Source organism: Spea bombifrons, chromosome 11, assembly GCF_027358695.1.
Source record: "Spea bombifrons isolate aSpeBom1 chromosome 11, aSpeBom1.2.pri, whole genome shotgun sequence".
Taxonomy (NCBI): domain Eukaryota; kingdom Metazoa; phylum Chordata; class Amphibia; order Anura; family Pelobatidae; genus Spea; species Spea bombifrons.
The window spans coordinates 3986073-4056072 of NC_071097.1; the positions used below are offsets into that span (position 1 = coordinate 3986073).

The 70000-nt window shown below is 45.6% G+C and overlaps 1 protein-coding gene across 2 annotated transcripts; it reads right to left on the bottom strand.

Moving 5' to 3' along the window:
- Nucleotides 1-26456: 26456 nt before the first annotated feature.
- WAPL (WAPL cohesin release factor) lies at nt 26457-53059 on the bottom strand. 2 transcript variants are annotated; one of them, XM_053450617.1, is made up of 20 exons: nt 52825-53059; nt 48712-49208; nt 46096-47142; nt 45071-45180; nt 41628-41702; nt 35709-35804; nt 34903-35052; nt 33815-33951; nt 33584-33695; nt 32842-33066; nt 31024-31135; nt 30773-30870; nt 30480-30556; nt 29742-29917; nt 29294-29409; nt 28861-29019; nt 28529-28736; nt 28261-28349; nt 26854-26949; nt 26457-26588 (listed from the first exon to the last, which is right to left on the bottom strand). In XM_053450617.1, the coding sequence occupies exons 2-20, from the start codon at nt 49184-49186 to the stop codon at nt 26523-26525; spliced, it is 3624 nt and encodes a 1207-aa protein (XP_053306592.1). In that variant the 5' UTR covers nt 49187-49208; nt 52825-53059; the 3' UTR covers nt 26457-26522. The 2 variants fall into 2 exon arrangements, with proteins under 2 accessions (XP_053306592.1, XP_053306593.1); XM_053450618.1 differs by lacking the exon at nt 41628-41702 and having other exon boundaries at nt 52825-53058.
- Nucleotides 53060-70000: the final 16941 nt, after the last annotated feature.

Consider the following 70000-nt stretch of genomic DNA (forward strand, 5'->3'; position numbering starts at 1 on the left):
CCCGGTGTCCCGGCCTTCAACCCATCGCGCCACGGAAATCGAGAAGCCCTCCGATATATCTCTCTACAGCGAGTGACCTTCGGCGGGATTTAAAGCGGGCCGAGGCAATAAGTGCGATTCCATAACTCAACGGGGTTCATGGATCAAGGTTCAAGCAGAGCTGTTGGCCATTAAGCCAACGCCGACGGAACGTTCAATAACCGGTGTTAGTTGTCAAGATATCCGGACGGCCGTCTCAATGAGTAACTGTTAACGAGATGTAATGTATCGCGGTGCACTAATTGCGTTGGAGTGATTTGTTGCGCGTTAGAAGCTTCCGGCATAAATAACCTTGATATCATTTTGTTAAGGGTTAAAAGAATTTAATCGTTAAAGCTCTATAGGATTCTCTTTTTTGTTGGTTAATTAGTGAAATTATCTCAGAGCTAATTGGGTCGGCTTATAGAGGCGGAGATCAGCGGCAGCCTGTAGCAGAACCAGCATTGTTCGATTCGATTCCCCGTCTTCAAGTTCGCCGCCTTCTCCTATGCCCCACCCCTTTGAGAGATTCCCTGAACCAATCAACAACAATCAGCAATTTAATAATAGGGGTGACTTAATGGTGAGGAATAATCAGGCCGATCCGGAGAACAGGAAGTTAAGATGGCTGCTTTTATGGTATAGACAAGGGGGGGGGTTGTGACACAGAGTTGGACAGACCACTAGGACAACCTGTCCCCCCCCCAGTTGGAGGAATGGGGGGCAGTTGTCTTTGGTGTGTGCCCTGTTGGGAAGAGGAGAGCATAAAGCAACAGGAGAAGCGGAGCATTAGGGAAGGAAGGAGACGCGGGCCTGCGGAGAAGGAGACAGAGAAATGAAGATGGAGAATGGAGATCTGAAGAGGTAGGGAAAGATCGAATGAAAGCGAGTTTATTTCGTTGAGGCCACCTGCTGAAGAAAGTTTAATGTCAAATGTCATATACACCATGGCAGGACTGAACACAGCAACAACACAGTATGGTCAGAAGTGGTCTTCATGGAAGACATGTGGCCCAAAATCCTTGGAAACAAGGCCAAGCGACTTAACTATTCATGAAAACATAGGAACTGGAGTGCAGACAAAATGGCAGCAGGTGTTCTTGACTGAGGAAACATGGTGGAGGTTCCTTGCAAGTTTGGGGTGCACTTCTACAAATGGCGTTGGGGATTTGGCCAGAATGAATGGTCTCCTCCATGCTAAGAAGTACAGGCAGAAGTACTTATCGATCATGCAATACTACCAAGGAGGTATCTGATTGGCCCAAAATCATACACATAAAGCCATTAAGAACTACCTTCAGCGTAAGGAGTCCTGGAAGTGATGGGATGACCCCCACAGATGTGACATCAGCAGTGAGAGCGCTGGCTCAGAGGGGTTGGCTGGTGGCCTGGCTTATGACATACGTATCGAAGATAAATTCACTTCCTGTAAAAACGGAGAATTCCTGCATACATTCTAATTCTTCCAGCAATATAGCTCTGCGTGGAGTATTCCACGGCAAACTGCGCCATTAATGAAGTTGCCGTGAAAATGTTAGGCTACTGAACCAACCTGAGGCTGTCGTCGTTGGAGATAAGAGAGCGAAAGAACTTTTACTTGACCTTCAAAGTGACGGGCCCATCAAAGTGCTTGGAGATATTCGAAAAGACAGCAATTACAGAAAATGAGGTCTTGAGGGATTTGTTAATGAAATACTGTGATTACTTATGAAGCAAGAACGCCCACCCTATAAACTAAATATATATATATATTACACCCGTACATAGACTATATGTATAAATATGACTAATTAAAGGGAAACTCCACCAAAACCTTTATATCTTTTTGTCATGGTCCTGTGTAAGCAACTCACTCATACTCATGGCCCTCAGCTATTTTTAAAGCCAGTTCTCTTAGCTTGGAAGCCCCCCCTGGAGATCTGAACATCACACGGTCGGTGTCCAAAGTCCGGTTGGAAAAGGCGACACTCAACTGTAAAGGACACTGGATTTAGTGTCCCGGTGTCCCTCCGAGTTGCCCCACCATCCATCTTTTGAGGGCAGAAGTCATCATGAGCTGGGCCAATGTAGGCTCTTCGATGATTGCTATCTCTTGCAGTACCTCGCCTTCGACTACGTATCTCTTGACTGTTCCAGTTTACCTGGCTGCGTCCCTCCCCAATATGCTGCCTATTGGCTATTGTCCTTCACTATGAGTTCAAATCGATTGCCCCCATGCCCCGGGTACTCGGCGCCCATTGGCTGGAAATACTGGTGGGGAATTAAATTCGTTTTCTAGGTTTATTCCCCCAAGATAATATTGTTTAACTATTCATAGAAAGCCCTGATTTTCCCCCAATCAGTTGTGTTCATGTTCCTCATCCTGAGTTGCATGTTGGGTTCTTCTTGGTCAGGGCCGGACTGGTGATCACAAGACAGCCCTGGCGCCCGATCTGCTGATCTGCATTTGCCCGGAGTGCCCCATCCAGGCCTGTTCTTGGTGACTTAGTTGATAGGAACCTTTCTTTGGAGGGGACACAGTCTACTCCGAGAACCAGAGTGGCTACCAGCCTGGTTCCTGTAGCAGACCCACCAGCAAGGTCCCTGTTACAATTTCCACAGAGCTTTTTAAGTCCTATGAAAATAGAAAAAATATATATCTATTACTCTTTAAAGAATCACATACGCTTTCAGGACCTTCCACCCGAAGAAGAGACCTCTGAAATCTTTTTTCTATGTTGATCCAATAAAAATATATGAACTTTGGCCAAAGGCTCCACTTTTTGGGGGCCATTTTCCTTAAAAAAACACATTCTGAAACGTCACGTTGAAGAAAATTCCGAGGCGTTAATAATTTACAAAGGGAAATATAATATGTACAGAAACCGTGGATTTTTATCTCAGCGGGTACCGCGGTAACGTGAAATACCGCACTTCTGGCCAAAGCTGCATGAGAAATGCTCATCCCCCCATAGCCTCGTGTTTTGGATCCTGCTTGAGACGCGATATTAATGTTCCTACATATCTGTCATGTTGCCTTTGTGCGCTGGGACTCATTAATAAATCCCTTTGTCTCTTTTTTTTTTTATCTCATTCTATTGTTCTCGGAACACAATGTGCGTAAAGGGTAAGTCACCTGAAATCAAGTTTTTTAAAAATTGTAATGTTTTCCTGTTTTAGTCCAATTTACGAGACTTCTTTTTATATTGCCTTGTGGTAAACGTTACAATGGCTCGGACTTAATCACCCAGAAGGACTCTCCGTATAATGAAAGTCTATGGAGGAACGGACTTCATTAGCATTGCCATAAAGCATCAGCTCAGTGTGGTGATAATCACATGACCGAGAGCAATGGCCGCCTCCAGGTCTGCAGATAAAGGGGGTTTATTGGATCAACATTTTTTAAATGTTGGCATACAACCTAATATTTCAGGTGGCCAAACAGGGACACCTGTGTTGCGTGTAGCTGGAGGTGGGGAGGACGAGGCCATACGTGAGAGAGGGCAGGGTTAGAGGGGGATCACCTGCCCACTATACCTGAAAAGCCACCTGGTGGGGCTCAGCTGCAGAAGGAAGTGAGGTGGCCAGGTGAGGACTATGATGGAGATCTTCCCAACTAGGCCATGATTCCCACAGAAGCAGCAGAGTGGGACAGCGCCCAAAAATCACGACTGTCTAATGAAAACCAGGATACTTGGGAGGTATGAGTACAAGCTAAGCGGGCCAAACGGGTCCTATCTGCCCACAAGTTATGTTTTTCTCTCTAATAAAGCATTGAAAGCTCAAAGAAAATGTTTGTTGACCCCCCCCTCCCCCCGGAAACACACGTTCTAAAAAAACGACCGTTCAAACAACAAAAAATGACAATATCGTTCTTTTTATCTTAAAATGTTGCTGGGGCCCGCCGAGCGATTTTTAGCGTTCACTGCTTCTTCATTTGCATGGACAGATGTTGGGGCAGACCCGACGCGCCGCCGCGACTTCAACATCTGTTTCTACATGTATGTGGGTAGTGTGTACCGTGCATCACAAACCAACTACCACCTAAACCCCACCAATTAACGACACGGAGACTGAAATTGGATAAAGCAGGCCGCAGCATATTTTATTAACAATAACCACAAACACTGTGTTGGCCTAAAAACACCATAAACCAATAAACATAAATACACAATAAACCACACAATAAATACTAAATACAAATATACAAATAACACATAATGCATTCAAACACAGCCAACACAGGAACCGAATTAACCCCGTCCTTGCCGGCCGCTCACCACTGTACAATCCAGACCACAGGTACTCACCTCCCCCCTCGTCCAAACCAAATTGACAGCTACCTTTCGCTGTCCCACCACCAATGCTAACCACCAGCCGTCCACAAGCTCGGTGGGCACGTCCAATAAAACACCAGAGGTTAGGGGAGGATTGGGCTTCCATTACACCAGCATCCAAACTCCATCACTTACCAAAACCAGACCGGCAAGGACACACAAACCGCCAGCTGTGACAAAAGAAAGAAAGTTAGTACACAAAAAATAGGGAGGGAGGGTGGGAAGCAGGTAAGACTGTTGGCCGTGTCTGTAAAAAGAACAGTGACCGGGGTCACCCAGAGGGCACCCTTTATCCCCTAGTGACTCCCGCCCCTACATTTACATACCCCAATCAAAAACACACATGCCCTAAGCATGCACTCACCCACACACATACATGCTCCCTGTCCATTTAGCTACGCTGATTCCCAGGGGCCTGCTATGGAATCCTGATGATTTATTACTGTATTACTGCATACAGCGCTGGGGGTTATATTACTGTATACAGCGCTAGGGGTTATATTACTGTATACAGCGCTGGGGGTTATATTACTGTATACAGTGCTGGGGGGTTATATATATATTACTGTATACAGCGCTGGGGGTTATATTACTGTATACAGCGCTGGGGGTTATATTACTGTATACAGCGCTGGGGGTTATATTACTGTATACAGCGCTGGGGGGTTATATTACTGTATACAGCGCTGGGGGGTTATATTATTGTATACAGCGCTGGGGGTTATATTACTGTATACAGCGCTGGGGGTTATATTACTGTATACAGCGCTGGGGGTTATTACTGTATACAGCGCTGGGGGTTATATTACTGTATACAGCGCTGGGGGTTATATTACTGTATACAGCGCTGGGGGTTATATTACTGTATACAGTGCTGAGGGGTTATATTACTGTATACAGCGCTGGGGGTTATATTACTGTATACAGCGCTGGGGGTTATATTACTGTATACAGCGCTGGGGGTTATATTACTGTATACAGCGCTGGGGGTATATTACTGTATACAGTGCTGGGGGGTTATATTACTGTATACAGCGCTGGGGGGTTATATTACTGTATACAGCGCTGGGGGTTATATTACTGTATACAGCGCTGGGGGTTATTACTGTATACAGCGCTGGGGGTTATATTACTGTATACAGCGCTGGGGGTTATATTACTGTATACAGTGCTGGGGGGTTATATTACTGTATACAGCGCTGGGGGTTATATTACTGTATACAGCGATGGGGGTTATATTATTGTATACAGCACTGGGGGGTTATATTATTGTATACATCGCGGGGGGTTATATTACTGTATACAGCGCTGGGGGTTATATTACTGTATACAGCACTGGGGGTTATTACTGTATACAGCGCTGGGGGGTTATATTACTGTATACAGCGCTGGGGGTTATATATATTACTGTATACAGCACTGGGGGGTTATATTACTGTATACAGCGCTGGGGGTTATATTACTGTATACAGCGCTGGGGGTTATATTACTGTATACAGTGCTGGGGGGGTTATATTACTGTATACAGCGCTGGGGGTTATATTACTGTATACAGCGCTGGGGGTTATATTACTGTATACAGTGCTGGGGGGGTTATATTACTGTATACAGCGCTGGGGGTTATATTACTGTATACAGCGCTAGGGGGTTATATTACTGTATACAGCGCTGGGGGTTATATTACTGTATACATTATTGTTTAAGATTCATGTTAAATCTGATGCCAGTAACTAAAAATGGTGAGATTCCCCTTTAAAGCCTAGAAATCTCCAGCATGTCCTGAATATCGTTCTCGGTGTTAATTGAGCTTCCAGAAATGTTCATTTTTCATGCCCGGCATGGATTCTTCTTTAGCGCATTCTATCCGTCTGCACAGAGATTCCACAATCAGCAGGAATCCTCTTAACATCACAGATAAGCGCCGTTGGGTTAGGACATGGTTGTTAGAACATGAGGTCATAATCAAAGACTAGAGGGTAAGAGGTTTATATGTAATCTTTACAGAGAAGGTGGTAGATAAGTGGAGCAGCCTTCCAGTAGAAGTGGTAGAGGTTAACACAGTGGATATGGGATAGGCATACGGCTCCTGAATCTAAGACAAGGCTGATATTTCCAAGGGAGAGTCGGCCCAGGGAGCCAGTGGTTCACAAATGGCCAGTAGGACTTGGGTGTAAGCGTGAATGTGTACGTGTTAGCGTGAGTGTGTAAGTTTGCGCAAAACAAGTAAAAGTGTGTGCTAGTGTGCATACGAGTTACCGGGGGTGGGGGCAAGGGGCTACCAAAATCCAACCCTACTTCTTCTGATATTCCTGTTGACCATGCAAGGTCTCGCTCTGCCCTGACCTTTTGACCGCTAGTCTTCTTTTTGACTACAAAATAGGTTTTGCCCATAAGTTTTGCTCGCGCCGTACAGGCAACTAAGTTCCCGAGCTCTCCATACCCAGATGCTCAGCCGAAAGGGAAGCGGGACAGTTACAGGCAGAAGACCTCTTCTAGATTATCCCTGGTCCCATGTCTGGCCGCATCCGTCCTACCTCAAGCCCACCCCTCAACACAGGTTGCTCGGTACGACCACCTTAGAAGTTGGAACGTACGCAAAAGAGTGACATTACCAAAGAGACCCACTGGTGTCATTAAACTGGTGATGTCATACTTGAATATTCTGATGGAATAGTGTCGTACCTTCCTACAAAGTTCCTTCAGGATGTTAACAGCCAATGCTCTCTGGACCCCTAACCCCATTTCCATTCTAATGCTTTAGTGTAGCATTCGGTCATTTTATTGGGCTATGACATCATTAGTATGATATTTATTTAGGGGAGGGGGGTAGTTGTGATGCCCCGAACACTATGATGTCTTTCTCCCCCTTGAAAGATGTATACAACTTCAGAGATCAACAAAATCCCTTTTGCATTACACATCGCATCCAACATGTGCTTAGAAAGCATTAGTGCCGTAAGTTTTTTTTTTTTTTTCATTCCCTCGCCTGTTGACTCATTCTTCTCAAACGTCTCCGGGCTTAAAAGCTAGAGTAATGTTAAATATAGCGCCGGGTTTAAAAAAGAGAAACGAACGCGGAGTGGCTTGGGTATGGAAACATTTGGCCCTGGTTCACCCCCCCCAAAAAAAAATAAATAAAATTGGATGTAGAGTAACTTAGTGCCAAGTTCTTCCCCTCCCCCACCCCGTGCCCTCACAGATTTATTATATATATATTATAATAATATATATTTTTTTTTTATTCAGCATCGTTTATGTGTTAATGATGTAGGATATTCAATTAAGTAAATTGAGGATGATGGTAGATATTTCATGGAAAAAAAACATTTTGAATTTATTAAATCTTCTCAGCCCCTTCCATAACGAAAAAGCTGACTTAGAATACAGAAAATACAGATTTTATTTTGTATTCTGGAAATATTTGTTTATTCCTTTGGCCGAGCCCCGTTCAATAAACAATGAATACCGCCACATAGTCCTCTCATCAATCAAACTCCATAAAAGGTTCCGTCTCAGATATAATCTCCTTTTTTTTCTTCCTTCTATCGTCGTCTTTCTCAACAAGATGTTTTTGTTTCCCGGGCGTATACACTCCATCCGCGTCTCGTCATTCAGTTGAAAAAAAATTACATGCATGAACCGAAGTCCCTGGGAAACATGAGGGCATCGCGCAAATATTCTTTAGAACTCGTTTTTTGAGGGTGATCTTCCGTACAAAGTCCGTCAGAGAAAGAGAACCCAAGAATTGTTTTTTGTCAATTCAAGGCTTTATCCGGTTTTTCTGTTTACTCTGAAGTGCACAAAGCACGCGGTCCTCAAATAAAATTACTTGGTCGGTTCCTTGATGGGAAGGAGAGTTTATTGATGTTTACTTCCTTTGACCATAACTGAGGAAGACAATGGACCATGACATTATTTGTCAGTCAATGTTCCAAGACCGACCATTGACATCCACTTAATACAATCCTTCCCTCTTGAACTTCTTCTAGCTAATGCCAATATAAAATAAAAATATATATCATTTATTGTTGGTTTACTGGAAATAACGTATTGGTTCCTACGGGAAAGACAAAGGGCAAGTCCAACCAGATGGACGAGTCGTTCCTTAAACGAGAAGAGATACAATCTAATATAAGGATGAGGAACATATTGATGGAGATTATTAAGGACACCAAACATACAGCGTTCCCCAGCTGTCAGAAGACCTTCTCCATGTTAGGGGACTGTCTAACGTGTTTTGTCTCAACGGATTGAATGGTGGACATAGACATAACACTAGATGATGATGATGATGCGAAAAATGTGTCGAGGAGTTGGTGGTGTTTTTAGTGTTTGGATCTTAACCCAAACTAAAAGAGCATAGAGAGTAAATGGTAGGGTGGCCATTAAGCTCCAACCTCTCAGCAGAGGTAGCCAGCAATGGGCTTTAACTACCCCTCAGCCGTCAGTGACCACCAAAAACTTTATCAATGATGCCACCATCCCTGGTGGAACACTCTACCTAACCTCTGCCCTTTGATGTTCCTCAGCACAACTAAAAAAAACAATAACCCTCTGAGTTTATGTTCTGGAACCGTCCTTCTACATCTCACCATGTGGTTCCATCTTAGTACGGATCTCCGCCATAGGGTAGATGTACGAGGAACCGTCCCTCTATGCGACCTGAATCCCTCTGGGGTGGCAGCTTCTCCTTTATTGCGTAAAGGGACCTGCTATTGGGCAAGCACCTCCAGCACCGCTGCTCAATGGCCCAGTTAAAAGGGACATGACTGGTCTGCCCAGCTGGCCCATTAACACTATGGTGGACTGTCGATAGTACAGCTTCCATGTTTTATTTCTGCCCAGCGGAGCACTTGGATAAGACACCATATCCCCTCGCCAAGCAGTAAGGGCATGACATGGAGAGGGTGGCTGCCTGGGGGGGTTGCCATGGGGCAAAGCCAAAGATAAATATGGCAATATAAAGAAAAATGAATGTATACCAGCTAAACATCCCTGTTTACGTTGGCCAGTCCTTCCTTGGGTGTCCCACCATATATCAACCTGAAACCAAGAAACCGTGGATACAGTATAGATGGATCAGGAAACGTACCATAAATGGACATTTGTATTCATGTCACAGTTTGATTATTCTTCTGAAAAAAAAAAAAAGAAAATCCGAGAGAGAAGAGTGGATGGTACAAGGAGATGCACAGGGAGAGCTATTAGTACAAATTTGAAGCCACAGTAATGCACAACAGATACCCATTGTAGTTAATGGGATATTGAAAAGGCTAAATTCACTCTGAAAATCACTCAGATTACTGTGTTCATCCCACGAAACGTAGAAACAAGACAATAACCGAATGTCAGGCTGCAGCTGTCACAGAATGCTTTAATTTAGTACTCAATAATCTTTTTTTACGGGACTGAAAAAATTGTTGTTATACGGTGCTATGCTGCCATCTAGTGGAAGGAAAAATACTAACACTGTGCTAAACGCAAAGTGCCAATAGGCAGGTGCAGCTATGATTCTCAGTCTCTATAGAAAAGTCATTTGTATGTGGTTGAGTCAACATCATGGGAGTTAGATATCCACAATGAATGGGCATCTTTATGGTTTTTCTGGACGTGTTCTGATTGGGGGCAACTTTCTCTCCTTCCCACGCTTTTGTAGAAGGTGGAGGTAATGGGGCCAGTTGGGGAGATCCTCTGGCCTCCCTTGACTGGGCCAGGGAGCTGTAAAATCAATGGAGATGTGTGCGGTTGCAGCACAGACCTCCACGGGATCTCCCGGAAGGCCTCCTCGCTCTACTGCTGAGCACCTCAAGATGTCCGTGACGGTAAAGAGGCTGGCTGGCTACACCACCAACTCTGCCCACCCTTTATCAAAGATGGCACATACAACCTGTTTGGGGGCACTGACAAGCTGTTTGGGACAAGGATGGCACCGACAAGCTATTTGGGGACAAAAATGGCACTGGAAAACTGTTTGGGGGCTAAGATGGCACTGCTAAGCTGTTGATGCACCGGAAAGCTGTTTGAGATCAAAGATGGCATAGACAACTTGGTTGGGGACAAAAATGTCACTGGGGCCTTATTTTCAGCATTTTTCAACCACCTTGCTGCCACTCTTGGATTACTTCCAGACCCAGCACGCCGAAGTCATCGAGGCATTGTGGGAGACTAGCAAAGGGTCGACCAGTGAGGGCTCTGATTGGTGGTCCTGTACTATGGGCAGGATTTCATCCTTGGACTTTGATCCAGAACTTGCAGATGAAGCCCCTCTTCCCTGGATCTCTGGGCCAGCTTCTTCTCATTTCCATCAGGACAGTGAAGTGTGGACCAGAAGAGGAACAGCTTCTGGTAGCCTATCCTGGGATGCCCCCAGGTGTGATGGTATCCTCTAAATGAGCTCTCATTCTACTGTGTCATTTGTACTCTAAAAATGAATTAGTGATGATGATCCATAAACATCACTTAATGATCATTACATTAAACGAGAAGAATCTCTCTATACATAATCTCATTTTATCAAAGACTGGGTCAATGATCCATGAGAAAACTCAATAGATCGCAATCTAAAATGGGATGTTGAATCATTATATGTTATTAATCGGGCTCAGTAGCTCTCAGGGGTGTTTTGGATTTTCTCTGAATACAGCAGCTGGTCTATGAAGATTGTGGGGGGAAAAGTCATCATGGCATTGATTATTGGCAAAAAAAACCAGGGAGGGAAAGCACAGAAAGAGAGAAAAAAAATAAAACAGGGCTCTAATATCATACTAAGGGACATTATTAGCTAGAAAGAGATACATTTTAGCACAATATGTATTGAAATTTGATCAATTTTAGATTTCATGGAATTCTGACCAGTAGAGAGTTTGTGAGGTCCGGCGCGGATGTTGGACGAGACGCCCGGCTCGCAATCTCCACTTTGAGGTACATTGGAAGTACCATGTGCGTTAGAGTGTATATGATGGCTGGCGTGTCCGTTGACCTGGTACAATTGACTTCAGATCATTAGCAAAAGCTGTCTTAAAAGGGACATGATATCCTTGTTCAATGAGGACCATACCAGACGCTCTCTGGTTGACGTTCTTCAAGAGGACTGTGCAAAGAACAAGAGGACATCATTCAGAATTGAAGAAATGAATGTTCCCCCAAAGCAGCAAAAAGGGGTTCTTTAAGTGGGAGCAGTAAAGATGTGGAATCCACTCCCTACAGAGGCTGAGATATAATATTCAAGAGATGCCTTCAAATATGGGATCAACAACAAGGTAGAACTTCATGTATGAGGAGTCGACGCTCACCAGATTATTGGCCCCTTTTGAAAGATTGGTTCTTCATGTGTTTCTGCTGACTTTTTAAGGCAGCAGAAGGTTCTTTATGAAACAAATTAGAAAATATTACCCTACTAACGTTTTCAGCAGGAGACTCATATTGTGGTTAATTAATAAAAGTCTCAAACGCACAATAAAATTTCCAGCTTGAGAAGCATCTTCACCCCAGCAGATAACTAATACGCTTGGCTGGTGAATTATAAAGATTCCAGTTACCCCCGTGAGAAACAGAGGAATTTTAAGAAATAACTATTTATTAGACATATGCCAATGGGGCAAAAACGGACAAAAACGGACAAATTTTATTGTTTTTGGCCCATTCTGGTTCTCTCCCTCTCACGCTCTCTAAATGTTTCCCTATCTCTGCCAACCACTTCCGCCGACCACTTACGTATCTTCTTTCACATCTTCATCTTCTATCTTCTCTTCAATCTGCTATCTCCTTTCTTCGTCCGCATCTTGGGATCTTCCGCCAAAATGGTGCTGCTTGTGGTTACGTCCGCCTCCCGATCCTCCAATCGGGGAAGAGGACGTCACCGAAAGCGATAGCCGAGGGCAATAGGATGCCGTTTGCGGTGACGTCCTCTCCCAGATTCTCCAATCGAGGAAGAGGACGTCACCGAAAGTGATAGCTGAGGGCAATAGGATGGCGTTTGCGGTGACGTCCTCTCCCAGATTCTCCAATCCCCCAAAAACCCAACGTTTTTGGTCAGTATTTTGAGAACTTTGGGGGTTTTTTTAGATGTAAGAATTTCTGACCTAGATTTACTGTAAATCAAGGCATTGTGTATTAAATTATTTTGTATGTCATATTGTCTCATTGTTCACATCGAGACATCATGGAAGGGGGTAAATAGAAAAGGCCTTATTCCTCCTATGGTGATGTCTTGAGATTAAAGGGTGCAAATTATTTACGGCTGCAGGATCCATTTATTTCTATGGCCGGTGGGCTTTTCAGGTCGTTCTAGAAGGCTCGCGTTTGTTATCGGGATTTCTCTTCTTGTACATGATCTGGCCAGAGAAGATCCGGTGCGAGTGCGATCGTGCGTTGTGTTATGTGATGATGACGAGAGGGAAATATTAACTGTGGTGGACATGATGACTTTTTTTTTGAGAGAATGCTGAAGCTGCAGCTTTAAAGTTGGATTGCAGCAGTTCCCCGGACGGTCACATGCTTTAAATAATATATTGTCATGTATAGTTTATCTCTGTCTGCACAGAAAGGGATTCTTTCCAATGAGCCTATAAAACAAAAGGCGAAGAGCTGCCCGTGGCAAACGGAACGTTCATTACTTCCAGCCTAAAAATAGGAAGCCTCCGTCTTTCCTTTCACTGAATGCAACGTCTGTAAATCTGGAGCCCTCACAAATAATTCCACTGCACAGGAGGAGGAGGGTTTACTCCATTAATGCTGAAGGCCTACTGTCTACTGATATGCTTCATGAGGCAAGCATTGAATATGAGACAAGACTAAGGTTAAGGTCAGTCCGAACGGTTCTTACCTGCCGTCGAATTATAGGCTTTAGGTACTAATGACCAATCGTCATATACAATGGCTGGATTTCTTGTCTATTGTGAAGACGGAACTGAAAAGGACGGAGAGGACAATCAAACTCAAGCCATATGGCCTATAAGGGACTGCCGAGACACGCACCTACCTTCCTACACCATTCCCAGGACATCTGAGCTCAAGTGACCTCTCTAGCGTGTCTGCCATGACTTTGCAATGGACAGTGTGATGTTGGGTGACACCCTGCCCACATTATGTGGGGGATGTTGAGGGCCTTCTGGCCTGTCTTTGTTGGCAGCCATGCCAGTTGGCAGCCATGGCCAAGTCTATTTATGCTGCACCCATGACTGGAAACTCTCTAGCTCCAGCTACATGGGGCATCCCCTTGCACGATGCTGGCAGGATGTCCCGCTGATGTCGCCATTTTTTGAGGGGGATGGTGGGAACGTTGACTTTACGGAGAGGGTGGTAGATAAGTGGAACAGCCTACCAGGACTGAATTTTTAAAATGGGCATACTATATTGGCTGCATGGACCTTATCTGCAGCCAGGTTCTATGTTTCCACAAGTGTCGAGCATCTGACGAACAGGGTAACGACTCGTTAGTTTAAATAGTATTGTATCTCGCTGCTAGGTGGTCTCTTGTGTGTTGTAACGATACGCATGCTAACTTCGTACCGATCACCCGCTGTGTTTCTGTGATCAAAGAAGAAAAGGGTTCACTTGCGAGGTTACTGAAGGACAAAGCCAACACGAGGGAGCTGATGGAGAACAAAGCAAGTGTGGAGAAAAAGTTAATTGCTTATATGTTATTTTTAATAGCGGGACTGGTCTTCTGGGACAAGCCTTCGCAACGAGCTGAAAGACTCCGGCCTGATTAACTACTCGCTCCTCGTGCCGCCATGTGTCAGTAGCTGGGTGTAATTGATCCCATCGGTGAACATCTGCCCTTGTTAATTTGTGGCGAGGAACATATTAACGTTAGCTATCTCTTTTCATCCGCATCGTTGTAAGAAGAACCACAAGATTTAGAAGACACTTCTGGTCTTGGTGGACCAAACCACATCATACTCGCTAATCTAAAGGGTTATCTGCGTGGGAAAAAAAGCCAACTACTTAACATGGAGAGTTAAATCTTAAAGTAACAAAGGGTTAAAAAAAAATTTTAATTTGGAATCCTCTTTCAAAGACCCTCTGCTTCTTGGCTCGTAGGAGATGTCTTCAACCAAAGAGGTCTTCTGCTGGCTTCTGCGCCAGGTCATTCCAGTACTCCTGAAGACACAAGCCATTCCCAGAAATTAATCTTTAATAAAGTACAAATTTGCGTCCTTTATATATATATTTTTTCTATTCACGGATAGGTTGTTGCCATGGAAACTAAAAAATAAATACTTAATAAAAGCGCCTGTGTGGTTCTTAGGTTAGTAATTACCTAAGATCGCCTAAGGTTTGTTAGGATTAGAGTTTATGTGCGATTAATGTGTTGTCTAAGTGGAACAGCAGCTTTAATGACACGGGCGCAATAAAAGTTTGAGGAGGGAACCGGTTATTTCAACAAAAACGAAGTAGGTTAAGCACGGAAGCGACTGGGAAACAAAGATCACTTGCTTTCCTTTTTGTTCACGTCGCCATTAATCTTTCCTGGAACACAAATTATACCCAAGGATTCCGGGACAAAGAGGGATGGATCATCACCGTGCGAGAGGCTGACCATCAATTCCTCTGTCTTCGGGATGCCACGCCGTATAAGAACGGATAAAACATGTTTGATTTGGCGCCTCCTGCGGCGTAGTACTAAGGTCAGGTAGCTGTGACCACAGATAATAAATCAGCAGTTATGTTACATAGTTAATTAAGCTTGAAAAGAAGACATATTGGTTGGTGGAATGGTAGAACTTGGTGGACTTCAGAAGAAGGCCAAGACCCCACTGAGACAGTGATATCATCCCAAAGGAAACACATTTCCCACCAAAATCTTATGGAAAGCTTTCTGAGGAAGAGTGAAGGCCGTTATAGCTGCAAAGGTGGGGGGGGGGCTTCAACTCCATATTAATGCCCACGGTTTTGGAATGGGATGTCCAACAAGCTCATATAGAGGTGATGGTGAGGTGTCCAAATACTTTTGGTCATTTAGTTTACCTTTAAACTACACGCATGGAACGCATGGAATGCTGTTCCATGCGTTCAGTCGGCGACCAACGGCTGGATAAATAGAGCCCGACGGTGTAAAAGTAAAAGATAACAGTACTGCATTGTTATAAAAGTAGGTAAAAATACCTCTTTACGGGGAACTATTGACCGTTTTATCGCAGTTGCTTGAAACTACCTTTATTATTAACCTATCTTAACCCCGTGAAAGCTGAGGCTGGTGGCAGTCCATGGCAGAGCTAACGTGATCTTCTATTTCCACTCCCTGTCCTCAAAGTCTCTCCGTTCTACTCCTCCGGCCCTTATAAATGCTGACTTAACCAATCAACAACAATCAGCAACTTAATGACAGGAAGAAGAACAGGAAGTTAAAATGGCTGCTCCCATGGCCTTCGCATTAAGTGGGTTCCCAGCACATAGTTATTTTAATCTGTAGACTCCATAACATAGATTTATTTGGCGTATAGAACCGTAAAGCATAGAGTTGGGGGGTCAGGATGTGCGTTAAGAAACAGGAAATATCACAAAATGGCCGCTTGACTTCCTGATAGAAGAAATACGACCGGGCCCAGATAAATCCATACTCGGCATGTCTCCCTACATTATTCCGCCGCACAGACAGCAGGACGCTTAATGTTCCTTTGTCTCCGTTATCAGCGGAAGGAGAAATGGAGAGCTCTCTATCTAGTTGACACTGGCCTAGCAGGATTAAGGGTTTAAGGCACATTCATATATCTCAGCACGGTAAGCCGCTAAAGTGCAGGAGTGATGGCAGATGTTAAGCGATGGATCCCACGCCAGGGAGGCTCGTGCTTATTTTAAGTGAATTGCCTGCGAGTTTAATCTGCTTGCATGACACAAGCAGGATTAGACGAGACACCGTCGTGAGTCATCACGAAACGTCCTCACCAACCTTATAATCATTGAAGGCACGTTGAAGTGTTTTACGTTCCTTTGTGCAGTGGCCCTTAAAGGAGAAGCCCCATGGAAAAATGATATGCCCCTTGAGCATTTGTCCCAATGAATGTTGTTTACATTCAGACCCGGCGGCGGCCATTGCTGTCAGTCATGGGATATTTTGGGTGGCCTTCCCGGCTTAAACACCACACTGAGCTGATGCTTTATGGCGATGCTAATGAAGTCCGTTCTTCCATAGACTTTTATTAGTCGGACTACTGCCACCCAAAATTCCCACCCTTGGCCCGGGCCAGAATATGTCACTGTGCAAAAAAGGTAAAGCCCTGGGCTCCGCACCTCATTAGGGACGGCCGTATCTTCACAAATATGTTACTGACTAAAGGTGACCAGAGAAATAAAGAAGCGACAAATCCCCTGCAGTACGCCAGATTCTCCACAGGGGGGCACTCTACTCTCTTCGTACATAACAAATCCTATTTTTTTATTTTTTATATAAAAGATGACATTTTTCAATTTAGAGATCAAGCCAAAGACCACCCAGGGCCCTGTATGTGTCTTGGAAAATAAAGACAACTCACAACTCAATAAAAGGGTGATTATCACAGAATTTTTGTTGCTACTAACGGATGTTTCCATTATAAACTAACTCTAAAAGTTCAATAAACATATCGGTTTATTTCTTCCATCGGGATCTCCTGAATAATGCTTCTTCAAACAGCCCACAAAGTCTTTTGACGCAATATGGATTTCCAGGATTAGTCATACCTCCAAACAGTCCCAAGATAAAGGCACCCACCCCGACTCCTGCCACACACCCCTCTTTTAATAGGGAACATAAGGTGGCTGGGGGGGGTCGCTGGAACCCTTTGCTCCCCTTAGGGCCAGTAAAGCCCAGTGTCCCCCTGGCAACTAGCATACACACTTGAACATGCACACTCATACACACACACTCACACTAATACACACTCTCACCTCAGACCTATAATACCCTTATGTTACTACGTCTGGAGCCCTACCCTTATAGCTCCTCACGTTATGTGACCGCCAGCTGAGTCTTGGAGGTGAGTGAAACACTTTACACAAAATGGATAGCGGAGGGGGCCCCAAAACGAATATACTGCTTACACCTCGGTGCTCATACCTGTTGACCCAGTAGAGTTGACTTTCTGGTACCATTGAGAAGATTCGAGACAAGTCCCTGGAACATATAGTTCATGGAAAGTTATATAAGATTGACTTGCAACGGCGGGGAGGTTCACACTTGATGCAGTTCACCCCACAACGCTTAATCGTTATTCGCGGAACCATTCAGTGAACCCAAGATGTCAGCAGACCTCTAGAACGTAGGTCATCAAGTAGCCTTCAAGAAGGAAACACTGGCTGGTCATGAAGCAATCCTAGATAGCAAAATCTGTTTAGGTTGGGGCCAAAACACCTGAACAAAACATCAACAAAGCTAAGAAAATGATCAGAACGTTCCAACAAGACTTCAGTTTCCACAGAAGATTCCGAACTTGGTAATGGTCCATCTCGGGCTGAAACGTTGCCTATTTTTTGATGGAGAACCTGATTATTTAGCTCAGCTCAACAGCTCCAAACGCAGCTTGTCAGGGACGCCATTGAACCCATTGATTGATACCGTTTGATCCGCCCGCTCGTCTCGGCCATGGATCACTGCTTACGAATGTCTTCGAGTAGAAGCGTGCCAACTTCTTCTCTAACCCATCAGAACAGACCCCGCTTCTTCTCCACCGCCCATCACCAAACAGCGTGACATTTTTTTTTTGCAGTTTTTTTTGCAGAATCCGATCATCGCAGTGGATATTTGTTATCTCTTTCTTTTTTTTGCTTGCTTGCTTGCTTGCTTTCCCGGGGCGAGTCTAATGAGATTTATTTTAAGGCTGCAGATGCGACTTTTGAAGAAAACAAAACTCCATTGGGAACGGCCACCACAGAACAAGCGATGCTTAAAACGATTTAGGAGGGAAAAAAAAAAATCAGATTTTTTTTTAATTATTTGAAAAGTGAACACGCCTGAGCTTGGAATTAAGGAGGATTTTTTTCTGAGGGCCAAAAATACAGAATGGGTGGAACTCAGATAATTCTGAAATTCTGAAATTCTTGCAGATGGAAGACATGTTAACCTACATGTATATGACTTAAAAATGCGAGGAAACGTTGATTTGTCCGTTTTGACATCGCTAAATGTCACGTGACCGGGTCCCCAAATGTCCTCTTCTGGAACTGCACTCCCCCCCCCAAGAGATTATGTGGCCCATTCCTTCCATCCATAGACAAAGCCATTTGGAATACTGGATATTCTAGGTCCTCACTGAAAGTGGCCGAGGCCAACAAACCTCCCCACCGAGGTCTTCAGGGACCTGGCTGCCCGATGGCATTTCCAGTGCGTGGAATACAATTTCCACACATACACACAAAAACAACAACAAAGAACAGGTGAACATGTGTTACAGTGACTCGCTCTGTTCCCTTTATGCACTAAACAGAAATAGTCATGGACAGACTGACAAAATAGACACATTTAGACCAGAAGCAGATCCAGAACCTCACCTCGAGAGGGGAACTCAGACCCAGACATACATGGCCCAACACACGCATACACGCACATACCCACACACACGCATACACCAACATACCCACACACGCATACACCAACATACCCACACACGCATACACCAACATACCCACACACACGCATACACCAACATACCCACACATACGCATACACCAACATACCCACATACACCAACATACCCACACACGCATACACCAACATACCCACACACACACACACCACCATACCTACACACACGCATACACCAACATACCCACACACACACACCAATATACCCACACACACACCAACATACCTACACACACGCATACACCAACATACCCACACACGCATACACCAACATACCCACACACACACCAACATACCTACACACACGCATACACCAACATACCCACACACACACCAACATACCCACACACGCATACACCAACATACCCACGCATACACCAACATACCCACACACACACCAACATACCCACACACGCATACACCAACATACCCACACACACACCAACATACCCACACACGCATACACCAACATACCCACACACGCATACACCAACATACCCACGCATACACCAACATACCCACACACACACCACCATACATACACACACGCATACACCAACATACCCACACACACACCAACATACCCACACACGCATACACCAACATACCCACACACACGCATACACCAACATACCCACACACTCATACACAAACATACCCAGACACAAACACACACACACTCACACACAAACTAACATACCCAGACACACACACCCTCACACAAACTAACATACCCAGACACACACACCCTCACACAACCATACCCACACACACACACCCTCACACAACCATACCCACACACACACACCCAGACACACACACCTTCACACAACCATACCCACACACACACACCCTCACACAACCATACCCACACACACACCCTCACACAACCATACCCACACACACATACCCTCACACAACCATACCCACACACACATACCCTCACACAACCATACCCAGACACACACACCAACATACCCACACACACATAACCACACACAAACTAACATACCCACACACACACACACACCAGCATACCCAGACCAACACAAACTAACATACCCAGACACACATGCACCAACATACCCACACACGCACCACCAGGCACACACGTGCCACCACCAGACACACGCATACATCAACATACCCAGACACATGCCTGCTCATGACTATACACTTTATTACACATAAAATGCACTAAAAGATCTGGTAACGACCCAAATAATCGCATAGAGCAGCGTCGTACCAAATGATAAAACCCATCATTTATTAATATGATAAATATAGTCACACCACAATTTGTTTATTAAACCACTATAAATAAGGAAGGAAGAGCAGCCAGTCACTTAACACAAGTCTCACTTCCACCATGGCTGAAAGCTATTTTTTTATTTCTATTTTTTATTTTGAAGATTATTGGTAACTCCGGCACGCAGTGTAGAGGGGAGACCGCTCTAAAAACGAGACCACATCGCGGGAACGGATGAAGCCGCCCCAACGTGGCCATCTTCTTCAGTTTGCAAATTGACGGGGGGTCCGAGCGGCACCGGAATTGTTTATGGCGGACGCTGGTTTCTGTGTGTGGAGACCACTCTTTCCACCAGAACGGTAAAATAAAAAAGTCCACCATGTGATCCGCGCTCTTACTTATTGTACTTCTTACCAAGACACCACCATGATGTCCTCCTAGATGGACCAGAATCAGAGGGGGCTCCAAAACGCACATTGGGCTTCAGTGCATCCTCAGCCTTAAGGGTGGGGAACCAAGCGATGTCCTCACTAGACCTTGGCCAAAAAGACCATGGCTGTAGAACCCTCACACCCAGCAAACATTCTGAGAGGAGGAACATCACGGGAAGCGGACTGGCCAAAGTAAACAGGGATGCGCTGGATGGCGTGCATGCATTTGCTTTCGATTTCCATTACATAGCTTCAGGAGCATTTATTAACCCATTAAAAGGATTTGCCGAAGTGTCCTGAAATCAAAGGTCCGATGAAGGGCGAGGGTCTCATCTTCATAAATTACACGTGAAAAGTTTACCAAACTTTCAGTTAAGTCTGAAGATGGCTTTTTCTGTTCTCTGAATTAAGGGGTTAAATGTAAATGAGCGTATCAGCCGTAAGTCTTTGGGATGTACACATAGCTGATCTAATCACTCTGAAGATTATCGGATTAACGTCTGTCTCGTTCCTGTCGTTCCTCGTCCAAAAAGCGCCGGGGAGAATCAAATCCACACTGAATGAACTTATTTAATAAGCCCTCTTTTCTTTGTGAATGACATAAATTAGCCACGCTCCGCTCTTCATCTCCTACGGCCGCCACGTTTAACCCATTTGGCCATCTCCTTTGTCCATCGTCCAATACCCCGCGTCGATGTGTCTCACGCGCCCGATGCCAAGAGCCCCTGCACAAAGGAGCCAATATCAAAAGTTTATGAGCGTCTTTTGTGTTCCAAGCAACGTGTGGCACGAGACAACCCTATATAAAGGCGGTAGAGCGATACGTAGGGGGGGGTTACGGGGAAAGACACTTGTTGGTCGTTCATGGGATAAATAACCATGTTGTCTCTCTCTCACACCAAAGAGAGTAAGTCCATATCAGCTTCTCTTGGAAGCCACAGTCAGATGTGGACCTACCAAGCTGTGAAGGCCACGAAACCAGAGGAGTTCTTCGTCGAAAGCTTTCGCCCAAACCAGACGTCCGTCTTATATAAACCCCCGGGAAGGGGTTTTATCGTGAATCCAGAAGTCCTGAGGTACATCGCCCAAGCAAAGCAAGATATTTTGGCCCAAAGGCATCTGAATGGCAACATAGAGCATCCTCTTTGGGTTTCTCAGCTCCGTGGACTGCAGAAGAAGGGAAGCGAGAGTAAGGGGTATCTCCACGGCCAGTCCTTAAGAAAGAAGGAGCGTCGGCTGGCAGCAAACGCCCGGGAGAGAAGACGGATGTTGGCACTGAACGTAGCCTTTGATCGGCTCAGAAGCGTCATCCCGGCAACGGAAAGCCCAAGGAAATTGTCAAAATCCGAGACGTTACAGATGGCGAAAATATACATTTCCATGCTGTCCAAGACGCTCCAGATGGACGGAACCGGCAGCCAAGCCGGGGGCATCGACACGAGGCAGCTTAACACGGACCGGCCTGAAGACCAAAGGCCGATTGCATGAGACTTAAGTAGTAATGGGTTATGCAGAGTTGCTATTTTTCCCGGACGCATCTAACTTTCATACATTGCTGCCCACCTCCTGCGTCGTGCCGGTCAGCGGCTTAGATGTCACGTAAGAAAAGTTTTTCTTTACGGACAGGGTGGTAGATAAGAGGAACAGCCTTCCAGCAGAGGTGGTAGAGGGTAATACAGTAAAGGAATATAAACATGCATGGGGTAGGCGTATGGCTCCTGAACCTAAGACGAGACCAACGACTGATTAACGGGCAGACTAGATGGACCATCACGTTCTATGTTTCTATTTATAAACTTAACTAAGTTATTGATTTCCTTCTCCTTCCAGAAATTAAACGCATCCAGAAAAAAAAAATGGCCTATCTATCTATCTATATTCACCAATTCTGTAATTTCTGCATGTATTAATTTTTTAGCTTTACACACGTTCCAAAGCTTCCTTGAATTCCTTCTGTTTGCATGTACTACTTCCGCTGGGAGGCTATTCTATGTTCCTACTACCCATTCAACACAGGCACAAAGTAGAACAAACTAGAAGAAAGCTGTAAACGTTCCGTCTTTAATATGCGCTGCAGGAACTTGTATGTAAATGTACATTTTTGTATACTTTACTGAACAATGTCTTTTTTTTGGGGGGGGGGCAATTTTAATGATTAGAACTTGATGAAAACGTCAAATCTTACAAAATATATTTATTTCCTTTCTTTTTATCTCTTCCGAGGACATATAGATGTTCTTTCGAAAAGAAGAATACCCCAGCTATGGGGACGGGGGGGTTAAACTCAATGCATATAAAATATAAAACACAAACACAAAAAAAAAAGGCACAAGAAGTTAAGTACTGAAAGTAGCAATTTTTTTTTGTTTTTATTTGCGTTAAAATTATTTACAAAAAAACCCAAAAGACATACTTCATGAAACAGGTACAAACTGGGTTTTTTCCTGCCGTTGGCTTTTGCTCCAAAGATCACAGCTGAGAAATACTGTATAAAATAAAAATAGGATTGGATTCAGAAAAGTACTCTACCGTTCTAATCTCCAATTGTTCGTATTTACAGAAATATTTACAAATGGGAAAAAAAAAAAGAAAAAAAATTATAATTTTAAAACATTAGTTAAATTTGCAAGTAGGATTCAAGTACCCCCCGCCCCTCCCCCGTCTCTTTTCCGCATTTAGCACAATGGTTTCCCAAGGACGGCGCTAAAACAGATGCCCTCTATGACCCGCCATATTAGACCGAGCGGAATGGCTCCGAGAACTTGAGCCGTACGCACCAATACGCCCCGAAATCCGCCATTTAGTCAACATTTTAAGATCGGGAGCCCATTCTCAATCGAGCCCCATCATAAAAGTCAGAGAACACGCGATTGGTTAATCACCACCCCCACCCTTTGTTAAGACATCTGTCTGTAGGCCTTGGGTAATGCCTTCTATCATGCGCAAAACCCCCGAGCCCTGCGATGCTTGCAAAATCAAAAATAAAATAAAAAAAAGGAAAAAAGTTAATATTTGATATTTTAATGTCTTGCTTTGACCGATTTAATGCTTTATCCCTTGAAAAAAAAGTTTAATATTCAGTAGTGGTAATTCACAATCTCTACCCAAAACGATCTATAGGAGCGGCACGCAATGACGGTCCGCTCGTTAAAGCCAAACTATTTACAATCCCTGTGCTCAAAATGTTTTTGAGACAAAAAAGTGACTTTTATTTTTTAAATACAATTTGTAGAGGGCCCAGAGTTTAGTAGGGAATGGAATTTGCCGTCATCTATGATAATCGCCAATCAAATTCTCCATAATTCTGGTTTATCCCTCGGAGACCGAAGAGAAATCGAGGCCTTCGGTTGATACTTGTCTACCTGTATTCCTTTTGAAGAATGCAGTCGTAATCAATAAAATTTGTATTTTCCAATTAAAATTCCAGAAATTCCACAAAAATTCCTCAAATAACCCCCCCAAATTTCCTACAGATTTTGGGAATTGAATTGGAAATGGGATTTTAGAATAACGGTGGGATGGATGAAGAAGTGGTGGGTTAGTTATGGAATTAGGACCTCTCTATGGTTGCCGGAGCCGGAAATTGATCGTTCTGGGATTATATAGATTCGGAGCCATTGGGACAGGAGAACCCAACGTAGCTGCTGCTGACTCGTCATTAAGTTTTGGTCGGCCTCCTTCCATCTCATGCCAACCATGAACTTGTTGTGTTGAGGGGAAGCTTGACCGATGACTACTTTGCGTGCCCAATGGAAACGGATACTGGGTCATGTTAAAGAGCAACTCCAGCAAAGGCCGAGTCAGAGGAACCATGCCAATGGTCAATGATGATCACGATTGCGCAACATGTAGCACTTTATAGACATGGCCCATACCATGAATACAATGGGATCAGCCATATTTTTTGTTGGCAAGATATCCCCCCCGATTTATCCCAATAGACTCTTGGCCACCTTCCGGGAACACAACTTTTTAAAGGTGTGTAACCTGTTTAACGCAACTGGCCTTGAACCCCCGCCAACCGTGGCAAAGAGACCTCGACGGAAGAGATCATAATATAATAAAGCCCTCCGCCATTTGATACACAACCCCCCATATCATGATACATCGCTGATCACGCGCTACTGTTTGGAACGAATAGACGGAGCTCTTGGCCGGCGTCCTCATAAGCGGGAACCGGTGGGGGGGAGGTGAACCAAGCACGGATAAGCAAAAGAAACCCGCGGCTGGAGATCCGCACAAACCGGTCGCCGAACTGATGGAAAACAAACAAAAAAACCCCTACATAATTAACCAACCGCCCAAAGGGTTACAATCGCCGGTTACGAGTGCAAGATTAGTCGGCGTACAAGTTAGCCTGAAAACTGTATAATTTTTATTAACATTTTCCCATAAATATTGCTAAAAACATTAACTATTTTTTTTTTATTTTTTACACAATAAAGCATAGCCATTTAAAGTTGTTTTTTTTTTTTTTAATTATTTTTTTATTATTATGCCTTTGCCTGCCTTGAATTGTTCATTGCAGGCAAATACGTAGACTTGGATGGCCAGCGTTAAATATGGCTTTTATTTTAAGGTTTTGTGTTAAAACTAAAATCGCCATGCTCGGGATTCTTCTCGTCGAGGGGGGGGGAGGGGGCGTAAACCCGGCCCCGACGGGCGAAAAGGCATCTGGCACGTCTCGCTATGGAAATCTGTATAAAGCATGCGTTTTTTGGGGGGGGCCCCAGAGTACTTGCTACTCGTGAATTTCCAACCCGGTCTCATTAAATTTACCCCCCCAGGACTGTAGACCGGGGCTTTTTTAGTCAACCACGTCGTACCCGGAAAGGAGCGGCCGTTAAAAGTCCAGGCCTCTCGCTAGAGAGGGGGGGGGACCAACAGTAAAGGACTTAGAGAAAGCATTAATTACCCCGCCCCCCCCACCGCCACCATCGTCAGCGGTGTGGAGGTCGCCCACACCATTGCAGAAGGCAACGATAAGACGCTTCTGATAGCGCAGCAAATCCCTGAAGGTCGCCCTGATATATAAAAATAGACCCCCCCCCATCTCTAACCGGACACACAACGTACAGCTGAGCTACCGACTCTTTCTTTGCCTCTTTAATAAGCGGCCCTTCAGCCGGGGCTTGAACACTCCGCAAAATGTAACATAAATGACGTCGATAGGGTGAAATTAAAATAAAAATTAAAAAAAAAAAAGTCTTAAATTAAGGGGGAGGGGAAAAAAAACAAAAAAAAATAAAAACAAAAAAAACCAGAAAATACATTATCTTTTTAAACAACAAATGCTGTTATGATTGGAAGCATCTATAAAACAAAAAAAAAAAAAAAAAAAAAACAGCAAAATATATAAAAAAAAAGCAATCGAATCTATAAACCATATCCTAAACAACTGAAAAAAATATATATATTTTTTTGTAGGAATTTGGAAGCGTTTCTGAATGAAAGACCCCAAAAACATAAGCAGCCATCATCCAGAACTACACTAATCAGAAAGCTTTTTTTTTCTCTTTTTTCTTTATACACGGCCGGCCGAGCGGCCTTTGAATGTGGCTGCCATCGACCGCGTTATTTCTTTCGCTTTTCTTTAACTGGCCGTGACCTAACGTCAAACCAGTGCCCCCCCGACCCCCGCACGCGTCCCATTTGTCAAGCGAAAAAAAAATTAATCCCGCTGGTTTGGACGCCAAATACTGCTCTGTAGAAACAGCCTGGTCTCGCGCACTGCAGCGCCTCCCCTCCGCGCGGCGGGTTCAACGTTCAAAGCCGGAGTCCGTCTGGCCATTTAGATCAGGGTAAGCGGCACAAGTCTCGGTGCTCTCAGTGCATCTTCGGGGGGGATAAACGATTTTTTCCGTTCGCACAAGTGGAGGGGGGGGGCGGTGGGTCGGGGGCAATAAATCCAGCATTAACGTGGGCCTGCGGATGAAACGTGAAAACTAGCAGTGCTCTAAATAGTCGATGACTCGAGAGATGGACTTCTGGCCTGTCGTTCCGACTGCACACTAAAAGAGACAACAAAAAAATAGTGTGTTAGATTGAGCTAATTATTACTGGGGAGGAAAAAGGGGGGGACTTTGATACATAAGACCCCTTGTTTACAACCATAGACTAGCGAGCAAAGGTTAGTGCCTAAGGAAGACAAAGCATCTGTGCGTGGCTGGTGATGAGATGAAAGTAATTTTTCCAGCCGCTGATAAACACAGAAACGACCCCGGAAGGGGGACTCAGCGGAGGGTTAGAGTGCGGAACGGCACGGCGGTCTCTTACCGTAAGGTTCATGAAGCTGAGGAACTTCTTCAGCATCTCGGTCATTATGGTGAAATCTCCGTCGGGCAGCGTGTTTCGTACAGTAGTCACATTGATCTAAAAAAGAAAGAAAACTATACGTTGGAGCTTTTATATATAGAATATCTCGGCAATGCGACAAGGGGGGGGGCCAGCACGTTCCATACCATTACGAGGGGAGGATTAGAGGTGGGCCGTGGGCCGCCAGTGCGTTCCATACTATTACAAGGGGAGGATTAGAGGCGGGCCGTGGGGCATCAGCACGTTCCATACTATTACGAGGGGAGGATTAGAGGTGGGCCGTGGGGCGCCAGCACATTCCATAGTATTACAAGGGGAGGATTAGAGGCGGGCTGTGGGACGTCAGCACGTTCCATACTATTACAAGGGGAGGATTAGAGGCGGGCCATGGGGCATCAGCGCGTTCCATACTATTACGAGGGGAGGATTAGAGGCGGGCCGTGGGGCACCAGCACGTTCAATACCATTATGAGGGGAGGATTAGAGGCGGGCCGTGGGGCACCAGCACGTTCCATACTATTACGAGGGGAGGATTAGAGGCGGGCTGGGGGGCGTCAGCACGTTCCATACTATTACGAGGGGAGGATTAGAGGCAGGGTGTAGGGCTTCAGCACATTCCATACTATTACGAGGGGAGGATTAGAGGTGGGCTGTGGGCCATCAGCACGTTCCATACTATTACGAGGAGGTGGATTAGAGGCGGGCCGTGGGGTATCAGCACATTCCATACTATTACGAGGGGAGGATTAGAGGCGGACTGGGGGGCGTCAGCACGTTCCATACTATTACGAGGGGAGGATTAGAGGCAGGGTGTAGGGCTTCAGCACATTCCATACTATTACGAGGGGAGGATTAGAGGTGGGCTGTGGGCCATCAGCACGTTCCATACTATTACGAGGAGGTGGATTAGAGGCGGGCCGTGGGGTATCAGCACATTCCATACTATTACGAGGGGAGGATTAGAGGCGGGCTGGGGGGCGTCAGCACGTTCCATACTATTACGAGGGGAGGATTAGAGGCGGGCCGTAGGGCATCAGCACGTTCCATACTATTACGAGGGGAGGATTAGAGGCGGGCCGTAGGGTGCCAGCATGTTCCATATAGTAGTTACAGTGAAGGAGGAATTAGAGGGAGACCATAAAGCGCTAGCTTCTATATCATTACAATGATACTACAGGCGGGGCGTAGAGCGCCAACGCATTCCGTGTTATTATTACAGTAGGGAGGGGGATTAAAGGAAGGCCGTAGAGCTCAAGCGCTTGCTATATAATTATTACAATGACAGGGAATAGAGTGCCAACGCCTTCCATATTATTATTATTATAGTGAGGGGGAATTAGAGCCCGGCTGCAGTACCGGCATACTGACCGGACTCTCTTGGCAGAGACATCCCAGAAGTAAAGCTGTGTAGGAGGCGACAATGCAATCTTCCATGTGCTTTCCAGCATGCTGAAGAGCTGCCAACGGGAACAAAAAGAAAGGGTTAAAAAACTCAAAGCCCGATGATTTTACGAGCGACTATCACAGGGACACTTCAGCAATCACATGCACTTCAATGCATATCTTTAACATATAGCTTTAGCAAGTCTTCTTACAACGGCACACAACGCAAGCAAAGCCCCGCACGCCGCCATACCTTTATTCAGATCGAGCTCCTCGTCTTCTTCTTCCTTCTTTTCCGGCTCCTCGGTGTTCGGGCCCTTCTCGGCGGTGACCCACTGGATCTCTCCTCCCGACTCCTGCCATTCGCCGCTCTTGTCGTGCTGCGCGGTGGGCACCTCCTTGATGAGCTCGTCCGTCTGACTTTCCGCTACCTGGGCCGCCCGTTCCCGCTCCAAGAACAGCTGAAAAGAACCAAGCCGTCAGCCAACTGGTCTGAAACGTCGGCTCAAGAGGTCTCAACGGGAACAATCGTATGGAACGTCTCTAAAGGATATACTCTACAGCATGCGCGGAGCGTCAGCTCACCTGCACCAGCGCCTCCACGGCATCGAGCTGCCTGGCTTCAGCTTTGCGCTCCTCGTTTTCTCCGCAGAAGGAGTCGTAGGGAGTTGTCGTCTCCATGTTCACGAGGCAGTGCCTGTTGCGCGCGCTGTACTCCACCAGATTGATCAGCAAGCCCAAGCCCTGAACAGGGAAGAGTTATAAACGTTACAACACATCACAGATATAGATATATATAGATAGATAAATCTTTCCACCGGATTATAGATATAACTTCTAAAACGTCCTTGGTCCCATACATGTTTAAATCCCCTCACTATATTAGCCTCTACCAACTCTGCTGGGAAGCTTCTGTAGTTATTTACTACTCTAGTAAGGATGTTTTAGTTGACGAGCTCTCGCTGTAACATTTCTCCTCTCCTGATGACTCGAGTGCGTTTTAACCATCATATCTTACCAGAACTCTAATATCGAATCTCTGCTCCTGAGGTAGGTACTTTGGAACCTGGAGGACGCAGTTCAGTGCAGTGCTTATAAGATTGTCTTGCTCGCCAGTTTTGGTGCTGCCCCACTCTAAAAAACAAAACAAGAGGATTACAATCAAATATCAACGCGGCACTTAAAAGGCTCACATACAGTCAAAGAGAGCCCCAATCCCATTGGGGGGCCTAAAACAGCCCCAATCCCATCGCTGAATCACTAGTGATAGACGTTTGGATACGGGGCGAAGCCAGCGAGATAAATGGAGCTCTCCTACTGCCTCTCTCCCCATAGACCCGAGCCACCGAGCCTAGCAGTCATCTTCAAGCGATGGCACCCAGCAGCGCACGCCCCCGGCCCCAGCCCGGCATACCACATACAAAACGTCAATGTGCGGAAAAGTATCAAATAAAATCCCCCAGTACCGTTGTCATTGGTTAGATTGAGCAGCACCCCGATGATGGCGCGCATGCAGTCCTCCACCGCTTTGCCCACGTGGCAGGACACGTGCCGGTGGGAGGACGACTTGGCGTCTGGAATGCAGATGCTGTCCTCGGCTCTGTTGTATTGCTGGATTAACTCTTCGCAGTGCCGCAGGGCTCTGTGCGAACAAAAAACACACAATTAAGATGTAAAGACACAAAGAGTATCGATATCTACAGGGCCGTTAGTAACTAGTGTCCCCGTCTTCTTTCCTCCCCTTTAGTCTGCTTTTCCACAGTGTCTTCTTTCTTTGCCGGTGAATCTGCAGACGGTCGCCCCCTCGTGGATGGGTGTGCGCCGGGAGTACCGATTCACCGACACGCGGACCAAGAAAGAAGATGGAAAGCGGACCAAGGCGGAAGAAAGCAGACAGGCAGAGGAAAGTAGTCAGACAGAAGAAAGAAGAGCTAGAAGATGGAGATGGAAAAGGAGACGGGGACACGGTCGGTGGAGAAAGCAGGGAGACTTTGGAATTTCACTCAGTCGCCGGTCCCCCCCCCCCTCTCTCTCATTACAGAGCTCACCCTACCCACAATCCTATCCAAGCGTGACCGTCACGACTCTCTAAAGAAAAGGCAGACGGATCGGTAGTGATCATCGCCATCCGCGTGGGATACTTTAGCATAAACTAGTACGAGAATGGCCGCTTAAAAGCAGGACAGTTGGCGGTGTTCACTTACTTTGCTGAAGACACTATAAGCTGAGAATCCTTGTAAGCGATTAAGTAACTCTGATTCTCCGGGTTATGCACCGTAACCTGTCCAGATCCAAACAAAACACGTTATATATAATAAATTTAAATTAAATAAGCACATCTGGCCCCTCCCCCGACCCTTGCAAAGGCTGTCTGAAATGGGGAGGAATAAACATGCATATCATGTAGAGGTCAGCAGCTTTCCATAACTGCCTCCTCAGCTGGAGGATTGCCTACGAGATCCGCCTCCTGAGAACGGGTCTATAGGCGAATACTCACGCTCTCCAGGACCCGTAGACACCGCTCCGCTCCCCACAGAGAAGCCACTAGTTTTTCCTCGTTCTCATCGCTGTCCAGGTGATTGACGCACTCTTTCACTATAGAGAGACAGAGAGATGAGGATTAAAAATGGGCACGCACAAAATCAACTGAAGCCGCCGGAAACGTTTGCACAGAGAAACACAGCCAATGAAAAATACCGTATTCTCCAGATTATAGGCCACCTGGGTCACGTTATCGCTTTAACATACCTTTGTCCACGATGTGGTCAAGGCCCCCCAAAAGCCTGAGCTCCTCCTTGAACCAATCGCCTGCTCGCTTTGAAGTGAGGGATAGCAATGTTTCCATCGCTAAATGGCCGGCCTGGGGGGTTCGCAAGAAACAGAAAGATCTCATCAGCCTCAGAATAGGAACATTTAACATAATATTTACTATTATATCTAAAACACAATGCAGACATAGGCAGGTGACATTGTTGGGCGATTGCCCGGTCACAGGACCAGATTATATTCTAACAGCTTCCACCAGAGGGCGCAAGGACTACCCAAAACCACAAACTACCTTGTCTGCCATATACTGAGAGAGTGGTAGATAAGTGGAACAGCCTCCCAGCAGAAGTGGAAGTTAAACTCCGGTTTCGGTGGCAATGAATAGCGAAGTGAGAAAGTAGAAACCACAATTTTCCTGCCAACTTTAGCGAATAAGCCAATCCTTATTATCCCGTCCCTTCATGTGGTTACATGAAGCCATCTTTAAAACACTTTGTCCTTTCTTTACTAAAAACAGCCCCGTTCAAGATACACGCGTGTGGGGATCATGTATAAAACAGGACATGCTTTGATGCGAATGTGACCTTTATCACGCACGGCTTGGCACACGACTCTACTTCCGCCAAAAATAAAAATGAATGTCACCTAATCAAACAAGCGTGATGCAGCTGCTCCATCTCTGCGGTGGGGCGTTCATGCGCAGCTCACGCGGACCGGGTATCGGCCCCTTTACTGCAGCGCGGACTGGAGTATTTATTACGCTCACATTTTTATTGTAACGCTGATTTAAAGAGAGAATCGGGGAAAGCAGCTTGTGTTTCCCGCATGGCGCACCATCTGGCGTCACTGCCCACTCCTACCGAGAGCCGATCGGTACAAATACTCCCGAAAACTGCACTGGGGGGAGGGGGGTTCAGGACAATCCCTGCTGTTTTGAGTATATTTTTCATCAGGAAAAGCTATCCATTTAAATAAACTCCCCATCATTTGCCTACGAATATCAAACAGGAAATTTAACGGAAACAAAAACCGATAAAAAGGCCCCTCTCTTCTGAGTAGATGCACGGACATGGTTCATGACGGACAGCTGGGATCAGCAAAGGGCGCTAGCTCCCCAGCGTTAAAATCTGTTAGAGTGAACAGTAACGGATAGAATACTCACCTATATACGTTTCTCTTACAAACGCCTGACCATACACACACGCACACCCACGCCTGCCCTGACACACAAATCCTTACACTTGCTCTTGTACTTAGACATACTTGTCCTAACAATCCCATTGGGGGCCTATCACTTCCGTTTTTTAATGATCTCCTCATCTCTTCCTTTTATCATTGTCTCACTTTGTTTTATCTCTCCTGTCTCATTGGCTATCCATAGATCCATATCTCCCCAACTAGCCCTAACTGCCCCCCCCCCGTCTCTGGAGGGAGGCAGAAAACATGCACATGACCAAAAATATATGGACATCTCCTTTTACGGTCAATGTTTGTCTTTGGAGAACCCCCCCCAATGTAAAACTATAACAATGTTACTTTTTATTGGGGGGGCAGGGTTAGAGTTGGTGAGGAGCCTGTGAAATCAAACCCTGATCCATGTTTGGTATCAGTGATCAGGACAGCCAGCCGATCCCAGATTAGATCCGACAGCATGCTGGTATTTTTAATACCCGCTTACCGCCCAAAATATTGTTTGGTTGGAAGGGCGACCCTGGCGGTTCGGAGGGGCGACCCTCATGTACCAGCACGCTGCATGACTTTAAGGGTTAAACACAGTGTGCGGCTGCACCGTTCCCTCACCGTTATGTTCTCCAGATCCAAGTGCTTGTTGTGAACGGTCTCGCAGAGCTTCCGGATCTTCTCTTTTATCTTGTTCATTTCCTTCTCGTTCATCAGCCTGGCGTTGGGATCCTGCTCCATCTCCAGGAGCCGGATCATGAGGTCCAGGCTGGCCCTGTCCAGGTCCATGTTCAGGCGATCCCGGCTCAGGATGTACATCAACGCCGCGGTGCACAGAGCAAGGTTCTACGGGAAAAGGGAAACCAAAAACATAAATATTCTGTGTCCTAACACGTTTTAACGAAATAAGGAGAATTACAGACTGGTTACTGCCGGTAACGGACTGAATTCCCAACTCATAAGCACTCTATGGGAAAGAACATTGTGCTCCTTGAGCATGAACCCCAGTTCTGTGTACAGTAATATACACACAGCCCCACCCCCTCCTCCCCGCAGCCTACAGTAACACAGCCCCCTCCTCCCCGCGCAACCCACCGCAACGCCCCCTCCTCCCCGCGCAACCCACCGCAACGCCCCCTCCTCCCCGCGCAACCCACCGCAACGCCCCCTCCTCCCCGCGCAACCCACCGCAACGCCCCCTCCTCCCCGCGCAACCCACCGCAACCCCCCCTCCTCCCCGCGCAACCCACCGCAGCCCATTCCCCTCTCCTGCGCAGCCTACAGCAACACAGCCCCTCTGTGTGCGTATGATGTATACAATAAATATACACGTATGTAACGTGACGCGGCGGGTTGGAGGTACCTGGTGATGCTGGCTGTCATCCAGTGTTTTGAAGACCATGGCTACCATGCCGTGCGCTCTCAGGTGCATCCGGAAACTGGGCATGGCGCACTTCGTGGCCAAGCTTATGACACTACGGCGGGGTTAGAAAGCGAAACGTTACATTCTGCTGCTCCCTTCAGCCTCTCGAAACTTTATTGAAACGCGCGCGGGGCGACAGGGACCCCCGGGCCGCAGCCGGGCGGAACTCACCTAAGGCAACGTGTGTTTATGGGCTGGCTGCTCTTGAGTCCGCTCAGCAGGTACTCGATGTCATCGGTGAACTCCTGATTCTCCCCGAACTCCACCACGTCGTTGAAGTGCTTCACGTGCTGCACCACGGTGTAAAGCTAGGAGAAAGGAGCTCTAGTGATTAGCGCACGGTCCTCTCAGCCACACACAGGAAAAAAAAATGCCCACAATGGACACATAAAACATGTCATCAATTAGTGAATGCACCAGAGCTCTAAAGCAATGAGCCTGTATTCCTCCAGTCTGTTCCGGAAAGCTGGCTGCTTACGCTACTCTGTTGAATAGAACACGGATACGAACAAGGCTTAAGGAACCGCGGAAGAAAGAATGAAATAACAGATCTGCAAATGTTTGAGGTGGGAAGACATCCCGGGTACTCGGCGCCGGTTCCCATCGCGTACAATCTGGACTGCTTTTGCGATGCATTCATTCATTACGCTGCTTAAATTAGCTACGATGTGTTCGTTCCTCAAACAAATACTACGAAGTAGATAAGTGGAAGAGCCTCCCTGAAGAGGTGGTAATGGCTAATACAGCAGGGGGCGGATTTAAAATACAGAAGATAGACATATGGCTCCTGAATCTATGACGAGATCAACGACCTATTAAGGTTTCAGTCTTTACAGAAGGAGAAACGGGCTACTCCCATAGTGGCAGATCGGCCCATTTGGCCCCCAATTTAGTCTGCCCGGTTTTCCTGCTGTAAAGACCTTAATCAGTCGTTGGTCTCGTCGCAGATTCAGGAGCCGTATACCTATCCCATGCGTGTTTAAATTCCCTCACTGTATTACCCTCTACCACTTCTGCTGGGAGGCTGCTCCACTTATCCACAACGCTCTCAGTAAACCTTCCATCTAAACCTGTGACTCTCTAGTTTTACATTACGACCTCTTGTTCTCCCCTTCTGTACTTCGTTAAGTCCCTTTTACGTATTTAAATGTTTCTACCCCATCTCCCCTCCAAACCGGACATATTGGCACCCCCCAGTCTGGTCTCGTCATTTTTATCCCGCCCAGCGCCCCGCCCCCGCCATCCGGGGAAACACCCACTTCCTTGTGTTCCTTCCGGCATTTCAGTGTAGTCACTATGTCCTGATAGGGCTGCGTAGGGATGGTGACGGTCTTTATGACTCGGGGCGGTGGGGCCGGCGCCTTGAACAGCCCGTCGTCCTTGGAGCTGGGCGTCTCCGCGGGCTTCGCCTAAAAGAAGAAGAGGTACATAAAGACAGCTGACGGCCAGGGAACATGTCACCTAAACGGCGCCAAAGCTTCACCCAGAGTGCTTGCAAACACTATCACACATGAGAGAGAGTAGAGAGTGTGTGAGTGTAGGGGAAGGGGGGGGGGAGCCGCAGCAGCTCCAGGGAAGGGGAAGCCGGAGCAGCTCCAGGGAAGGTGGGGGGAGCCGCAGCAGCAGCTCCAGGGAAGGGGAGGGGGGAGCCGCAGCAGCTCCAGGGAAGGGGAGGGGGGAGCCGCAGCAGCTCCAGGGAAGGGGGGGGAGCCGCAGCAGCTCCAGGGAAGGGGGGGGGGAGCCGCAGCAGCTCCAGGGAAGGGGAGGGGGGAGCCGCAGCAGCAGCTCCAGGGAAGGGGAGGGGGGAGCCGCAGCAGCAGCTCCAGGGAAGGCGAGGGGGGAGCCGCAGCAGCTCCAGGGAAGGGGAGGGGGGAGCCGCAGCAGCTCCAGGGAAGGGGGGGGAGCCGCAGCAGCTCCAGGGAAGGGGGGGGAGCCGCAGCAGCTCCAGGGAAGGGGGGGGGAGCCGCAGCAGCTCCAGGGAAGGGGGGGCGCAGCAGCGTCACACGTGTATATTAAATAGCGTTACGGCGTGTTTGGCGTCATCGGTGGATGCGGGAAGACTTACCGGTGCCGTCTGTGCTTTCTGCGGGGGGCCGGCGGGGAGCTCCTCCGACTCGGGCTGGTTCCAGTGCCTCGCGTTATACACTGCTTTCGTGGGAGACTGAAAGAAAAGCCGGGACACGTTGAGAGAACCCGTCGAGAGCTCGGCACGCAGCCGGCCGCTGGGACCGTCTCAGAGGAAGGACATCGACGCAGAAGCACAACGGTCTCGTTTTCATGTGAATTTACAGAGAAGCGTCACCGATTGCCGCTATACGGCGATTCTATTGGTTCTCACGCAGAGATATCGGCCTCCCCGACGGCAGCAGCTGTCAGCCGGCAGACGCTCCCGCCAGCTTCACTGCGCTCCCACGTTAAAGGACCCGAGGCTCTGCAGATGCTTTCGCCCCGAACACTCCGAGATTATATAAATACACGCATAAACCGAGGGCATCGTCCATTGCGGCCCCTGAAGCCCAATCAGTGGGAGGGCTGGCAATGGGGCAACTGCAACTTGGGCTGCTCCAGCTGATTTTGGCCCAATACCTAAAACTTTTCCACATATAGCCAGCGCTGTGTTAGTCATTTACAGAAGGCCTGGCTCCTTTCAAGGCTCCTTTGAGTTATTGCCAACGCTGCCCGGCCGGCATGTGGGGGCTTTATGATACATGCAGTACATGCAGGGGGGGGGCGCGCAGGCACCGACTGGTAGACGTCCGGCACAAATGCTGCGTTCGTTGACACGGGAAGGGGAACCCGGGGCGGTGTTGTGAAAAATGCCATTGCTCCGCACGCGCGATGACATCATAAACTTTTTATTTTCATATACTAGGTAGATTTTACTGGTCGCGTGTGATGCGTAACCCAACAGGGGAGGGGCTTTAAATCTCGCGAGTTAGCTACGCATGATACAGGGCCGGCCAAGCTCTCCCCGTGCAGCAGAAGCTCACTGGGGTGGGATCTTTGGTAATATATAGTGAAGGCGCTGAAACGCGTCGCCCCCTCGAGTGAATAAAGCCCAAATGAATATAAAGCTGCGGCACACACCGTAGGGGCCAAACGCAGACAGCGCTGCCCTCTGGAGACACAAAGCACATTATTCTTACAGAGAATAAGATCACTTAACCGCAAGAGCTTACGATCTACAATCCGCTCCGAGCTGGGACTTTAAGGCAGGTAAGACCCGTTCGGCCAAGGTCAGTCCTCCCGTTTTCCCTTAATCAGTCGTTGGTCTCGTCTAAGATCCAGGACCTGTATGTCTGTTCCATCCATGTTTACATCCCCTCACTGTATTAGCCTCTACCACCTCTTCCGGGAGGCTGTTCCACTGACTACATTACATCTAAATTATTATTCCCCAACGTTATCTACTACCCCGAAGAAGTAGTCAATGCAGAAAATAATGGATCGTCTTATTTAACTGAGCTGCTGCAGCCTCTTCTCACCAATGTTAACCAAAAAAAATAGTAAATAACCTTCACCTCCTAGTGGATTGTAAGCCTTCCCCGCCAAGACATGAGAGGCCCTTGAAGGCAGTCGCTGTTACCCCGACCTCGGGCTCCTTGTCTCCTGCAGGCCAGACGGCGTTTGGAAGTTACCGTATTTCCTCATGTATAAGATGCACCTTTTTTTGGAAATGTGGGGTCGAAAAACTGGGTGCGTCTTATACAGGGGTTGTGGATTGTAGAGGGGGGCACATTTCAGGGGAGCGGCAAAACCCCCCTGCCCCAAACGACCACACAGCAGTTCCTCCCTGCAGTTGCACCGATTGGCCCCACCCCTTTCAACTTCCCAGTTCTTCCCTGCAGTCACACTGATTGGTCCCACCCCTTTCCTTATATAGTACACACTGCTCAGCAACTGATCTAACAGTAAGTATAAAGTTAATATTTGGGCTGCTGAAAGTTAGGGAGGTGGGGTTAATTTAGTGGCAGTTATGGTTAATGGGGTGTTTAGGGCTAATTTAGGTTCAATAACTTTATTTAATACATTTTTGTTAAAATTAAGGTGCGTCTTATACATGGGAGTGTCTTATACTCGGGGAAATACGGTATATTTGAATTGCTGCGTCACAAAAATGGCTGAAACCCAGCAATCCAGGGGGGGGGCAAAGCAACAGGATCAGGACGCAGGGTGCTGCAGCCCCACTTTCCTGACCAAGCCACGCATTAGTATGAGTGTGTGGATGTCAGTGTATGGTGTGATCATGAGTGAGTGTGCGTCAGCATATAGTGTTTGTATGGGTGTGTGAGTGTACAGTATTAGTAGGAGTGTGTGGATGTCAGTGTATGGTATTATGAGTGTGTGCGTGTCAGCACATAGTGTTTGTATGGGTGTGTTAGTGTACAGTATTAGTACGAGTGTGTGCGTGTCAGCACATTGTGTTTGTATGGGTGTGTTAGTGTACGGTATTAGTAGGAGTGTGTGGATGTCAGTGTATGGTATTATGAGTGTGTGCGTGTCAGCACATAGTGTTTGTATGGGTGTGTGAGTGTACGGTATTAGTAGGAGTGTGTGGATGTCAGTGTATGGTGTGATCATGAGCGTGTGAGTGTGTCAGCATATAGTGTTCGTATGGGTGTGTGAGTGTACGGTATTAGTAGGAGTGTGTGGATGTCAGTGTATGGTATTATGAGTGTGTGTGTGTCAGCACATAGTGTTTGTATGGGTGTGTTAGTGTACAGTATTAGTATGAGTGTGTGTGTGTCAGCACATAGTGTTTGTATGGGTGTGTGAGTGTACGGTATTAGTATGAGTGTGTGCGTGTCAGCATATAGTGTTTGTATGGGTGTGTGAGTGTACGGTATTAGTAGGAGTGTGTGCGTGTCAGCATATAGTGTTTGTAGGGGTGTGTTAGTGTACAGTATTAGTATGAGTGTGTGTGTGTCAGCACATAGTGTTTGTATGGGTGTGTGAGTGTACGGTATTAGTAGGAGTGTGTGGATGTCAGTGTATGGTATGAGTGTGTGCGTGTCAGCATATAGTGTTTGTATGGGTGTGTGAGTGTACGGTATTAGTATGAGTGTGTGCGTGTCAGCATATAGTGTTTGTAGGGGTGTGTTAGTGTACGGTATTAGTATGAGTGTGTGCGTGTCAGCATATAGTGTTTGTATTGGTGTGTGAGTGTACGGTATTAGTATGAGTGTGAGTGTGTCAGCACATAGTGTTTGCAGGGGTGTGTGAGTGTACGGTATTAGTATGAGTGTGGATGTCAGTGTATGGTATTATGAGTATGTGCGTGTCAGCACATAGTGTTTGTATGGGTGTGTGAGTGTACGGTATTAGTATGAGTGAGTGTGTCAGCACATAGTGTTTGTATGGGTGTGTTAGTGTACGGTATTAGTATGAGTGTGTGCGTGTCAGCATATAGTGTTTGTAGGGGTGTGTTAGTGTACGGTATTAGTATGAGTGAGTGTGTGTCAGCATATAGTGTTCGTATGGGTGTGTGAGTGTACGGTATTAGTAGGAGTGTGTGGATGTCAGTGTACGGTATTATGAGTGTGTGCGTGTCAGCACATAGTGTTTGTATGGGTGTGTGAGTGTACGGTATTAGTAGGAGTGTGTGGATGTCAGTGTATGGTATGAGTGTGTGCGTGTCAGCATATAGTGTTTGTATGGGTGTGTGAGTGTACGGTATTAGTATGAGTGTGTGCGTGTCAGCATATAGTGTTTGTAGGGGTGTGTTAGTGTACGGTATTAGTATGAGTGTGTGCGTGTCAGCATATAGTGTTTGTATTGGTGTGTGAGTGTACGGTATTAGTATGAGTGTGAGTGTGTCAGCACATAGTGTTTGCAGGGGTGTGTGAGTGTACGGTATTAGTATGAGTGTGGATGTCAGTGTATGGTATTATGAGTATGTGCGTGTCAGCACATAGTGTTTGTATGGGTGTGTGAGTGTACGGTATTAGTATGAGTGAGTGTGTCAGCACATAGTGTTTGTATGGGTGTGTTAGTGTACGGTATTAGTATGAGTGTGTGCGTGTCAGCATATAGTGTTTGTAGGGGTGTGTTAGTGTACGGTATTAGTATGAGTGAGTGTGTGTCAGCATATAGTGTTCGTATGGGTGTGTGAGTGTACGGTATTAGTAGGAGTGTGTGGATGTCAGTGTATGGTATTATGAGTGTGTGTGTGTCAGCACATAGTGTTTGTATGGGTGTGTTAGTGTACAGTATTAGTATGAGTATGTGCGTGTCAGCACATAGTGTTTGTATGGGTGTGTGAGTGTACGGTATTAGTATGAGTGAGTGTGTCAGCACATAGTGTTTGTATTGGTGTGTGAGTGTACGGTATTAGTATGAGTGAGTGTGTCAGCACATAGTGTTTGTATTGGTGTGTGAGTGTACGGTATTAGTATGAGTGTGTGCGTGTCAGCATATAGTGTTTGTAGGGGTGTGTTAGTGTACGGTATTAGTATGAGTGAGTGTGTGTCAGCATATAGTGTTTGTATGGGTGTGTGAGTGTACGGTATTATGAGTGTGTGTGTGTCAGCACATAGTGTTTGTATGGGTGTGTTAGTGTACAGTATTAGTATGAGTATGTGCGTGTCAGCACATAGTGTTTGTATGGGTGTGTGAGTGTACGGTATTAGTATGAGTGAGTGTGTCAGCACATAGTGTTTGTATTGGTGTGTGAGTGTACGGTATTAGTATGAGTGAGTGTGTCAGCACATAGTGTTTGTATTGGTGTGTGAGTGTACGGTATTAGTATGAGTGTGTGCGTGTCAGCATATAGTGTTTGTAGGGGTGTGTTAGTGTACGGTATTAGTATGAGTGAGTGTGTGTCAGCATATAGTGTTTGTATGGGTGTGTGAGTGTACGGTATTAGTATGAGTGTGTGTCAGCACATAGTGTTTGTATTGGTGTGTGAGTGTACGGTATTAGTATGAGTGTGTGCGTGTCAGCATATAGTGTTTGTAGGGGTGTGTTAGTGTACGGTATTAGTATGAGTGAGTGTGTGTCAGCATATAGTGTTTGTATGGGTGTGTGAGTGTACGGTATTAGTATGAGTGTGTGTCAGCACATAGTGTTTGCAGGGGTGTGTTAGTGTACGGTATTAGTATGAGTGAGTGCGTGTCAGCATATAGTGTTTGTATTGGTGTGTGAGTGTACGGTATTAGTGTGAGTGTGTGTCAGCACATAGTGTTTGCAGGGGTGTGTTAGTGTACGGTATTAGTATGAGTGTGGATGTCAGTGTATGGCATCGTTTACCAGCTTATTAAGCGCATTAACTCTTTCACATAAATACCGGGCATTCCGTCACTATATATATATATATATATATATATATATATATATATATATATATATATCTCCGTATGTTAAAGGCACGTATGATGGTACAGCATCGCCATATGACCAAAACATGGGGAAATAAACAGGATGGGGGGGCTACTATATTTGTTGGCTGGCTCCCAGATCCAAACCCCTATAGTAACCATTAAAGGGCGCAGGAAGGCTGGAGTGTCCCTTTAACCCATTAAGTGCTACCCCCCCCTCATCTGTCTATTCTTTAAAGGTGCTGTTCCACTCTGGCTTTATTTTTGCCCCTGAAGTTTTTTTTGCTGGAATGGCAACAACCTGCTTTCGAGTCACATGCCAAATTAAGCATTCCCGGCCAAAATGTATGGAGGCAGCCAGATTTCTCCCGACTTCTAGGAACATTCCAGAGCGGGTTACTTAACCCTTTATACGAGAGCAAAAGAAATATATACATATAGAGAGACATCTAAACAGAATTAAACCTCGCACCGTCACTGGGCTAGAGCGAAAAATTAAATTTGTGGTTATTTATATTACTAAAAATAGGATAAATTGCCCCAAACAGCAGAACTTAACAGAAAAATGTCATCTTATTGCACAGATGTACCCGCGCCCCCCTCCCCCCCCCCCGGTCTGAACCTAAAACAGAGAGTGGTTAGAATATGACAAAACGGTTACATGTTACCTTGGTCTTACACAAAGAAAAGTGTCTTTTATAGGTAAAACGCTCCTTTGCCGACGTTTGAGACTCGCCCGCGTTCTGTTAGAGGAGAAGAAGGGGGTAGGGGTTAGGCTTATGACATCATAACCCGGCCTTATCGCACCCAGTCCGCTCCCTCCACGTTACCTAGAACCGCAATCGAGCACACCCCCCCCGCCCTCGTCTGCCTCTATGGTTTTGCCCGCACCCCCCCCCCAGAATCTGTACTAGCCTCTCTATGGTAGGTAGTAGCCCAATGAGAAGGCTAAGCTGGCGCCTGGGCAGAGGATCCGTGGCTGGAACGCAGGCGTCGTTAGCCCCATTTTTAAGTACCCCAAAGCCCCTGTACCATGTATTTATACATACAGAACATCAGAAATTAACAAAAAAATTAAAAAACACACATAATAAAGTTTCCACGCTGAGGATCTACGTCATTTATTCTAAGCGACACACTTGGGTCTGCTCTTCGCTATTCGTTGCAAAGAACGGCTGAGCTGGCCCCGGAAAATGTATAATTGACTGGGTAGGGAGACGGAAGAAGTCATCACAGATTTACCTACGCATCGTACAGGGCCAGCCAAGTTCTTCCCCCAGCGGAAGCTTATTGGGGATGGACTGTCAAGACGTATAGTATGCCATTGAGAAGTTAAAGCCCAGTTTCTCTCTCCCTCTCCCTCCCCCTGCGCTGATCAGCAAGCACGGCTCCATAGACTTGCATCGCTGATGGCAATGCGCGTGATCAGCCACCAGGGGGAGCAAATGCCTGGACGCCGACGCATTTCGCTGCATGCAAAACAGTGCAGGCGCTCCTTAACTAAATGGCATTCCTGTGTGATTAAGCCCCTCCCCTGGCAGCCTCAACTAAACACAGGAAGCATTCACGGGTACACACTACTCGCACATGCTCATTAGGGCCTCCAATAAGAATTGAAGGGGGGTAGCGGCCAGTATTGACGACATCCATGTGATTGGCTGCGGCCTCTTCGCGAGAGCTTCCCCTAACACAAGGCCGTTTCTTTAATACGTTAAGGGCGTACGGGCGAGGTTGGGATTAAAGTACGCCGAGGCTCATGAAACTTTGTCTGGACTTAATCCATCTGCTTTAAAAGGTGCCGTTCCACCTACGGCGAGTCCTGATGCTACGCGTAGAGGCGAGACAGCGAGACGGGTCGGACGCCGGCGCCCAAAGAATACGCTGCAAGGATAAATGTGTTACCATGACTACTATTAAAGACACAGCGGCGGTGACAGACGTAGAGATGCCGAGTGACAGGGGAAAAAAAAAAAAAAGTATTATTGTTGGAAGGAGAGAATCTGTCTCAAGGGAAAATCTGGGTCATGTGACTTAACCTGAGTAAAACATTACTTTTAAAGAAAGGGACCTAAAAAAAATGAATGAATAATAACGGCTATACGGCACGGGGCTGCAATACCGGAGAGCTTTTTAAGGCCCGTCTTAATTCATGAGGCAGCCTCTAAGAATGAGCAGGGGGGGGGCTAATGTTACCAGCGCGCGTTGCCGGGGGGGGGGCGATTTCCAGACGGACCGCGCTAGCAGAAGTAGTAGAGGAGAGGTTAAAAACGTCACGCTCTCCACCCTCTAAACCCCAACGGCCTATACTCGGGACAGCCCGGTGCTATGAAACCAAACAAAAAGAAGCAAACCAGAAATTACCGGAAAGGACGGCTTTTATTCTGCCTGAACGTGGAGGCTACCGGACACTCCAGCCACGTGCCTACTGATGTATGATAGGTGCGGGGTCCCTTTAACACGTGGTCTGTTTTGCAAACGCATGGGGGAGGGGTTTTCTGCAGAATCCCCCCCATACATTAACCCCTTTTCCCTGCCCCCCCATCTGTAAGGGGTTCACATTCATTTCAATGGGATCACTTTCCTACCACTGATTGACAGCTTAACCAACCAATCCACGGCACACAAAAAAAATATAGCATTGACGGTATCGGGGCGCCGGGGGTGAATTATTTCGGGTTACAAAGCAGCAGCGAGTTATATAGAGAGAGACAGCAGTATATAAAGAGGACAGCCAGGCCAGTAGCAGCAGATACTAAAGCATCCGTACATACATATACACACACATATGGTACATACACAAGTATACACACATATATACACATATACACATATGGTACATACACACTATGCATCAAAAGTTTGGGGTCACAGCGTGCCATTGGAATGGGAGTGATAAAAGGGCCTCTGTACATCTATGAAGATATTGCATTAAAATCAGCCGCTTTCCGGCTACAACATGAACCCCTCCTGCGCTGGATTTCTGATCCATTTCATGTTATTTTAATGGACAAAGAATAAAAAAAAAACAACCCAGTCTTGAACGGTCGCGTACAGAACGGATTACAAGAGAACAATCAGCAGGAAAGACGGGATCATTTCAACATGCGCCACTTGGATGAAACGACATACATACACATTATATACACACACACACACACACACACACGTACATAAAGAGGTTAATAAAAGTAGAGGCTTCGAAGCTGTAGAGGTTAATACAGTGGAGGAAATGAAAGTGCCTGTATTTGATACACATTCACGCGCACGCAGCACACTTGCGCATTCACCGTCACATTTGGGGAACCGGCAGAGATCTCAAGCATCCTTCAAGGCTTTATCTCAGAAACGATCAGGAAGATTACAGCGAAACCAAACGGAATATATATATATTCTGCCTGAAAAACCAAACCCAAAAAGCCACAGAAAAGGTAACCCCCCCCACCCCCCGCTCCAAAGAGACTTTCCCGCCACCAATACAGCCGCGTCCCGAGCAGCCAGATGCTTCCCATAGAACGTACAGCACACAGCCGTTACTAACGCATACACGGAGTGAAGCAGAAAAGGGTTAGAGTAACACAAGGAAGTTTTATATTACTGAAAGGGTGGTAGATAAGTGGAACAGACTCCCAGCAGAGGTGGTAGAGGTTAATACAGTGAGGGGTAGACATACGGCTCCTGAATGTAAGACGAGACCGACGACTGATTAAAGTTAGAGTCTTTACAGGAGGTTAGACGGGGGCCGGATAAGTCTACAGAATTCACATTTACGCCAAAGGAACACACCGGCGATTGCCACACGTCAGGTCGTGTCAATAAAGTTTATTCACAGATCATAAAGAAAGAGCGGAAACTCATAGCTGGCGCCCTTTACGCTATTTGAATAAACTTTATTGACATTTGAAGCACCCCCCCAGAAACACTCGCTTTACGCCGTCCCCTAAAACCTTCCACGCAGATACCGCCCGCGGGTGAAGAACACGCACGGCTCATCTTACCAAACACGGGTTCTGCGCGTTAAACCCAACGGGGGCCGGCTGAGACGCTCGCACTGATCGCAGGGAACGCTTTCAGAACCACGCGGTCACAAATAATAAAAAGAGAGAGAATTTACCCTTTTGGGGCCGCTGAAAATCTTGCGGGCGCCATCTTTCGTCTTCTCCCCTTGCTTGCTGGCGGGCTTTTTGAAGACTTCGGGAGCAGCGTACGGATCTTCCATCAGATCTACGGTTCAGGGAGACGGGTTTTAGGGGCAGATTCGCTTAACGGGAAGAAGCTTTCGAAATACATTATTTTATTATGACAAACGTACTTTTAAAGGGACAGTCCGGACATGATTTACACCGTAATGCATACGACGACTGCACGGCCCCCCATACATTTCTGCTGCGGCCCCCCCGCATTGGCCCCTTCCCCACACCAGTCAGCTCCGGCCCCCATTGCACAGAAAGCGCTCCCAACGATTTTAACGGGAGCACTTTCACGTCTCGAGGAGCCAGTCAGGAGCAAGAACAGGGGGACCGTGGGGTGGAGTGGGGCAGCTGCACAGCTGCAGCTTCTAACACACATGCGCGAAACATGAACTTCCAAATGGAAAATTACAAACGGCAAACAAGAAAAATAAAAAAAACGATGAGAAAACTACATCGGAAATGAAACTAAATCCGTTTCGTTGTCTCCGGACATCGCACGCGAGGCCATGAAAGATTCATCTGAACGCCGCCATTTCTTCGCGTCTCCGATGAGCAATTAGGCTTAATTGTTACTGCTATATCTGGCACTACGTGTACAGCAGGTCTGCCAACCATATATAATATCATATATAATATATATATATATATATCTCCATGCATTATGCTTGATGACATCATAGAAAGCTGGAAAGGGTTGGGGAAAAATACACCAGGAGTTATGCATAAAAAGTGATTTTGGGGTAGGTCACCATAGCAACCATTGGAATGGTCCCAATAATATATATTTTTTAGATATATATTATAAAAATATCAGAATGAGAGACGTTGGGACAGAGAGACATTTACAGGGACAGCCCAGCAGCCCCTTTATTTGTTCTTGATTGCGAGGCTGGCATTTAGATAGTTAAATATATTTCAGAGCAGCGGGCCGTCGAGGATCACATACCTGAATTATTCGCGGACTGGCTGTCTGGTAGGCTTTCGGCGGCCCCCGAGCTCTGCGGCGACGGAGGAGACGGCACGGCGGCCATCTTGGATTTCTTTTTCGTTTTTTTTTCCCGGGCGGGCCAGTCGGCCTCGTCGTCGTCGTCGTCGCTCTCGCTCAGGTCGTCGAAGCCGAAGTACTTGATGCGGTAGTTGGACTGGCCGGCGGACCGCGAGCCGCCCTCCTCGCCGCCGCCGTCGTCCTGGTCGTCGAAGCCGAAGAACTCCAGCTTGGCGTCCTTCTTGGACTTGACGTTGCCGGGGCGAAACCTGGTCGCCGCCGCCTTGGTCGTCGCCACGTCGGCTTTCTTGCGGAGGCGCCCCGCTTCGCCCAGGTCCGTGGCGGGCGTGGTGGGAGCGAACTCGTCGATGCTGCGGTCCATGCTGTCCTGGATGGTAACGTTGCACACGGATAAGCAGGACGGGTGAAGGACCGTGTAGTCTCTAGTCCTCCCCGGGGCTCTGCTTCCAGCGCTCGACGCTTTGGTGGCCGGGTTTGGCTTTTCCGCCGCGCTGTTGGACTTGGAGCCATCTAGGATTTTATCAAAGTTTGCCGACCCCGGGGGCTGCTTGGATTTGTTAGACCTGCAGTACGTCCTGCAGTTCCCGAGCTTAACGGCGCCCTGGGCGGCTTCTTCCGACAGCTGCTCCTCCGGCCCGTCGGCCTTTTCTTCTTCGTTCTTGAACTCGGAGAGGCTGTTCTCCTCCGAATGAAGAGGCGACGTCTCCGAGCCTTCGGCGGTCACCTCCTCCCAGTCGTAGAGCACCGTTTTCAGAGTCTCTTTTTTGGGGTCTCTCGGCGACGGGGAGTCCGACCCCCTGCCGACCAGCAGATCCCAGTCGGAGTCCGGGGCGAAGCTGGAGATCAGCGTCTCCGCCGGTTTCCTGCCGCCGTGGTCGTTCTTCGCGGGCAAACCAAATAGCGTCTCTTCGGATTTGTTGACGTCGCTGTCGGCGTTCTTTGGGACGGAGAAACTGTTTCTCTCTTCGGTAAAATTCTTTAGGTGACCTGATTTGGAAAGAAAAAAAATTTGCATTAGAAAATAAGTAAAAAAAATAAAAAAATAAAAATAAATAAATAATAACTAATAGCAACATTGTTAAAAAAAAAAAAAAACTTGCTATTTATTCAATTTTTTTTAATTATCATTTATTTTATATATATATATATATATATATATTTTATTTTTTTTTGCTATTTACAGAATTTTTTCTTATTGATGTTTCTTTCTGAATAATTAAATAAAATTAAATAAAAAACTAATTATTCAGAAAGAAACATCAATAAGAAAAAATTCTGTAAATAGCTAAAATATATAATTATATATATTATATTATATATTATATATATATATATATAAAATAAATGATAATTAAAAAAAACTCGAATAAATAGCAACATTTTTTTTTAACAAGAATTTAAAAAGGATTATATATATATAATAAAATAAAAAACTATATCTCTGTAACCCGCCAGACATCATAACGCTATAAATACAGCCGGACACCAATAAGGAGACGGGTTTGTCCGTCGGAGAGCGATTGTATTTTTATTTTGCGGCTTTTAATAGCCAACGGGCTCTCGGAAACGGCCGAGATGACCACAGACTAAGAGGAAGAAGCTTATCTCTTTCCTTCGCGAGTGTAAGACGAGACCCACGACTGATTAAGGTTTGGGTTTTTACGGCAGGAGAAGCGGCCCAACTCTGAATTACACACAGAATGATCTGTATACTAAAACCCCCGAGTGTGACGACCAACGCCACGGTTAAAGGAGAACCTAATACTTATAAACCTGCACTATATTAAATATAAATATATATAAAAAGAAGACCGCCTTGCTGAGGGCCACGATTGGCCCGATGAGAGGCAAGGCAGATATTCCATATCATAAAAGCCATTTTGGAAAACACAGGACTGACTCTAATCTCTTTATTACCGCGGGTTTTACTCATCGGCAGTAACGCGCTTCCCAAGGTAGCATCGCCGAACACTCATGCTCACGAGATCGTACTCGGCGACACACTTGACACGCTGCAGTACCAGCAAAACAAATTTGGGGGAAAAATAGAGACTGCAAAAAGCAGGTCATCGACGAGACAGGCCGTGCCCATGCGCGGATGTGACTGCGCGATCAACAAGCCGCTTGGATGACCAGTACCATCTCCTATGGCTATCCCGGTCCCATAACCCCTATACAGATCTGATATACCGCGTACCTTTCATGCCCCGTATCTTATCAAGCTTCTGATTCGACGAAAACGGCGTATGTGTATTCAGCGTCCGGGTGGCCATACCGGGAAAACACCCAGATGCGGCAGGAGCCATAGGTTCTGCCAACAGCATTTGACATACACAAAGGCCTTTATTCACTAAATGGATCATTTGGAGAAGCGTTTCCCCGCTTCATTATCCCATTATGGAAGAGCAATAGCGGCTCCGGTCTGAAGGGCTGAGACTCTAGCGAGCGGACTCCAAAGGTATCACGCTGAGCAGCTGAAGGACAGGTCCAGCGCGGCTACAAACGCAGAACGCGCTACATTTCATACAACTAACAGAAACCCAAAGCCAGAAATACCTGCGAAGTTCTTCTTCGGCGACCCGTGGCGAGCCTTGCCCTCCTCAACAATTTTGTTTGTGTTCTTCTCCTTCAGTCCATGCGCGGCGCCGTCGGGCGCGGTTAATCGGCATGCCGGCGGGTTCTCCGACGTGGCGATTTTATTGTTGGCTTCGAGCAGCGAGCGGTCGGTCTCGGGGGGCTGGGGCGCGGCGCTCTTGGCCTGCGGGACGTTCTTCGAGGATATGGGCAAGGAGTCCTCGTCGCTGTCGAAGCCGAAGGGGTCCTCGTGGATGTCGTCGTCCACTTTGGGCTTCTTGGGGAGCTCGGCGACGTCGGGCTTGTGGTTGGGCCTCTTCTGCCCGAGCTTGGCCATGAACGTGGTCTCGCCCCATTTCGTGCTGAGAGTGGTTCTCTTATTGGAAAAGACCTCGTCGAACTTGGAGCTGCCGTTCCCTCCTTTGCGGCTGTAGGTTTTGCCAAATCTGGACGTCATGTTGAGATCTGTCTCATATTCCCTGCGCACAGACAGAAAAAATAAATATTTAGAATAAAAAATAAATAATATTTTACATAGCGCCATCAAATGCCGTAGCGTCGGGTGCAATGAGTGCATGCGACCCAAATAAAAAGCACAAGGCTACCGATACGCGCATGGATTTATACATCGGACGAGTCGGAAAATAGAAACCAAGGCAATCAGAAAATGCACCAGATAAAGAGCTAAAAATATATATATATATAATAAAAATAATAATAATAATAATTATAAAAATAATAAATATAATAAAAATAATAATAATAAATAAAAATAATATATATAATAAAAATAATAATAATAAATAAAAATAATATATATAATAAAATAATAATAATAAAAATAATATATATAATAAAAATAATAATAATAAATAAAAATAATATATATAATAAAAATAATATATATAATAAAAATAATAATAAATAAAAATAATATATAGGAGGGAGGTTTCTCTTCAAAGGAGGAGAAACGTTAGAGCGAGAGGCCGTCATATAAAACTAGAGGGTCAGGGGATTAAATGCAAAGCAAGGAAGTTTTAGTTTACCGAGAGGGTGGTGAATAAGGGGAACGGCTTCCCAGCAGAGGTGGTAGAGGCTAATGGAGAAGTTAAACATGCATGGGATAAGCATGCGGCCCCTGAACCCGACGACACCAGCGGCGGATTAAGATTTGAGCGTTTACAGCAGGAAAAATGGGCAGACTAGACGGGGGCCGAAGGATGCACCCCACGGACATCTATCAGTTCTACCCGGATTACTGAATATAATATAAACGTAGATGTAATAAACCCTAAAACAGCCAACGCTCACACACTCGGAATAAAGATTTCGGGAACAAAAGTTAATAAAGTTTAAATAAATGTAAAAAAAAAAAAAAGAAGAAAAAAGCCAGATGACAGCTGCAGTAGCGCATCGCTGCCACCTGTCACAGTAACTCGGTAAACAAACGCAGAGACCCAAACGCTGCTATTTAATATCAATTCCATAATATAATATAATATATACGTATATAATATACAGAGGCGTCACAACGCGCAACGCCTTCCTGTTTGGATTTATATTGATGGGGGGGGGGGGCCTAGCGACGGCCGGCAAGGAATTACAGAAAGATACGAGAAGAAAGCAGACCCGGCCCGCTCCGCTTCCATTACTGAGCTCATCCCGGGCAAAGGACACAGCACCAAAGCCACATGCGCAATATATATATATATACACACACACACACACACATTACAGTTGAGAAGTTTGGGGTGTTTTCACGTAAAAAAAGGACATTTCTGTCTAACAATCACAAAAGGGTTTCTAACCGTCAATTAGCCTTTTAAACTTAAACTTGGATCTGCGAACACAACGTGCCATTGGGACACAGGAGTGATGGGAGTGATAAAGGGTCATTGGGACACAGGAGTGATGGGAGTGATAAAGGGACATTGGGACACAGGAGTGATGGGAGTGATAAAGGGCCATTGGGACACAGGAGTGATGAGAGTGATAAAGGGCCATTGGAACACAGGAGTGATAAGGGGCCATTGGGACACAGGAGTGATGGGAGTGATAAAGGGCCATTGGGACACAGGAGTGATGAGAGTGATAAAGGGCCATTGGGACACAGGAGTGATAAGGGGCCATTGGGACACAGGAGTGATGGGAGTGATAAAGGGCCATTGGGACACAGAAGTGATGGGAGTGATAAAGGGCCATTGGAGCCCAGGAGTGATGGGAGGGATAAAGGTCATTTAAATCATTAACCCCGTCTGCACCGGATTTCCGATCCATCTCATGTTTTTTTAAATGGCCAAAATAAGGACATTTCTAAATAACCCCAAGCCTTTGAACGGTTGCGTGTGCGTGTGCGTGTATATATATACGTATGTATTACCCTGTAAAAACTCAAAGATCTAACAACTGGTGCACGCATCAGATCGCTAACAATGCTTAGATTTTCTGTTAATAGTATTGAAGTGTCAATAAAGTTTTGGGTGTTTTGTCCCCAAAGCTTCAATATCTAGGCAATAAACCCCAATTATTTTTTTTTTTTTTTTTACTGAAAATAGTGTATATGCCCCAATTTCTGATTATATATCCAACACACAGCGGCCCATTGATAGCTACCCATACAGACAGTCGCCCATACAGACAGACAGTCGCCCATACAGACAGACAGCCGCCCAACGCGACAGCCGCCCATACAGACAGACAGCCGCCCAACGCGACAGCCGCCCATACAGACAGACAGCCGCCCATACAGACAGACAGCCGCCCATACAGACACCCAACGCGACAGCCGCCCATACAGACAGACAGCCGCCCAACGCGACAGCCGCCCATACAGACAGACGCCCAACGCGACAGCCACCCATACAGATAGACAGCCGCCCCTACAGACACCCAACGCGACAGCCGCCCATACAGACAGACAGCCGCCCAACGCGACAGCCGCCCATACAGATAGACAGCCGCCCCTACAGACACCCAACGCGACAGCCGCCCATACAGACAGACAGCCGCCCAACGCGACAGCCGCCCATACAGACAGACAGCCGCCCAACGCGACAGCCGCCCATACAGACAGACAGCCGCCCAACGCGACAGCCGCCCATACAGACAGACAGCCGCCCATACAGACAGACAGCCGCCCATACAGACAGACAGCCGCCCATACAGACAGACAGCCGCCCATACAGACAGACAGCCGCCCATACAGACAGACAGCCGCCCATACAGACAGACAGCCAACGCGACAGCCGCCCATACAGACAGACAGCCGCCCAACGCGACAGTCGCCCAACTCCAGCAGCCCATACAGACAGACAGCCGCCCAACGCGACAGCCGCCCATACAGACAGCCGCCCATACAGACAGACAGCCGCTCATACAGACAGACACCCGCCCAACGCGACAGCCGCCCATACAGACAGACAGCCGCCCAACTCCAGCAGCCCATACAGACAGACAGCCGCCCAACGCGACAGCCGCCCATACAGACAGACAGCCGCCCATACAGACAGACAGCCGCCCAACGCCAGCAGCCCATATAGAAAGCCATCCAATGCCAGCAGCCCATATAGAAAGCCATCCATCTTCAGCAGCCTATAGACACCATATAGAGATATATATATATATAGTACGCCTGCGCTCAGATATCTTTCTACCCAATGTATCGAGTTGCCTTAGTCAGTCGGACCCTTTCGATGTAGGGACTGTGAGAAGCGCTGTGGGAATTGTTGGCCGTATATATATATGTATATATATATATATATCACACATGCACACAAATGCATGCTATAGATAGGGATCATAGTCCAGCAAACTAATGGAGCCTGATGGGGAGGAAATACGGCCTACAAGCCTCTCATTAACGGAAGGAGGAGAGTAAACACTGTCTGAGCAGTTATTAGAGGACTCCTATCTCCCCCACAGGCCATAAACAAACCCCCGGCCCCCCCAAAGCCAGGCCGAGCTAAAGTTTCCTGCCCTACTCCCGCAGGCCTGGCTCAGCCAAACTTCCCCTCAAACTCAGCTGGGAGAAGGCCTACGAGCAAGGCCTCAGAGCCAGGCCCTCCCAAACTCCGTAAGCACCAGGACACCACTCACACGTTCTAATCCCCTCGACTCCTGGCAGAGCCCGGCCTCCTCTCCACCGCAGCCCCCCGGTTTCTCCAGCAAGGGGCCTCGGTCTTCGGCTCCCAGCCCGTAAGGGCACGGTAATTACCGGCACACAAAAAAACAAAAACAAAAGAAAAGCGGTTGGAAATAAATAAAATAAATTAACAGATAGAAACCCCCCGCCCCGGCTGTTATTATTTAAACAGGGCCCGGGAACATCCCTCCGCCATTTGCCCCCTTTTCCGTCACTACGCTCACACACAAAAGAAAGCGCCAATCACAAAGCGGCTTACTCAGCAGCTGGGCGGGGATATCGCTCGCGCATGCGCGAATATAGGAAGGGAGCGCGCCCAGTGACGCAAGCTTAGGGCGAGACAGTTAGCGGCGAGGCATGCTGGGAGTTGTAGTTTTACGGCCTTGTGTGTTTTACGTCACGTGTGCTAATGCTACATTAAAAAGGAATGCTTATGGATAATATATGCAAACAAAAGCGAAGTCAATGTATATCTTAAGCGCTGTTGAAATGCATATAATCACGCCATAATATAAAATATAAGTAAAATGTGTAGCGGAGTCCATTTTGCGTCTATTTTAGTTTTGAAATACATTTCCTGCTGTTTCTATAGGGGCTTTTAGGGCTGTAGAACCCTATGATACACTCATAACCCGCAAACATTGTGAACATCGAGAAAAAGAGGCACTTGGGGCCCTCAGAGGGACTGTCCTTCCGGAACAGGGACACTCGGTGTGTATGGACTCCTTCAGTTCCCTATTAGGTGGCGTAAAAGTGGCATACTTAAGTATGCTTCCTGTATATGCCCCAGGGTGGGGGTGGGGGCTCTCATAGAATACCAACGATGTTGGAGATAAGCAGAGGGACTACCCGGTGGAGAAGAGAAGATGCTGATTGGTCGGTCCATGTGAGGAGTGGGCTGATTGGGCCAACGAGAGGCCTTTGGCGCCCCCAGTCCCGGCCACTTCCGTGGTCTGCACCTCTTGTACAATAAAAGACGATGCGTGGCTTTAAGAAACGGAGCGTCAGTATATGACATCATAAGGTCTGTGGAGGTTGGGATGACTCCATAACGTAAATAGTCCAGTTGAGGAGGACAGAGATGGGGTGCTGGATAGTCCAAGATGGCGATTGGACACTGGAACGTTGGCGTTGTGGAACATGATGTCACAACCCCCATATTCTGTCATAACTGACATAGTGCTGATGAAATTATGTTCTTAGATTGACCTGAACAATGTCCTCATTAGCAGGAATGGCGGCAGGTCCACGTGTCGATCCCAGATCATGGACCGATACGGAGACAATTGTCCCCAGAACTCTCTAAATTCCAACCTCTACTAGAAACATCTTCTAGTCTACCTCTACCACTTCTGCTGGGAGACCGTTTCACTTATCTACCACCCTCTCAGTAAAGTAATAAACTTCCGTATATTACATCTAAGCGATGTATTTAGGTTGCCATCTTCTTGGTCCGGTTGGGGAAACCTACCTTGATTGATTGACCAATTGGGTGATTAACCTACCAATTGCCACCCTATGCCTGTTCTGCTTATAGGCAGTATGTCCAGAGCCAACTTGACCGCTTTCATTCGTAGGTTTATCATTCCCTCTGTGTGTTTTTCCTCCCCAGAAGTCCCTCTGTTCTAGAAGATCGGAATGTTTGCGTATGAGTGTTCTACAGCCCTAAACATCACAATCGTGTATCAAATCTGCACAGAATTGTGTAAATGAAACCAACAAAACCCAGAGAATTCTCAGGTATGGTCTCCAGGTCACCACGGAGAAACTCCGACTCATGTGAGGGGCTCTGTGACACGCCCTCACTCCCCGCCCACTTCCCCTCCAGCCATACCAATTTTCCTCCATGTGGGTTTAGCCTCAGCATCAGTGGTATGGCCCACCGGCCTCAGCAGACCGTTCACCAAAGTCAACTGGGCCACTCGCCAAATCCGGCGGACCTCGACCGACATCGGCGAGACCACCTACCCCAAAAAGGGGGGGCTCCGAGTAGCTGGAGCCTGGATGTTCCCAGGTAGGCCCTGATGACTCGGTTAATGTGCGGGGTGGGGCGGGCCTTCGGTCCGCCATCCTCCCTTGAAGACCTCAGTGGGTTCCTCCTTCAGGGGACCCTGGAAGATCAGGCCCTCCCTTGAAATATGACAACATTCATTACAGCAGATATGTCCGCTAAGCGGTGTGGCTCCGGGGTCTTCGAGTCAAAACTGTCGGTGAGAAAGGCCGTAAACACAATGGGAAACTGCAGGCGATTGGAGACGGGGTTTATTTATTAGTTTACAGTGACACCTAATGGTACGTCGGAGTTATATCTAAAGAAATTTTGGGAAAAAATGTGTCATTTTCAGATTTTTTTTTTTACGTTTTGCTCCAATAAACCCCCTTTATCTGCAGACCTGGAGGCGGCCATTGCTGTCAGTCATGTGATGTTTTGGGTGACTTTTCCTGGCTTAAACACCACACTGAACTGATGCTTTATGGCAATGCTAATGAAGTCCCTTCCTCCATAGACTTTAGTTAGTCAGAGAGTCTGACTGGTGATTAATACTAAGCCATTCTACTGGTTTCCACAGGCAGTATGATAAGGAGTCATACTTTTGTCTTCTATCTATGTCTGCTTCTCCTTTTATCTTCTTTCTTTGTCCCCTTCTCCGTGAATGATTTTCCCTCACTCTCCATACTCACCTCCCCTTCCTTCTCTCCCTCCTTTCTCTTCCTCCCTTAATTCTCTCCCCTACCCCACCTTCTCTCCCCTTCACTCTTCCTCCCTTAATTCTCTCTCCTACCCCTCCTCTCTCCCTCATTCTTTCACTCCTCCCTTAACTCTCTCACCCATGCCTCCTTTCTTCCTCTCCCTTACTTCTTATTTATGTATGTTAGAGATAGAGTATATGTGTAGGTGTGTGTGAGCATGAATGTGTAGGTGTGTGTTAGCATGAATGTGTAGGGGTAGGTGTGTGTTAGTGTGAATGTGTGTGTGTTAGCATGAATGTGTATGTGTAGGTGTGTGTTAGCATGAATGTGTATGTGTGTGTTAGAATGAATGTGTAGGTGTGTGTTAGCATGAATGTGTAGGGGTAGGTGTGTGTTAGCATGAATGTGTGTGTGTTAGCATGAATGTGTATGTGTAGGTGTGTGTTAGCATGAATGTGTATGTGTGTGTTAGAATGAATGTGTAGGTGTGTGTTAGCATGAATGTGTAGGGGTAGGTGTGTGTTAGCATGAATGTGTGTGTGTTAGCATGAATGTGTATGTGTAGGTGTGTGTTAGCATGAATGTGTATGTGTAGGTGTGTGTTAGCATGAATGTGTAGGGGTAGGTGTGTGTTAGCGTGAATGTGTGTTAGCATGAATGTGTATGTGTAGGTGTGTGTTAGCATGAATGTGTAGGGGTAGGTGTGTGTTAGCGTGAATGTGTGTGTTAGCATGAATGTGTATGTGTAGGTGTGTGTTAGCATGAATGTGTAGGGGTAGGTGTGTGTTAGCGTGAATGTGTGTGTTAGCATGAATGTGTATGTGTAGGTGTGTGTTAGCATGAATGTGTATGTCTTAGTGAATGTGTAAGTGTGTGTAAACAATATTATTAGGATTATAGCACATATAGATCATATTCTGCAGCGCTGTACAAGGAGATCACATTACACATTATTATTAATTAGTCTAGGGGGTAAAAGAAAAAACACAAAACATAGCATTCAATCGTTCAACCAAACTATATTTGCCATTTTTTAACAAAGAATTTTTTTTTTGTTTTTTTTTAAGTGAGAAAATCAATAAAGCGGAGTAATTTGAATACATTTTTTCTCTCGTTTCTCTCCTGCTCATAACATTGCTCTGTTGTCTCCGGCTGCTTAAATTACATTGGTTTGAGGTTCTGTTATCTTTATTTTAGAAACAGAATTTAACCATTTGCATTATTTTACTAAAATTTCATTTTTTTAAATAAACTTATTATTATATTATTATTAAACTTTTTTAATAAGTTGCTTTTTTATAAATACATCAATACATCTATCTATCTATCGATCTATCTTTATATATATATGAGGGTACACATTTTTTTTTATTATTCACCAAAATTCTAACAAAACCATAAAAAAATTTAAAATTATATTTTTTTTACACTTTAAAGTCTAACCTGCAGTGCTTCCTTGGCAAACATCAACATCAAAATGTACCGTGATTGAAAACTTTGTTTAAAGCTGCTGTTCCACTTGCCGCAACCCATCCTAGAAATAATTACTTAATCAAGTAATGACAATTTATGTAGGGAACGCTTAAATGTCATGTGACACAAAAGCAGGCAGTGTTTTTTTTTTGCTATAGAAACGGAAAGCTGACGTTTTATTTGATTACATGTACATATATACAAAAAGAATAATGCAAATTAAGTTCCAGAAGCTGTTTCCACGCTGTTAATGCGAAGGGTTAACCGTAATTTCTACAATGCGTGTTTCTTTTATATACGGATCATTATTGGCATTTATAGAGTATACTGACATCTAGTGGCAACTTTAGCAAACTGCAACAGTAAAGGTTTTTTTTTTTATTAACTCCTTGGATTCCTTAGTTGAAGCAGATATCTGTTATTGGGCCACATGACCGCTTAGGCCCAGAGGCCTTGTATCCCAACCCCTTCACCCACCCACCTTATGTAATTGTAAATGTTCCTTAAGATCCAGGGGGTGGAGACATTGTTGAGCCCAACTGTCCAATGAGTGAACTGCTGGCATGCCCACACTATGACCTTGGCCAGCAAACATATTCAGTCCAAGGGCTGCCATCAGAAGGATACAACCAGTGCTTGTGTATGGGGGCTAGGGAAACAGGAGGCCATGGGCCTCATTATTGGTCCTCAAGGCACACTACCTGGGCCCTGGTAACTCATTACACGGCACTGGGCCCCTTCCCGTGGATTAGAGCCCGAGCATACTTGTGTGAGCTCTTCGGGTGAAGCACAACTTCTCTGTGTCACTACTGGGAAACTCCAGGTAGCGGGAGTGACATTGGGTTACGCCCCATTCCCCGCCCACTTTCCATCAAACAATGTTGTCTGTCCCGCGACATCAGCAGGACCGCCCACTGACATCAGCTGGACCACCCCTAATGTCAGCAGGACCACCCACTGATGTATGGGCCAGAGCAGTGGGAGTGGCATGGGATGGGACAGGACAGGGCAGCAATGCTAATGTAGTCTGTTCCGCCATAGACTTTCATTAGTTAGAAAGTCCAGCTGGGCGATTAGACCAAGCCATTCTATTGTTTCCCATACGCAAGACAAGACCAACTAAGGTCTGAGTATTTGCAGCAGGGTGAAGGGGCAGATTCTTAGGGTCACCCCTCCGATCATATATAAGACTTCCAATTAGTGCTTTTGCTACCTGTATACTATGGTTGACATCCCTACTTGAATTCAGGTGACTCCATTAGGCGTATCTTTAAATAACGACAAGGTTTCCATAAGGGCCGCTATTAGTGCATTTGACGAGCCGCTACATGGGCTATAAAGAGGTTAATATTTCAAGAATCTCGGGGGGTCAGTCCCCAACTACGATCTCGATAACAAATCCAGCCTTACATAGTCTCACCTTTGCGCAAGGAATCGCCTTTCACGGTAATCAGCGGCCGTCTCGTGGAATCATGCGTGTCACATGCAGGGAGATATGGGTCACAGACACAAGCTCTTCATAAATAAAGCCTTTATTGGGATTACAGAGGATTGTCTCATTTACTAATATCCTGCAGGATATTACTTCTAATGGGTTTGGACCGTCTTCACTTCCCAAAGGAAAACAAAATGATTGTACGCACGGAATCATATGAGCGTAGTTCTCATAACTCCTTTATTGTCAGGTTGCCAAATAGGTCAAACGAACAGTTCTTAATTGATGCTGTAGATAAGTGGAACCGCCTCCCGGCAGAGGTGTTAGAGGCTAATGCAGCGAGGGGAAGAAAACATGTATGGGATAGACATGTGGCTCCTGAATCTAAGACGAGACCAACAACTGATTAAGGTCTGAGACTTTACAGCAGGTAATGGGGAAGACTAGACGGGGGCCGAATGGGCCGAATTCTCTGTTCTAGACAACTGCATCGGGATGCGGGTCAAAAAACTTGCGGCCGCGGGCAGTTTTTCGGGTGTTGCGGGCCGGAGCGGAAGGTCAGACAATGTACCTCCCGCAAGGCTGCCTTCGCATTGCTCGCACACAGCGTCTCTTCTCTTGTTCCGCCCAGGAACCCAGTGAAGTCACATGAATTTACGTCATGTCACATGACTCTCCTCCATTCCTCCTTCCTCAGGACAAGGGGGTGGGGGAGTTTGTATGAACGAGTATGCATGATTGAGGGAATGAATGAGTATCTGTGAATGATTACTATCTGTGAATGAGTGAATAAATGAGTATCTGTGAATGATAAGTACCTGTGAATGAGGGAATGAATGAGTGTCTGTGAATGATTAGTACCTGTGAATGAGTGAATAAATGAGTATCTGTGAATGATAAGTACCTGTGAATGAGGGAATGAATGAGTATCTGTGAATGATTAGTACCTGTGAATGAGGGAATGAATGAGTATCTGTGAATGATAAGTACCTGTGAATGAGGGAATGAATGAGTATCTGTGAATGATTAGTACCTGTGAATGAGGGAATGAATGAGTATCTGTGAATGATTAGTACCTGTGAATGAGGGAATGAATGAGTGTCTGTGAATGATTAGTACCTGTGAATGAGGGAATGAATGAGTATCTGTGAATGATTAGTACCTGTGAATGAGGGAAAGAAATTCTTCACTAGCTCTAAAATCTGTGACAGAATGTTTGTGGGAGTGGGCGGAATTGGACACATATGTTGCGGGAGCAGGCGGGAGTGGAACACACACGTTGCTGGAGTGGGTGGTAATGGTCAGAAACTCAGCGGGAGCGGGATTAAGAAAACAGCTCAGAAACATTTAAGAACTTTTTTTCCCATTTTCTACGGCAACAACCTGCGTTTGTATCACATGACAATTAAGTGTTCCCGGCAAAAATGATGAATGCGGCAAAATAATTATTTCCGCGAAAGGATTCAGCAGTACGAGGAATGATGTTTCTTACACCGTATTTAATAGAATGTTACATTCTGCAGCGCAGATGGAACAGCAGTTTTAATTAAGTTCCCTAAAAACATAATTCGGCCCCATTCGGCCCCCGTCTTGCCTGCCTCTTTCTCCTGCTGTAAAGACTCAGACCTTAATCACTCGTTGATCTCGTTGATTCAGGAGCCATATGCCTATGCCAGGCATGTTTACATCCCCTCACTGTATTAACCTCTACCACCTCTGCCGGGAGGCTGTTCCACTTATCCACCACACTTTTTTTTTTTTTTTTTAGGAAGAAATAAAGCACAGTAATGTGGAATGTTTTTTTTTTGCACTGTAGAAGCATTTAGAACATTCTCCCCGCCTTCCCATTGCCTGAATTGATTATCTGATGTATACATTCGCTGTGATTATTTTTTTCCATACGATAACCGCCAACCTAAATATGTCAAACCGACGATCCGTCAAGTCCCACCAGCGCGATCCAGAAAACCTACATTTCCCATTCACGGCGGGGCAGCGGTCATTAGGCGCTAAGTGAATTGATTTTGCCGCGGTGAATATAGATACAGGGTATCTGCCGAGCACCGGCGAGCTGCTCAGAGCCCCGACCCGATCGATTTTTCCCTATTTTGTTTTTTTTATTGCCTCGGAAATTCGGTTAAAAAAAATATTTACAATTGTCGGAAAACCATTTTTTATTTTTCATACTCTATGACATCATCACACTTGTAGGATTCTATACGTTGTCATATAATGGACAAGGCGGCTCCGCAGGATGCAGAGGTCCCAAGTTTGGAAAATAAGCTTCATGTTGGGGGGGCATACGCATAAATTCAGGGGCCCCTCAACACTGCTTGCATAGGGGCCTCCAAGATTTTGTGTGAAAGTGGGATGTAAACATACTTACACAAATTACACACTTACTCATACTCACTTAACACACACATACACATTCATTCTAACACACACTCCATCTCACCCCATTTACTCATCCGCACTAACATCCATGCTCACACACACAGATACATACACAATTACACATCCATGCTCACACACACAGATACATACACAATTACACATCCATGCTCACACACACATATATACATACACAATTACACATCCATGCTCACACACACAGATACATACACAATTACACATCCATGCTCACACACACATATATACATACACAATTACACATCTGTGCTCACACACACACACACAGATACATACACAATTACACATCCATACTCACACACACAGATACATACACAATTACACATCCATGCTCACACACACATATATACATACACAATTACACATCCATGCTCACACACACACAGATACATACACAATTACACATCCATGCTCACACACACACACACACAATTACACATCCATGCTCACACACACAGATACATACACAATTATACATCCATGCCCACACACACATACATACATACACAATTACACATTCATGCCCACACACACATACATACATACACAATTATACATCCATGCTCACACACATACATACACAATTACACATTCATGCTCACACACACACACACAGATACATACACAATTACACATCCATGCTCACACACACATACATACATACACAATTACACATCCATGCTCACACACACATACATACATACACAATTACACAGCCATGCTCACACACACACACATACACAATTACACATCCATGCTCACACACACATACATACACAATTACACATTCATGCTCACAACCACACACACACAGATACATACACAATAGCAATAAGCAAGAAGCTTTTTTTAAAGAGCTGTATATGTCCCTGTCCTACGTTAGGTCATCATCCAGGCCTCTTAGCATCAATAGAACCTCCTATTAAAGCAAAGGGACTAAGAAAACCGGGGAGAAAAAAATACATTTAAGCCAATTAGTACCATTAAGAAAATGACAGTAAACCACTATAGAATGCAGGGTGTAAATGTAAACGCAATAATAAAGATAGACAATAGAAAAACATTCATTGGACCTTTATATGAAAGGAAATTATAAAGAGCATCCTTTATCAGGACTCACATTAGGAAAGACGGGCTTTGTAATCAACGACACCAATTATTTACCCTCATTAAGACCATTTAAATATGGCGTCCTAGAAACATATATATATATTTATATTAGACATATTTTATATACTCTATATGTATATATTATACATGTGCAACTGGCCAAAAATTGATTCAGACAAATTTTCCGCTTCGTTTTTGCCCCAAATTCGTTGCCTGGTGCCCACATTCTCTCTCACACTCACATTCTCGTTCACTCTCTATCACGCTCTTTAAATGTTTCCCTGCCTTCTCTGCCAACCAGTTCCGCTCTCACCGGAAACTTCCGCCAAAATGGAAGCGGTTGTGTTCACGTCCTCTACCTGATCCTTCAATCGGAGGAGAGGACGTCACCAAAAGCGCCATCGTTTTAAAATACCTTGAACTAAGGATAATATGGCGGCACTTTCCGGTGATGTCCTTTCCCTTCCGATTGGAGGATTCGGGGAGAGGATGTCACCACAAGCTCTGCCATTTTGGCGGAAGTTCCCGTCGGATTATGTCCAAGTTGATGCGGACGAAGTTAGCAGGGAGCATAAGATGAGGAAGCGGAAGTGATTGGCAGAGAGCGTGAGAGAGAGAGGGTGGACAAGAATGAGAGTGTGCGAGAGTGAGTGAATGTGGGCCCACAAAATTCTGAGCTTTTTGATGCACAAAGCAGGCTTGTGTGCTTAACCCCTTCGTGACCACTAGTTTTCTCACCCTAGCAACCAAAGGTGCGTTTTTTTGCCGTTTCTACTATATGTTAGTTCAGTCACAATTCCCCTTTTTTCATTTTTAGTGACCCGCACAATTTATATATTGTTTGTTTTCAAGGACAGATAGGACTTTCTTTTATACCACTTTATACGTAGAGTCCATCAACCGGTAGTGAAATGCAAAGAAAAAAACCAAAAATTTGTGAAAAACTCATTATTGTAATTAATGAATTAATGTTATTTAAAAAGTTAGAAAAAAAACCACCCTGATTTATGTTTAGCAACATCCCTCCAAGTAGAATAATATCCTTTATACATAGTTTTTTTTTTTTGTTTTGTTTTTTTAATTATTACACAATTTTTTGTAATTTTTTTAGGGGAAAAGAAATAGTTTTTTAAATTACTAGTTCCAGTGGTAAGGGTAAGATGTGTTTTCATTTTCAAGCTTTTTAAGATCATCATTATTAATAATAATTGTAATCATAACATCAGTAATTATACTAGTATTACTACTACTTCTACTAATTTAGCCCGTGATTCTGGTCCCTGGGGCCATTTCTGAGATTATGGGGACCTTCTGCCCTACTTGAAACAATCATTGAGTTCAGAGCTCCTCGTTGACCGTGAAAAACAAGAAAAGTCTGTTGCCATTCTGGATTTTTTTGCATTTGCTCTGAAGCACATCAGCAGCCACCATATCTGTTTCCAGAAGGACAGCCAACTGGTCAGCAGTGTGGGGGTTTCTTTGGATGAATGAGAAGAAGACAGGCTCCGTCATCAATGTTTCCACTGTCTGTGCAGCTCTGTTCAGTTCAGGTTGAGGCCATTTGCATGTCAGGTGAATCAGGTCATATATCTGTGACCGCAGTGCGTGATCTTGTTGGAATGTCCAAGCGTAGAACCTCCAAGAACAGACTTTGGCTGCTTCCCCGGGCCATGGTGGGAAATCTCTGGGGAGTCATGGGAGCGACATCTAGGCACTCCTCCATCTAGACCTACCCCACCCATAACCAGCATTTCCCCACCCACAAATGGCACAGGCCCCACCCACAAATGTCATCGGTCACCCTTCCGAGGGCGAAGGGGTCTGGGTAAGTTCCCAGGTTGGACTGTTGGTGTCCTGCTCTATGGCAATGGTGGCACATCCACCATTTTGAAGACCCACTAACTCTTTGGTGCTTGGGAAAAAGTGTCACATTTTGCAGATCACATCTAGAATCTAAAGCACTTTGTTTAGTCGGATAACTTCCCGCCTGGTAGGTTGAACCAAGGCATGTGTTCCTGGTCTCTGAATGATCAGCCCCGATGTTATCCGTTGAGATCAACAGCATATGGACGAGATATCATTTTACTTGCATCTATTGTTTTACGTGGGTCAGTATTTAGAAATACAAGGACTTATTCATGAGTTTAAGAATGTCACGGCATATGAGTTCCTCGTGTTGAAATATTTCAATGAACTAAGATACAGAAGGTCTTAAAAAGGACATTAGGATGAGAAGGGGTCATGTTCAGCAGAGGACCTATTGCACAATTCCCATAAACCGGATGTACACATGCAAGGCATTGGAACATAAGGACGTTCTAAGAATCCTGAGAATTCAGAATAAAGCTATTCTATTATTATTATTTCAATGTCAAGCAATGTCAAGATCAGGACAGGAGCACCAAACATTCCATATATGTTGTTGTCTTTCACTGTATACTGAAGTCTTCTTCAACTCGTGGCTCTTTAAGGTATACATTCCTGTGGGCTTTTCTCTCTCCTGGGGTTCCTCAAGTCCTAGAACCCAAAAATCAAAATTCAGGGCAAGTTATTATGTTTTGTTGCTGAGTACTCTCCAATTGATATATCTAGTGGAGAGGGTCAAGGAAAATGGAAACTTTGTCAAAAGATCATGGGTTACAAGGTAGTTGGTATTCTTATAGGGTCATCTCCTGTCCTGTCCTATATAAAATACTCAGCAACAATATATAATAATTGGCACGGGAGACAACTCGCCGGTCTACTCAGCAGGGCTCAAATTGAATAAACTTGAGAACTGGTTGATCTCAACAGCAACTGGTCATCAAGTTGACCTAACTGGATGGGATGAGATCAGCTGATGTTAGACTTGGGTTAGTTGGGCTCTGTTAAGTAGCTTTGAGACTTTAACTGGATAAGACTTTAGAACAGAATTTGACACACATAGCCTCTCAGTTCCCTCTTGTTTTCTGGAGTAGTACATACATACCTTGGAATTTCAGGGTAGGACCTCAAGGTTTTTACACCAGTCTTGGGGTAAATACTAGGCAAGTTCCCAAGAACAGTCTGGAGCTGAATTCCTACCCTACTCATTATCCCAATGTGGGTACTCTCTATGTATATCAAAGCTGCAATCCATTTTTCTATGATAGCAGCTCCATCTCAAATATCTTTACCCATTGACCAATATTTTCTTTAAAAGGCTTGGATTGCCACCGTTTGTCACTACAATGGAATCTTTTAATTTGACGAGCACACACACTAACACACACTAACACTCACTCTAAAACATTTTTACACATACACACTTGGCTTTAATCCTTATAATTATTGGAAGGTATCGGATTGGATGTTTCAATTCCCTCACTCTATTAACCTCTACCACGTCTGCTGGATGGCTGTTCCACGTATCTGCCACCTTTATCCTGCTGTAAACTCTCATATCTCCAGTCTACGAGCTTCTAATCTCCAGTCTGGAATGGAGCAGCCCAGCAAAGCTGAGTTAATGAGTTAAGGAGACACATGATTTCCATTTTCTTTTTTCCAGTGACCTTTTTAGGATAACTCCTGCATTTGATCGTTTTGCCAGTCATTTCTCAGACATCCTCAAAGGGAGAATGAACTTTGCAGGTGCTTCATTGAGTTTAGCATGCGGTCAGCCGAACTTGACGTGAACCGTCACAAAACTAAAAGGGAAATGCAAGGAGATGGGAGAAGATTCATAGAGAGGTCATCTTCACGGTGGCCAGCCTGGGGCAGGTCAAGGTCAGGTCCGGCCCTTGGGGAGAAACTGTTACAGGTATTTAAACCTTTAGTCTGCAGTCTGGACTGCCTTTAGTGGGTGTCTCTTCTATTTTGCCCGTGGATTCTGTTTGACCCGGTTCGGTGTATCCGACCCAGCTAGTCCTTGGACCTTAATTGAGGTCCCTGATTCAGCCTAGACTTTCCTGGTTTTGGTTCTGACCCAGTGGCTACCTTGCTCCTGTCTTCTGATTTGCCTCCTAACTTCCCACACTGCTTCTGACCTATCTTTGACTCGGACCCTGCCGGCTGTTCGGCTTCTGGCATTCCTGATCCCTGGCTCCAGACTCGACTTGCTTCATCCACTGGTCCCATGGTTCTTGCCTCCGCTTCAGGATCCCAGCACCAAAATTGTTGTGACAGCCCCTGTGCCTAGTTGTTGGCCTTAAGGCACAATATTATATTGACAAAAAAAGTAATTGTGATGTCCTAGGTTAATCTGGATTGTAAGACCTAGTGATCAGTGCTGATCACAGGTCCTCCAATGGCCAGCAGATGGCCTCGTGGCCGATCATCAACCATGGTCCCTGCACCTCGTAATCTTAAATACTTCCCACTTTCTCATTGATCCACGTATGCTGGACCTGCTCTCGTGCTTGGGGCAATTTGCGTCTTCCGGAAGGTTCTACATTCCTTACGCCTTGGTTCCTTCTGAAAATATCAAGGTTTGACGGCCATTAGACGGAAAAACACTTAACATTCATTCCCAGCTTTCAATGTCATCTGCTTAAATAATACTCAAAATAGGAAACTCGGAAAAAACATATATATATAGATAAACAAACATATATTATTTAATATCCAAGGTCATCGCTTATGGAAGCCCACGCTCTATCCATTCATCTGCTTTGTATTGTATGTTTGACCGAGCACAATGTACAAATATATGAATTCTAACTCAAACCGGCTATTACGGTTATCTTTAAATTCATCTCTGTGGTCCGTCTTGAGTCTTGGCCCGAGAGGAATTCTCAGGTTATGGAAAAGCTTCCTGCAAGTGTGAAGGTCATCTCTTTTTTTTCCTCCCCACGTGTGTTAACACGTCTTGCCCGCGTGGGTCGCAGGGAAAAAAAGGAAGCAGTTTTTAAATATACAAGTTCTTAAAAAAATAGCAATAGGATCTGAAGAATAGTCTACTTTCGCATTCAAGGAGCCGAGGAATCTTCTATGTATAATGCTCTTGGGGATTAGGGGATTAAACATTTAACCAAAAACATGTGCCATCATTTATGAAGGTTATCAATATGGTTATATAAAGTACAATTCATTTCTGGATTGAATAGATTTTTTTTATATGTTTTATGTATTTTTTTATGTATTAATTATATTATTATTTTTATATATTATTAATTTATTATATATATATAATAAATGAATAATATATTTATATAATAAATTAATAATATATATATATATAAATGAATAATATATATATATATATAAATTAATAAGATATATATATATATATATATAATAAATTAATAAGATATATATATAATAAATGAATAAGATATATATTTATAATAAATGGATAATATATATAATAAATTAATAAGATATATATATATAATAAATTAATAATATACATATATAATAAATGAATAATATATATAATAAATGAATAATATATAAAAATAATAATAAAATTAATTATATTTATTATATATATATATATATATATATATATTTAGGGATATGCATTTATTATAATGTTGTATATTATGGGAGGCCGCCATTGTTATCAGTCATGCTCCAACACCACACTGAGCTGATACTTTATGGCAATGCAAATAAGGTCCTGTTTATCTAATATATCTGTAATAAGTTTATACATTTATAGATAAGAGGAGATAAGAGCTGAGATATAGGGGCTGCAGCAGTAGCGTACCTAGCGGGGGGCGGGGGGGGCGGTCCGCACCGGGTGCCGCTCATCAGGGGGTGCCAACTTGCCGGCACCCGGCACCCCTCCAGAGACGGACAGTAATGTCCGCCGCTGGAGGAGCAGGCTCGCAAGGGAGCGGTATCGGAGGTCTTTAACAGACCTTCGGCTCCCTTGAGTGATTTTAAGCCGGTTCCTTTGAACCGGCTTAAAATCACTCAAGGGAGCCGGAGGTCTGTTAAAGACCTCCGATTCTGCTCCCTTGCGATCCGCGCGGCAACTGCTGCTGTGCAGAGGGCACTGTGGGCGCGGCTTCAGTGCCGCCGGGATCTGACAACAAACCCCGGCGGCACTGAAGCCGCGCCCACAGTGCCCTCTGACCCGGAAGAAGACAGAAGAAGAGGAGCGAAGAGGAAGACTGCTGTAAAAAGAAAAGACTGCTGTAAGAAGAAAAGAAGTAGAAAAGAAGGTAGGAAATCATTCATTAAGACTGAGTGACAGTGAGAGTGGATTGGTATGTGTGGAATGTGTGGATTGGTATGTGTGGAATGTGTGGATTGGTATGTGTGGAATGTGTGGATTGGTATGTGTGGAATGTGTGGATTGGTATATGTGTGGATTGGTATGTGTGGAATCTGTGGATTGGTATGTGTGGAATCTGTGGATTGGTATATGTGTGGATTGGTATATGTGTGGATTGGTATATGTGTGGATTAGTATGTGTGGAATCTGTGGATTGGTATGTGTGGAATCTGTGGATTGGTATATGTGTGGATTGGTATATGTGTGGATTGGTATGTGTGGATTGGTATGTGTGGAATCTGTGGATTGGTATGTGTGGAATCTGTGCATTGGTATGTGTGGTATGTGTGGAATCTGGATTGGTATGTGTGGAATCTGTGGATTGGTAAGTGTTGATTGGTAAATGTGTGAGAGTGATGGGTGTTATGCTGTACCATTTCCAATGTCTTTTTCATTATAATTATGCTCTAAAGTACATCATAACTCCCATCACTCTATACTGTTCCGTACAGTGGCAGAGCTGGGAGACAGAGGCCTTGCACCCCCACCACAGGGTGCTGGTCAGGTTCTATGTGGGCAATGTGGACGCTGGCTTTGGGGTGTGCAATCTGTGATCTATGCCTGTAATTTAGGGTGTTTTATCTATAACTTTAATGCTGAGTTTTTATGTGAATTCCAATTGATCAATACCTGAAAAGCTGGGTTTGTGTGTTAATGTGTTGGTCTATATTTGCTATGCTATGTTTCTATACATTATTTATGTTTACCAGCAAATACAGGATTTGTATGTCTTATTCAGTTGATCAATACCTGGGGTGCTGTTTCCATGTGTTGTTTATTTGATCTATACCTTCAGTGCTGAGTGATTTCCAGTTGATCTATACCTGCAATGCTGGGTTTGTGCGTTCTGTTGATTTATACCTGCAATGCTATGTTTCCATACATTATTTATGTATACCTGTAAATACAGGATATTTATGTCTTATTCAGTTGCACGTGCTGTTTCCATGTGTTGTTTATTTGATCTATACCTGAACTACAGGGAGTAATTAAAAGAGAGTTGTGGTTTAGTGACGTAGGGGACAAATGGACTTTGGGGATGATTACGGGGAGAGGACCTCCCAATGTCACGGTGCAGTCAGAAGAAGGGAAGGCTGTACTGACTCTCACAGTCTTCCCCTGATCTGCAGTTGAGGGCAGTACAACATAATCCCTATCACTATACATCGATCTAGACATTTACAATAATGCAGCATAACCCCTACCACTATATACTAAGCCAGACACTGAAGTGGTAGGCCTACACCACATCAATGGCTTTGTATATAGTGATATGGGTTATGCTGCATTATTGTAAATGTCAGGCTCAATGTATAGTGATATGGATTACGCTGCCCCACCGTCAATGTGTGCTCAGTATAAAGTGATAGGTGTTATCCTGTATCACCGGCAATGTGGGCCTCAGTATATATTAACAGTTATGTTGTACCACCGTCAGCGCGTGCCTCAGTATATAATGGAAACAGTTATGTTGTACTACTGTCAGCGCGTGTCTCAGTATATAATGATAGCAGTTGTGCTGCACAACTGTCAATGTCTGCCTCAGTGTATAATGATAGTTATGTTGTACTACTATAAGGGTCTAGCTCAGTATATAAAGATAGCAGTTATGCTGTACCACCATCAATATCTGGCTCAGTTATAGTGATAGGTGTTATGCTGTTCCACTGTAGTATCTGGCTCAGTGTATAGTGATAGGAGTTATGCTGTTCCACTGTAGTATCTGGCTCAGTGTATAGTGATAGGA

Excerpts from the sequence above, each read along its gene's own strand:
- WAPL (XM_053450617.1), bottom strand. The coding sequence starts at position 49,186 with ATGACGTCCAGATTTGGCAAAACCTACAGCCGCAAAGGAGGGAACGGC. Across the intron at positions 47,143-48,711 it reads GCCGAAGAAGAACTTCGCAG|GTCACCTAAAGAATTTTACC; the intron begins GTATTTCTGGCT and ends TTTCCAAATCAG. Across the intron at positions 35,053-35,708 it reads AGAAAGCACAGACGGCACCG|GCGAAGCCCGCGGAGACGCC; the intron begins GTAAGTCTTCCC and ends TTCTTCTTTTAG.